This window comes from Malus domestica, chromosome 02, assembly GCF_042453785.1.
Source record: "Malus domestica chromosome 02, GDT2T_hap1".
Lineage (NCBI taxonomy): Eukaryota > Viridiplantae > Streptophyta > Magnoliopsida > Rosales > Rosaceae > Malus > Malus domestica.
In genome coordinates this window covers 4,753,692-4,820,974 of record NC_091662.1, presented here as the reverse complement: position 1 = coordinate 4,820,974, position 67,283 = coordinate 4,753,692, and the positions used below count along the sequence as shown (strand labels likewise).

Below are 67,283 nucleotides of genomic sequence, written 5' to 3'. Positions count from 1 at the left end.
TAGTGGGGATGGCGGTACAACGGCGTGGGTGGTCTTGGCTTGGCAACCCCTCTACCATCCATGTTGTTGCCTATATTTCTTATTATAACTGCAACCAACACCAATCGGAGGAAACTTCAAGCGGTTCTTGGTGCTAACATGTTTTATGTAGGTTTTTGGATTGTTGTGGCTTTCCGACGACTTTGGTGGCTCTGGCTGGATCCCCTTTCGCCTCACCCCTTTGAGTTTGTCCCAGCAGCTGGCGTCTCACACCTCCTAACATTTCTGCACGTGCCTCTGCTTCTGCTACCCACATCTTCTACCAATTTTTTAAACTGCATCTCCATTTTGGACACATCAGTTTTTTGGTTTTTTAATTTAGTTTTATGATTGGTCTGTGCAGCTTTGGCAAGTGGTTTGTGTCGCTTCGGCGATTTTGTAGCCTCGTTGTCTTGCTATAGTTTTGGTGCTTGGTATGTCACGTCTTGTCTATGGCGTATATCTGTCTCATAATTCCTCGTTCTAGTGGTGTGATTTGTGTGATGGTTGTATAGAGGTTTAAAATTATTTGCATTTGGGCTTATTACCTCCATATCAAAAAATAGATCACTGGAGTATATGTACCCATCTGGCATCCTTGTAAGTGGTTGTTTATGGTAATGAAATTCTATCATTTTTGTCAAAATATAAAAAAATTAAAATATAAGCAAGTTGTGTTTCTCCCACAATTCGATAGCGGAAAATTTTATTTGAAACATGTTTTCTTTTCTCTACACTTAAACTAAAAAAAATTATCCACCAAACATCCAAATTTGTCCTTGAATAAATAAAAATGATTTTTTTAGTACAACGATATATTTTATATTAAAGGAAGTGAGAGTTCGGTTAAGCCATACAATGCGCAACCTAATTTGGTATCAAATTCACCATCTATGAGATTGAAACCTACTTACAAGTGAAGACGAATATCACCTTGTAATTGCAAAACACAAACAACAACAATATACTCTCTCTACACCTTTTTATTTAATTCGGTGAACGCAACCTAGTGTCGACCAGCAACCCTTCTCCAATGTTGTCGGCGACCACAATCCCTCTCTACTATTTTTCGTATGTCTTCTCTTCTCTCTTGGATTCCTTGCTAACAACTTCGCCGTATCTCTTAATTTGGGACCCAATAGGCAATTGTAAAATGGTAAATTATACGCATTGAGTTTTAGTGAATAAAAAAAGCAAACCAAACGTCATAACCGTCAGAGAAAAAAAAAACAGAGATTTAACAAGAAAAAAAAAGTTGAAATGTGTAGTTGTGCAAATTTCGTCCAAAACAGAATAAAACAACACCAGTCAACAGGTGCATGTGAAAATAACCTTTCAATATTTTATTTCAAATAAAATTTCCCTTCAATATTCCATGGGAAAGGCAAACATCAAATATAGTAATTTACATTTACCAAACATAGTACAAATAACCTCTTACCAGAATTAATAAACATATACAGCAAAGAAATATCCTTTCCGAATTCAATATTTTTTTCCTCCTTAAGTAATTTTACATGCCTTGGGTTCATCACTCCTGTAATATATATGCTCGATCAGTAGTAATGATTAAAGTTTCATCATTGCACGAAGATTGCTGTTTATCAGCACGCAGCGTATGCATGGCTAGTTCTAGTTGGGTTGGTTGTACTTCTTTGTCGATATGATTATCGGACTCCTATCCCTGCATATTAACATGTCCCACGTGCCATTAATTTTTGAAGGAGATTCTATCCACAAACTATTTTTCATCTTTCACACAATTATCTTAATTTTCAGTTGTAAGATCGGATTAATTAAAACAAGATCAACTAACAAAAATTAACATAAAGTGTGTGGATAGTAAAAAATGATACGTGAATAACACCAACTTTTTTTATGGTCAAGACGAGCCATGCATTCATGTCAATACATACCGCCATCATTTGCTTGCGGAAAACACCAAATATTTTTTAAAATGTTAATGAGACTCTCTCAAAAGCGGGACTCTTCATGGATTATTTGTCACCTCACAATTTAACATCAATTCTGGTATCAATATTATAAAACATTGTGTTAAAAACATGAGATGACAGAGAGTTCATGAAGTCTCATTTTTTAAAGAGTCTCCTTAACATTTCTTTTGCATATATAGTGGCCGCTTGTAAATTTAGTAAAAAGCAGTAGAAACAATGCTTGGTTCTTGACAAAGTTACAATATTAAATTCACTTTTAGTAATATGGAATTAGTTGATTTTATTCATAGGGTTAATTTCTTTGTACATTACAAGCATTGGGTTTTAAGGATTAAAATTCATCAAAATTTAAGAAAAACTAAGGATTAAGATTATTTGAAAAATAAGAAAAACTAAATTACTACAGCACTTGTGCAACAAGGAATCTAACTATAAAATATAATCCACTTAACATACATATACCCTTCAAATTCAAATTAATTGATCCAAACTATGAATAATTTGTTTATATATGATGCTTTTTTTTTTCTTTCTCAAAGCCTGAGATATCCTGCGCCCGAAAGAGAATGCTTGGTTATCTTATAGATATGACAGAAAAGGTGATCGAAAAAAATGATGGCACTATCGCAGTAAAGGATTGGATGAAGGCAGATGTCAATCCTTCATGATCATTAGCTCATACGTAAAGAAGAGCACTCTATCCAACATAGTGATCTTTTTTAAGAAAGTTGAGGTTACACTGTAAAATTAATTAGTAATATGATGAGTAGTTCAATTATTCATAAGTATATGTAAGGTTTCTTTTTTTTTTCAATGTTGGATTAACGCTCTCAACAAGTTCCCTCGCGTGTGGTGAATTTTCAAGCCTAGTCCGTGAACAACACAAATTGGATGACGTGGAGCATATATAGCCATTGGGTTTCACACGTAGGATAACTTGTTCTAATACCATCAAGAAAGTTGAAATTTTACTATAAAACTTAATTGACACTATAAAAAGTAGGTCAATTACTTATAAGCACATATAAAATCCCTTATTTTTTCCATGTGAGATTAACACCCTCAACATCTTCCACTTAATTAACTACCAAATTATGTTTGCATGTTTTAAGAGATCGGTCAGCCCATAACACAATGATGTGTGGGAATTGAAGACAGCTGTTGGTATTTGTCTTATAGTTACTCCAGTAAACTCCAAAGTAATTTTAACTTGAGCTGTTACTTTAATTCTCTGGGTAATTTTACAGCAAATTCACATTTGCATGAGATGGCATTCCGGGAACCAAGTCTCATTCATCATGCTTATGGGGTTCGTGATAATATTTTGGAGCTATACCTGGTCAGGGAAAAAGTAAGAAGAGATGTTACTGACCTTTTTAGTCTGACTTTTTCGTTTTACCTTTGAAGAATATCTCAACAAAAAATTAACCAAATTAAAAATATTTTAACCTTTGATTAACGCCATTAAAATTTCAATACTTAATTAAATATTATGATTCGTCTATTTTTTCGATAGCCGTTAAATGACTGAATTATTTCAAATTTTGTTATTTGTGGTATCTTTAAAGTATGATCGAGAAAACAGAAAATTCAAATCACCGTGAAATATTGAGGGTGATAAAGATATCTCAAAAAATTTAAATGAGAAAGTTGTTAACATTCACTAGTTAGTATATTTGTAATTGGAGTTTAAATCAACATTGTCGTTAAGCTAATGATTAAACATATTTGATGTTTAAGTCTACGTATATTGATATGGGGCCAATTAAAGGTTAAATATTGCTCTGTTTTATTAAAGGACAACATGGAGTTTAACAATTTATTGCACACGTGTTGCCTTTCCTGCATCGTTTGTGGGTTTAAACAGGAGATTGAGCTTAGGCAGGCAAGTCAAAAGAAAGAAGGATGTATCAAAATTTGACAACAAATCAGTGGTAATTATATCTGATTTCGGATTGGTGACCAAAAGTTGCCTAAAAATTAAGATACTCTAATTTTGCTGCTTTTGTTTTTGTCTTGTTGTTATGATCCCAACAGGATATTCTGGATTATTTTGGTGAAGATTTTGAAAATTTATAAATCGTGTTCGTTTATCGTACATTATGTGGTCAGTTTTTGTCATATATTATTTGTATTTAATTTTAAATAAAAATATTTAAAATAATTTTTGACTGTACGATATACGATAAACGAATATAATTTACAGATTTCCGAGATTCTGAGAAAGAGAATCCAGATTCGTTGCGATCATACCATACAAAATAATCGATCGAAACTTTCCATTTGCCAAAAGCTAGTGGTCTTTGAATTGGTGAACTAGTCATACCAATTGATCAGACAACTATATGGAATGATTTAACGAGTTTTAATTAATTTTTATTTTAAAAGTATAATCTGAAATGGTTACTCTAATGATTGCATGCAGTTCAGTGGTCATTTATCAATCGATGAAAACAGGTTCATATAATGCTAATCATACTTTGAATAGGATTAGTTTAATGCATATACAAACAACAACAATTAAATCTTTTCCTACTGAGTGAAGTCTACTACATGAATCTTAGAATGTCACTGCAAATTATTTTGAGCTAAGACTTTCGTTAGCTCTAAGTGCTTTGTATTTTTTTTTAAAGTCTCTTTTCAAGTCTTCATCTACCTATTTTGCCCTGACCATCCATCTCAAAGTGGCATTTTCTAAGTATCTATAGATATTCAATTCACGTGTCCAAACCACCTTAACATATTTTCACTCATCTTATCTTCCTACTATACCTCGATTACTTTAATGTATGCTGGATAAATTTTTATAACTACTGGAAGCACAAGGCACAAGAGGATTGAGATGCATACACACACAATCAGACTTAACTGAGGGTAAACACGGATCAGGTAATTAAACTTCTTGAACATCCCCAAAGTAGAGTAAGAAGATAATCAAGACTACGTACATACTTCAAAATGGAACCTAATCACACTTATCATGTAATTCTCCTCATTTCCAAATCTCTCATATTTAAACTGTTACGGTTAAGCCCTGTCAACATCTGATGTTAACTTTTTTATAGAGAGAAAAAGAGAAAAATAAGAGAAGAGGTGACTTGAGGAGAGGAATTTAGATGGAAGAGAATCATACTTTCCATAATCACAAACTCGATTGCGGCCGAGAAGAAGATAATGTGCCATAAAGCTTGATGCCCCCCAAAAGATAGGACCAAGCTAAGCTAGAACCCTAGAGCGAGCTAGCAAGTTGGTATATGTCATTGGTGCTAATTAAGGTACTCAAACTCGATAATTTGTGCTTAAAGATCGAGCATGACCTACGAACTACTTGGAAGAAGTTAGAGAAGACTGTAACCCGTAAATTAATTAATTTAAGATCAATTAGAACCTAGAGCCCCCAATAATTTGTACGTACTTAATTATCACATTAATATCTTGCATTCTAATTAACTAATTGATTCAACGATATTGTTCTGCATGTATACTGCACGTAACCATCCAAATAGTTTTGTAACTACTAAAACATTAATGGAAAATGATACGTTCAGTCCGTGAGTTGATCTTAATTATTGATGCATTGTATTACTTCATATCGCACAACTCAAAAGTTATTATATTAGAACGAGGCATACGAACTACCAATACATTTGATACGGATGAAAAAGTCTGTTAGGTGTAGCTGTTTGAAATCTAGTAGCTAGCTAGATATGATGAAAATGAGCATTGTATCGAATTAATATTGACATTTTAAAATGGTTTTTGAGATTGTCATAACTCTTCACTTTAATTTCGTAGATTTAAAAGCAATAGAAATAGTCCATGAGATTGTTCATCGTAATTTTTTTTTATCATTATGTTAAAAATCTTTGTTAAATTGAAGAAACCATCAGTTTAAGGATGGTTAAGGTGACAAAATACCATCAATTTAACGGAGATCTCTCGCATAATAACCAAAATGATGACGATAGACAATCTTAGGAACCATTTCTATTGATTTTAAATCTCATAGACCAAAGTGAGGAGTTAGGCCAATCTCACAATTTTGGATAAAAATCCATTAATATAAGTAATAAAAATAAGAAGCTAGCTAGCTACTTGGATGAGAATTTCCGAAAGCAAATGAAAACCAATCAATTGTGTATGGATATAGATCGCTGTTCAAGTAAACCTAGCCAGGGGTTGTATACGTCGCTCGATCTGGAACATTGTTGTCCTACAGATCCTTTGATATATAGACCCCATAAATTGCATTACAAAGACTAGACCTAAGGGCATGGGAAATACCCTCCGGAAGGATGTGGTGCACATACCCTTTACATTATGGTCTCTCTTCCAAGAGAACATGTACCATCAAATCATCCCAACCACCTTCATTAGGGTACATATGCATTAGATTTCATCAAAACAGCTAGCTATATAAATGTAAATAAATAATTCCATATATACGTAAATATTGTATTTGAATGATTGAATGTCCATGGGTGCTTTTATCATGTATATGTGTGACTTGTCATATCTAGAAAAACTTCATAAGAGACTTTACGAAAAGACGTGTAGTACTTAGAGCTAATGGGATATTGGATGCAAAACCGAGCATAGTGACATTCTATAATGCATACAGTCAACTTGACTTAATTAAATAAAGCTTTTGTATGCGTGACTTGTCATGTATTCATGAATGTATATGGGCCACAAATAGGTCTACCTCCCTACCTTCGATGCTTGTATGTATATTATACTTTTCAATATAATAGTTGACGAATTTTGGACTCGGGGAGAGAATTTCAACTAATTTTATCAGTTTGGGCATATCATAACTAACGATCCAATAGACATTTGTAATTCAGTAATTTTAAAAATAAAAGCAAGAGAGAAACACTAATGCTATTTTACATTCACTAATGATCACCTTGTTGATGAGCAATTTAATCAAGATGGACTTCACCTATACATATGGAACTTATTAAAGAGGGTGGTCAATAAAACGTAGTCCAAATAGCAACATTTGATAAGTAAATAATGAAAACAACGACTAAAAGAAGATAGAATCTTATAGTTATTTCTGTTTATATATCATGATGAGAGACATATACACAATAAAATATATAGCTGGTTACAGATTTTTACTTTTTAAGAGAGTATTATATGAGACTTCGTGGACACATCATTGACCAAAACTTCTAACTACAATAATGTATGTTTTCGCAGTCAATAAGTAGATGCATTTTAGTTTTACATTCATAAAAATATGATTTATGTATAACAAGTTTACTAATGAAGTCAGTGTATGCTCAATATAATATAATTAAAACACATGCATCTCCTGCATCAGGGTCTCTTCGATCACCATTTTATGATAATATCTTTCATCATCATCACACTAAAGGAAGCAACTGCACTCTGGTCAATTTCGAGCGCATACAAAGGTTCCATAGAAGCATGTGCCCCGGAAACTTCTTAATTTTCTCCAAACCCTAACGAAACCCTAGTGTGAATCACGATAAACAATTAAAAAAGTTACCTGTGGCGCCAAATCAGGAGTTCAAATATTTTCCTCTTATTTTGTGTGTGGTTCCTCTGTAATTTTTATCATTGATACGTGTTAAGTTTATGAACAATAGGGTTAGGAAGGTTAAGTTTATGGAGACATGCCAATTATTGCTAGAAGTCATAAAAACTTAGAAAGACCACACACATAAAAATTTAGAAGACATGTCTTTTACTTATTCGTAAAACCCTAATTATTAATTTAAAGTTTAGCACTCCAAAGTCTGCAACATTCTTTGGGATATTAAAATCTTAATTAAAAATTTTGAGGTAACATGGAAATTACAGGTATGAAACAACACACCAAATGCTTAATTTGGGTTTTGGGATGCCCGATCAATTGCTTAGATAATCAAAGGTCAACTTCCAAATTTAAGTGCACGTGTGACAGATTTACTACAACTCACTACACAATCACCTTTTTAATCTTGATTGTAGCAGATGGATGCCTCATTTTCTTGAAGCAAACTGGTAAATAATCTAGTAATCATACAGTAAAGTAGGAGAAAGTCTTTGTAAGATAGTGAAATACGATTATGTGGTATAATATATATATATATATATATATATATATATATATATATATATATATATATATCACGTAAGTTTAGCAGTATATTGCACAACCCGTTAATTCGACATGAAAATAACAGGTTTTGAGTCAATCTGTTAATGAGTCAGGTTGTTATCGAGTCATCCATTAAGAACCCAATAATATATCGTTTTCCTGATTTAAACATTAAACATGATAATTTCTTACATAATCTGTTAACCTGACACGATGCGTTAACAAATCGGGTCGTTATCGAGTCATCTATTAAGAACCCATTAAGATAACGAGTTTGACACAATACGACCCTGTTAAGATAACAAATATGACACGAAAATGATACAAACACAACCCTTTTGTCAAGTAAGTGGTCATATTTTGGTACATGCAATAAATTCTCCAAAAGTACATATACCATTTTATGTCCTTAGCTCGTAGCTTTCATATCTAAAGAAGTACCAATAATATTGGTGAAGAGCTTTATACAGGTGAGACGTAATATTCGTGGGTAATAGACACGAATATCATATGATCTGTCTCATCACCATGGATTAAACAGTGAAGATTGTCGAGGAAAGGTTGAATTCAACTATAAAATTAATTAGCAATATGAAGATTAGTTTAATCTCTTATAAACACATATAAAGTTCCTCATTTCTTCGATTTGGGTTTCACTCCCCACGCGCCTGCTCACATGTGGTGAATGTTCAAGTCAATCACGTGGACAACAAAAGCAGGATGACGTGGAGCACGTGAGACCGTTAGGGTTCACATATGAGACAATCTACTCTGATACCATGAAGAAAGTTGAAGTTCCACCATAAATTCAATTAACAATTGAGGAGTAGTTCAATTTCATGTAAGCACATGCGATATTCTTTCTTTTTTCAATGTAGAATTTACTCTCAACAATTGTCTTGGCTATTTTTATAAATTTATAAATCATTGGTCCTTTGATGTTGATTTGCAATGACTCAATCATATTACGAGCTAGACTTAAATAAAAAGGACTCCCAATTTCCAGCCACAAAAATTAATATTCCAGAACCTTGCAAAACAATAATCATAATTCTAGTTAGAAGACAAAAATGTTAATCAAAGGACCGGGGTCCTTAATTTGCTTTCATCACACATTTTCCAGCGATGCAATAAATTTGCAATGGAGTCAAAGATATTTGACTTCAATTTTCAATCATTATTTTTTGTAATCAATGGAGGAGCCACGATTAGGGATGAGCAATGGTTATGCGGGCGGGTAACCGCGGTTAATTTATCCATAACCGTTTATGTTCATACCCGCATAACCGTTTACCCGTTGGGTAATTACCTAAACGGTTATACCCATACCAATAACCATTTATAAACGGTTAATCATACTCATAACCGCATACACATTTAACCGTAACCGTTTAATACGCGTTTACCCATTTATCCTTTTTAACCCGTTTATCTTTTTTTTTTTTACCATTACCCTTTTTTCACCCGTCTACATGTTTTTTAACAACTTAAAAATTAAAAAAAAATTGTCATAATTTTTTTTTGACAATTAAACACCGTTATAGGTACATTCATCATACATGTCCATATTTTAATTTTTTAAGTCCTTATACCATTCCAATAATTGAAATAATAGTTTACGGACGATATTTTTAACTGTTACCAATGACGGTAAATATAATATTTGCTAAGTATTATTGGGTTACAAAAATTGTTTAGAAGACATTTATGTCAAAACATTTCTGTCAATTTCACGGTTACCCGCAAAGAATTTAAATTAATTTGGTCAATTCCTTGATGATGAGAATCATCATTCCTGTAGTAATGTTATTGAGAGAAGGACCGATGAATTCCTTGCTAATTTATTGGGTGCTAAGTATTATTGGATTGAGAACATGGTTTGTGTTAGTTTTACATATATAAAATAAATGGGTAAACGGTTACCCGTTTATAACCGTGGTTAATACTCATAACCGCCCATTTAAATTTCACGGGTAAACGGTTATACCCATAACCGTTTATTTATCTAAACGGTTACCCATAACAGTAACCGTTTAATTTAAATGGACGGGTAACCGCGGTTACCCATAACCAATGGGTATTTGCCCATCCCTAGCCACGACCCATCTCAGGGCTTCAGTGAAAACATAGGGCAAGTGGGTTGTGGGATTTTTCTTTTTAAAGAGATCAGCTGGTGGTTACAGGGAATATAAGTCTTAGTTCATTAACGACAACATTCTTCTTCGGTTCATGACAATTTATTTTTTCAGAAATTATAACGATTCACAGAGGCATTTCAGCCTCCTCTTGACCATCATCAAATAATTCACTAATTTTAAGAATCGAACTTATGACATATCCTGAAAAAATACATACTTGAAATTCGTTTTCGATTACTAGGCCAGTCCGAGGTGGTTGGGTTTAGGATTTTCTTGTCGACAGATGATTGAATGAAAAGTTTCCATTTGTAATCAACTCCAACCAAAAACTATGGGGAGAATGTGAAGATTAAGTTAACAAAAAACCTTTTTAAATTTTGTGTAAAAGGTTAGCTAGATTCTAGATAGCAGAAACTTAAATAGTACTATTTTGTTTTGGTCGGTAAATGGAAGCACAAACTTAAATAGTACGTGATCTTGGCTTTGAGCTAGCAGCTGAGATCCTTATGCAGTGCGTAGCACTTAGGAAGCTCATGAGGTTGATTAACAAACTCGATTGACAGCTTCCAAGCCCTAGAAATTATTTTTTAAGCAAAGTTTGTACTATATATACTATATAAAATGGAATCGTACAACTTCATTAGCATTGTTCTAGTTATGCCTTTCAAATTTGATTGTTTATGATGGGATTGCCTTCATGGTTTTATTTGTAATTTTGTTTTCACAACAAAAAGATCAAATATAATGTTTAAAATGAAGATGTGAAGTTGAACATGTCAAGTTGGCTAGAGTAGTATACTCATTTATCTACATCAATAGCACAGGCGAACTAGCATGGGGTCATAGGTTGTTCATGATCTCAACAACTTCAAAAACTCTATGAATATTTGTATCTATATTGTATTTCACTCTATAAATAGTTAGGACAAACCATACAACCTTCTCCTCTTACTTCGTCTTCTATATTTGTTCCTATCATTCTTGTCTTTCCTTTTCCTCTTCTTGTGTGCAACTTTATTGTACGCACCAAGCACTCGATGATATGCCTCAATTGATAAACCTTGACCGTCTTCAACATTACTCCACCATTTACTATAGCCACCCTCGACAAGCTTCTACAAATCATAATAGTTGTTGGCATAAGATTTCGCCAGATGTTGGCAAGAATCGATAAATTCCTACTAGGTGCTCTATGAAATGGTCAAATGAAGGTTTTTTTTTAATTTTTTTATCAAAATCATGATCCCATTATTTAAAAATTCTGACTTCGCCGCTGCTCTACTCTCAAATTCGAATGCTTTACCAACCAAATCAACATGCTGTCTTCTCCTAACTCCTTGTTTCCTATGTTTGAGAAATTGTGTTTGATCCATCAACTATTGTTCCCTTAATAAAAAATAAAAACCAGATATGAACCCAAAAATACTAGGGTTTATTAAAAACAACCCACATACTTTAATTTCTTAATGTAAACCCTTGATCAGTAATTTAACAATTCCACAAAAATTTGTAAATATTAGCACCAACAACCATTTTCAGCAACAAATAAGGAAGTACAAAGAGGAGAAAGAAAATCTTAACAACCCTATCCCTGTGAACTTTTGTTTTGGAACTTTGGTTTATAAATATCATATTTTCTGACCATATTTATATGCATGTCCTTGATTTGATGTCATTGATTCAGTATGATATTTGAAACAAGTTACAGCAAGAGAAAACCAAAAAAATGCAGGCATAGAGCATTGACTGTGCAAATTATAAAGATATGAGTAAATATATGAACATGTCAGAAGACTCTCAGAACAGAACACAACAAGACCGGCCCCTGCGTAGTAGCAGAAACGCAATTGTCACTGCAACAAGTCCCCTCACAAGGGGAGAGAGATTCTTTAGGTACTTATCTGATGATGTGTCTTTGTGTTTCGGCAATACTCGCTCGTTACTTAATTAGAGATGTAGAAATAACGAGATATATATTACAGTCTGCAATAAGATCTCTCACCATGAGAGATTCTTTAGGTACTATAGACGATGTCATTGTATTCTATTGTTTTCACAAATGGGAAGAGATTATCTCCGGATCTCTTCCACCAAATCCACCTATCTGGACCTTTGAAATTTGATTTAACGACTACAAACAGGGAGCCATTTTAAAAAGTTATAATAATTGTAGCCGTTAGATCAAATTTCAAGGACCCTAATGAATGGACTTGGTGGCTTTGGTAGGAGAGATCCAGAGATGATCTCTAGCGGAGAAATGTGAAAGTAAGGGGTTAGACATCGTGTTATATTGTACAATCTATTCGTAAATAGACCAATAACGACATACCTCTATGTAATTCCAAATAACGCACTTACCTAGTTAAGTAACCACAATCTTAAATGAGATGAAATTAATTTACATATGTCAAACTCTAACCTTGGCACAATGAAAATGTTGCTCCTTTGTAATAAAAAGATTACGAATTCGAGATGTGTAAACAGTCTATTTGTAAAATAAAAGTAAAACTGCGTACGATGGACGAAAAAAATATAATTAATTCATATCATCCCTTTTTTTACATGTATGCGTCACATGCACACGTGGCCAAAATCATGTAGTGCATGGGCGGGGGCAAGAATGCATGTAACAAAATTATTAATATATTTATTCGATCTTTCAACAAAAAGAAGACATATTTTAGAGTGTATGCCTTTTGGTTGTGAAATTTGCCTCATGCCTGAAAATTTAGAAAAAAACAGAGTTTCTAATTTGAGTAAATTAATAATTCCAGTTTCGATAAATTACTAATTTGATGTTTTGAGAAAGCTGTAGAATGTCCTTTGATTAAAAAAAAAAAACTAAATTATTATGTTTTATTATACCTTTGGATAAAAAAATTAATTTACTCATAGGATATAAATGATCGAGTAGTGAAAAATAAGGGTAACAATAGTCTAACGATATTAGGTTCAATTCTCTTTAATGATAAGTTCTTTATCAAATACTGACTGACTCATTACGTGACTTAATCCTCCGCTCGAATCTCATTGTATCTAGAAAAGCCCCTTTTGATTTCAATGAAGGGGGAAGTCAAAATCTCAACTCCAAATTGTATTTTATTATTCAAGAAAGTATAAATAGTTAAGAAGAAAAATTAAGAAAGTAACTGAAAACTTGTGGGTGGACTGTGGACTGTGGATAGTAGACCATTGACCATTTTAACAAGGGTGCCGTTATCTACATGTCCTGTTTTATCTCTTACGACATTCTTTTAATTTTTAACTGTCGAATCAAAGAATTTAAAGAATATCAAATAACATAAATTAATTAAAAATAGATTTCTAGATAACAACTCCTATTGGCAAAAGGGGTAAAGTACTCAAAATATCCTAATAAAATGAAAATTAAAAAGGGCACTAAATTAACTCAACCAACAAGAAAGTAAGATCCAGCGGTTCATATTTAATGATGCCACAATAAGGCCTCAACTTCAACACACTCGGCAGCTGGTGGTTCAGGCATTAACATTTGATCATCCCTAATAAAACTGTTGATAAGACTATTATACCCATAATCTTCCTCGAAATAACTGTTGTGCCACCACGGCGGAGGATACAGCCACCCCTCCACCGAATCAGCAAACACGAGCTCGCTCCCCGACTCGGCCGACTCGTAGCTCGTTCCCAGGCTTGGCAGCTCCACTATCTCCTCCAGCTCCTCCGGCGTTCCTGCGTCCTCGCTCGTACTTGTCGCACCCACCGTTGAGGATGATGGTGAGGACTGTGACAATGCTGACGACGACGACGAAGACGACTGCGACGGTGGAGGAGGCGGCGTGTTTAGAGTTTCCATGGAAGCGGCTTTGGCAGCCGCGGCTTGTATGTCCCGGGGAGAGTTCGAGTCGGGTCGAGGCAGCAACCCGACGAGTCCGGGGAAGTTGAGGATCGCGGAGTTGCCTTTGATGGTCAGCGCTGCCACGTCGTGGGCACGCGCGGCCATTTCGGGTGTCGAGAATGTACCGAGCCAGATCCGACTCTTCTTCCTGGGCTCGCGGATTTCTGACACCCACTTGCCCCATGTCCGCATTCGGACCCCTCTGTAAACCGGGTGCTTGCTGCTGGTTTCTCTGGCCCGCTTCTGATCCGGGTCTGGCGAGTTGGACATTTCGCGAAGTGGATTTTGACCGGGGTTCGGAATGGAGTGGGAAAACCCAGATGAGGACGGGGAAGGAGGGGAGTGTGAGGAGGAGTTGAAGCTCGACTCGGTCTCCGAGTGAGTTGGGTCAGCCATTGTTGATGGGTAGTGGACTCAGTGAAATGCTTAAAAAAGAAACCAAGGCAAAAGTATCGAGCTTTCGTTTCTTTCTCTGGTTTACTATAAATAGAATGCGTTCTGGAAGTGGAAAGGAGTTGGCTTTTGTGAGCTTCAGGCAGTGTGACCGAGTTATATTATTTATAGGGTAATGCTGGAGAGAGAGAGAGAGTTGGAGAGTGTACGTAGTTGTTGCGTGTGTGAGTGAGTGAGGAAAACGGGAAAGGAAGAAGGGGAATTGAGAAAGAAGAGCAAGTGAAGGGAGGGGTTTTATTAGAGGAAGGGAGAGAGAGAGAGAGAGAGAGAGAGAGAGAGAGAATCTGAAGTGGAAAACGTGGGCTTCTTCGTTAAGTGACCACGCCAACAACACTGAGTCGGTCTGACTCCCTCCTTTTAACCCCATCGTTTTCATCATTCTGTTGACCATATATAAAAATCTCAAGCACTAATCCGTTAATAAGCTAATATGACACATATTTTTTCATTGAAGTCTAATTGCAATATAATGTTGTAATCTAAATTAGTCTTTTGTTTCTTTTTCAATTTAAATGACTTTTTGTAAAAATGATTTTACGCTCAAAGTCTATAAAACGGACGGTTCAAATCATCTAATACATTGTGTAGTGAGTCGAATTAACGGTTGGTAGTCTAGTGAGTTTCCCATGAATGACCTTGTGGTAGAAGGAAGAATGACGACTTCTCATTTCTGCAATCTAATTTGACACGTATGCAAAAATAACCCATTGTAAAAACACAAAGAAGAAAAATTTATGCTCAAGTGTCAAACTATAATCGATAGCACCATAGAAAATACCTAGCAGAAATACCTACTTTGAACCAAGTCTTTTCCTAAAATATAACTCCATTTTTTGTTCTATTTCCAAACTACCAATCTCATTGTAAATAAGTAAAGTTAGTACATAAGATACGCAGTGTGCAGAGATAAAGGAAACAAGAAACGGTCAGAAAGCAATGGGAGTGTAAAAAGAGAAAATGGTACGGGTAAATTAGGATACCAGAGACAGCTTCCAAGGGCCAGAAAAGCAGAGCTGCTGGCACAGAAACACAGTCGTGTGGGGACAATTAAGAGATATTTTTTTACTGTAGTCAGAACATGTATACATACTCATATGTCATTATATAAATACAGGAATATTTGAAAAAAAAATCTCTCATACTTGTATAATAACATATAACGTATTGTCCTATATTCCGGTAACATTAAAAAAATCTCTCCATAATTAGGTCATCTTCAACGAAGAGGCTAAAGGTCCAAAGCCAAAAATGGCCTAATTTTTCAAAAAATACATTACCAATGGATGGTTGGGTATGAAGACCACTAGACTATTATAATTCTATGAAGACCACTAGCCCCCATTTTAGCCTTTTTTTTGGGGCATAGCTCATCTGCAACAATAATTTATTCAACGCCTAAGGTTGAAAACATCTAACAGTAATTTAATTAATTTAACTAATAAATTATTGAATAGACTATATTTAGCCCATTCGATTAGAAATGATATATGAATATGGCCTAACATTGTTTATTTAAAAATAATTTATTGTAGAACTATAATTTTGAACGAGACTATATTTAGTCATTTTGGTTGAAAATGGCCTTAATATTACCATACAAGGATGGGCTAGGCCTTTGTTGTGCACCACCCAATCCTGCCAATATATCTTTCCTTCTTTCCCCTTCTCCCCGTAAGCATTAAGCACCAACGATATTTAAAACTCTTCTACTTTCTTCAGCCAACCTAGACTTCAAAATTTTTTGATTCATTAATCTCCCCATACCCCACAGCCATTGCCGGACCAATCTTAACAGCTAGACTACTGCCCTGCAAAACCCTTCGGTGTACTTTTGGCTCATGCCTTGTTTTTTCTAGAGAATTTACTGTGTTCTTGATTGTCATGTGATGAGAAAGATAAATTATTTTTAGTCTATATGTAAACTCGATTTTTTTTAAAGAGTTTGTCTTAGTCTCAGTCCGTCGTGTGATGAAAGATATTAGGTATAGACTCAAATGTGTATCCAACAATTATTTTTTAGAGAAGCTGTCCTATTCACAGTTTGTCACGTGCCAAGTGAAATAGATGAATAGATGTATAGAGAAATTGCTCTATTTACAGTTCGTCATGTGATGTGAAAAAAAGATACATAGTTGTGAAACACATTTCTTTTTTAGAGAATTATCTATCGTATTCCCAATATGTTATGTAATTAAGAAATAGACATATAAATGTTTACAACCGAGTGTAAAATAAAGAATCTTTCACATCCTCAATTATTACGATGAAAGAAATATATGTATGAATATATACAATTAGTGACATCTAAAAATCTCCCATTGATTCAAAGTCCATTTATCCATTCCAAGTTATTACCATCTGATCAATAATACTGTAAATAAATTACCTATATTATAGTACATGTACTGTTTCATTGTTCTTTTCTAATAATATGAGTCATGAGTGTCCTTGTAATTGTTTCCACTTACCAAAGGGGTTTATATTTTTGAGAGAGAGAGAGAGAGAGAGAGAGAGAGAGAGAGAGAGAGAGAGAGTTTATAATATTTGAAACTTCTTCCAACAAAATATGGGCTTCATAAATTGAGGTCATGGGCTTTTAATTTTTCCAGGTCCCAGCAGAGAAATGGCAAATCCATCAAGTCTCCAATAATTCAACCGATAACTAGTTTCTGAAATTTTTTCGACATACTTATTAAATATTGACAAATTATCGCATGATATTCTTCAATTTATCTGATCTAACGATCGAAAATTAAAAGGGTGTGTGGATATCACACTCCTAAAAAAACTTATCACCTTTAACACTAAATAATAAAATAAAATAAATTATTTCCACCATTATTTCGTAATTTAACGCGATATCTTTGATTTTTAGAAGATATCCATTAATCTTGCAAAGCAAACGAGAATCGTAAAGTATGAGTTTTCCACTCGTTTGGTCTGAAACGAAAACAAAAGCAAGCTGGAAACCGCATATTTAATGCTAATTTGCCAAAAATAAAAAAATAATGCAGGCATCTAGGGAGTACTAGAACAAAAAAGGCCTATATATAAGATGGCCCAGCTGGGTTCATCAGTTTCATAGACAAGGATTATCTGCCCTCCTATATGTGTGGTCACGGTTAAGCCACGTCAATATTTTATATTATTATTCATTTTTGTCTTATTATCTCTATAAAAAAAACAATATAAAATGTTGACGTGGCTTAAACGTAACCACACAAAACAAGAGGGCATCGGAGGGCACGGGAGCAAGCAGGGCAGACAATCATTGTCCCAGTTTCATATATTGTGCTATCAGCATCTGAACTCAACAGTGATTGACCATTAAGGCAACTCTAACGCAACAAACTTTTGAATTAATTTTCAAGCTCCATTTTTTTTTAATATAGATTTTTGTTTTATTTGCGTCATATTAGAAACCAAACTCATGCTTTCCTTCGAGCTAGCCCTACTTGTAGATATTTGAATTATTGGAAAATCGGACGAATAAGAAATTAAAGTAAGTTATAATGAGAACTTTACTATGTCCCAAATGGTCTTATAGGCATAGGTTTTTGAGGGTTCGATTTGAATGAGGTCAGATCATCAAGAGTTTGATTCTCTTCCAATCTTATATATCGGCATAATGTTGATAAGGGTTCAATTAGGATCAAGTTAGGTCAAAGGGTTCGATTTTCTTCCTAATGTAACCCAAAGAAACAGAAAATACATGATCTAAACCGAACGAAAAGTAATCGTTTTTCTAGAGGATGTTCGTGTAATTAAATTGATCTATTAATAGGAAAATGAATCAACCACTCTATGCATGCTGAATAAATTTGCTTTTTCATGCGTCCCCCACCTTGAACAAAGTACAGACTGAGACTCAGCTTATATATCAACGAGCTATAAGGCTCATTTTCCACATTGTTCATCTTTTCTGCATAACTCCAGAAGATTGTAACAATAATAATATAGTGTGATGAAGAATATGAGGTCAAAAACTAACTTCCCATGCATGCACCAATTGATTTTTGTAGCATGTTTTACTCCGTGTATAAGATATAGGTCGTTGAATAATTATATATAGAGCTGGCCAGACTCGAAAACAAGATCTGCAAAAAATGTTTCAATTTGTTTCCATTCCAGTTTTGGAATCGCAACGTAGTTATCAATTGGGTCCGCTTTGCTAGCTAGGGTTTGCATGCATGCATCTTGCCTTCATGGCCACACGTACAATTTAATCAACTGATGGGTGGCCTGAAAAGCTTGAAATAATGTAACATATACTGGGGGTCCTATATTCACTGGAAAGTGTCCACCAATATTCAACATATGGTTTTGATTGCAATATCAATGGTACGTATACCTTTGGACGGTTAAATTATATTCATTGCTGTGTAGAATGTATCGAACTAAAGCCAATATTGAACGTTTTGTGAAATTGGAATGAGAAAATCATGCTCTAATTCTAAACTTTTCTTGTAAGGAAATAATACGGCCAACAAACCAATTCCACAAGTCGTGTCAAACCCGTTATCTTAACAGGTTCTTATTAGGTGACTCGATAACAACTCAATTAGTTATTAGGTTGTGTCGTTTGAATCGTTTCATGTCAAATAATTAACGGGTTATACAAGAAATTGTCATGCATTAATCATTCGTACAATGGTGAGAATAGTTTGCTTTAAACTTCGACCAAAAAAATTTTGCTTTTAAACCAGCATTTAAAAATTCTCTCTGCAAAAACAACATAATCGAAAACACAAGGAGTATTTATTTATTGGGGTTTGAAATGTAATTTGGATGTCAATTTACTAGTGCAGAAAGTAAGATTTCTCTTGGTTTTTAGGCCTTAAGAAGAAAAATAATGTTCTCGTGAATTGATCTAGGGTTTCAGTTTGATGGAAAGTTTGGTGGTTTGAACTTTTAATAGCAGCCACATCCATGGAAGCAATCGACATGCAAGCCAGAAAGTTATCCATCTCTTAACACAAAAACAGAAGAAGCTTTTATTCACCGCTTCAGTTGCACCAGAAAATGTGATGTTATTTCATGAAAATGAAACTTACAGCTACCTGAAACATAATTGTTTCAAAGGAAAACCCTAAAGTTTCAAAACTGAATTCTAATTAGTACTTTTCATGTTCACTAATACCAGACAATTGGTTACTTATGTTTTTTGAATCTCTCTATCATCCTCAAATATGTCTAACATATATAATACACACCTTTTTAACAAACATTTTGACACATTTTTTTGTTGGGCCGATTCTGAATATATTTCAATGATCCAACCGTCTATCTTTTATGTTTTACTTCAAAGATCATCTCTACCAAAAATCCCTATATCCGAAATCATATGACCGTTAAATCAAATTTAGTGTTTCTTTGCAAAATCGTATTTGCCTATTTTCTTCACTAGAAATGAATATCTTGATGGTTTTGGATTTATCTAATTTTTTGTAAGAATGATCTATGAATAATGTATTAAAATAAGAACAATTTGGATCATTAAACTTGAAATACATTACGAAATAAGCCTTATAAATTGGTTGTCATATATATATATATATATATATTAGTTTTCTTATATATGATAGCGTTCACGTTTGAGGAGTAGTTGTGCAGAGCAAGACCCATTGAGCCATTAAATATGTGGAGCCGACTGATTTTTTTTTGTGGTCATTTGAGCCAACTGATAACTTCATGAATTTCGACCTTTAAAAATATAAATGCTAAGCCCTACTGTTGTTCAATCTCATACACATGCAATCCATGTGTCACCCATACGTTTTATAAAGAAAGAAACTTGTTGGATTCTGCTGGGTTTAGAATTGGTTTTTCCTACCTTATGATATGGCAATGGATCATACTCTTTTATTCCTTTTATTTTTAAATCTTAAGAGAATCTCCACGATGAGTTGAAAATTTTTATTAGTTAGTTTAGAAACATTACAATGAAGGGGACGTAAAATCTGACCTCAACTATAAACATTCTCAAAGAAAATAAATATATCTCAAAAGAAGCTACCTTTGGTGCAAGTGGCTTACGACTCGGTATGCTTGTGGTTCTACGTCCAAATTCTCCTGTCAGTAGTTTAGATAAATTTAATGTAGATTGTCCTATCATTTGTTATAAATACAAAAAATAAAATAAAAAAAAACTATTTTTGGTATGCCTCTTTTCTTATGATATGAGGATATTAGGGTTCAATTGTTCATTAACAATTTATGGGTTGTTGGCTAAGCTTTGTTGCTAACTTGCTAGTTCAATTAAGAAAATTTTGGGTCCTAGCTAATGGGTTGGTGGCCGTTTGGGCCTACAAGAATTTATTGGCTTGGACTTAGCAAATTTACTTGTTGATGGACTCAAGCAGAATTTATTGTTAATTGGGCCTAGCAGATAGTTTTGGGCCTTCTTATACGGAAAGAAACTTCGGCAAAGCTATCTGATTAGGGTAATTCTCATATAGAAAAGAATTAACATAGAGTTAAGTGAAACCAAAATATAGGAAATTCCATTAGTTTTGTTAGAGACCAAGTAGGCAGTAGTTTTTCTCTTTTACCATTGATTGCTGTGAATGTATGTTTAAATAACAGCATTTATAGCAAATCAAATCAAAGCAAAAACAACATAAATAAAATGCTGAAGTAAAGAAATTGTATGAAGGATTAGATCAGTTCATAGCTTTTGCCTCTTCCTTTAACTTTCCAAGCTCTACAAGCAGAGTCAGAATAGCCTCACACATTTCTGAGGCATCAGCCTCACCTGGGTTCCTTTTCTTTGTAGAATAAACCATCCAGGCATGATCAAGCTTCCTGTCCGGTCGGACCACAACCGAACCTGGAACTTCAGCGTCACGGCAGGTTACTAACCCGTCACTCTTCTCCCCATACCGGAGTTGGAGATGAAGTGCAGTCAAGGCCATGGCAGCAGATAAAGGAATCACTACTGGCAGCTGACGCCCTGCTTGAATGATTTCATCTGACTCTTTATTGCCAAAGTTTGGTAGGGGGAGCCAGGGAAGTTCTGCATGCGCTATGTGTGTCATTGTTGCAAGGACGCCGGGAGCAATGCTGGCCTCAGAGTGGAAGGAAATCAAAGGAATTTGCTCTGCGGGAAGTTTGTGATTCAAGATAAACTCCTTTCGCTTCTCGTATGTAAGATCCTCCAGTGCCCGAATGTCACCCTTCCAGTGCAACAGAGGGCAATGAACAAAACCCCAACAAGATGATTGAAGGAAAAACTTTCCATGATTATGCATTTGGAAATTAATGTAACAAAAATACGCGTAACAAAACATTGATCAGCGAATAATTGAAAACAGAAACCTATTAGGAAAGGCCTTGAAAACATATAGTACTAGATTGAGTTTATAAAATTCGAAAAAGGGAATGCCATGATGTTTGTGTTTTGTAAAAAGTAGCTATTACCTTAATTAGCTTGCATATCAAGAGCTCCATGATCCGGCGGGTTTCTTTATCAGCAACCTGGCCTTCACGAAGACAATCAGAAGCCAATGGAGTGCCGCCGTATGGGCTCTGTACCAGTGCTAAACCAGCCACTTTGTCTTTCAAATCACCCCAGTAGACTGATAATGCAGCTGCAGCATCCACACCACCTTTGCTGTGCCCTAGCAGCATAACACGCTTACCGGATCCCCAATATAGTTCCTCGATATATTGCTTGAGTTCCCATGCATTGTGCGCAACCGATGCCTTTGTACAAAAATAACATGAAAAAAAGAAGACTAATATCATTTTACAAGTTCAGTAGATCCTTAAAAGGTCAGTAATAAGTAATTACCTCGCTGTGAATTTTTGCAATATGGCACGCTAGACCCATCTTCGAAAAGAATTTCTTAGTTCCAACAAAGTATAAGGGGCCGTGATTGCTAAAGAGGCCTGAAAGTTCAAAGTTCCTGTTAACTATTTGAGCAAAACGCTAAATGTGGATTGAACAGGTGAGAAGAACAAAATCAAAACTCAGGGAAAAGTAAATCTTCTGTACCGGGAATTAGTAGATAGACATATGAGCTGGGAAGTCTGTGCTTTCCATTCCTGAAGTATACAGCATGGCATACAAGCAATAAGAATGTATAAACATATGAACACACTAGTAAACACAATTGATCAAATATCTGAACAGCACATAAAAACAAATTGAACCCAGTTCTTAACAGATCCAACCGTCTAGTGCAGTCGAGCTTATTATATTAGTTGGTACCTAATTCCTGCAAGCAATTCCAAAAATCTTGCTGTACCATCCTCCACACCAGGCATGCCGTCAGTGCGCTGCAACCATCCAATATCATCTGCTGAGCCTCGCAATGATTTCTGTATTCGAGATGCAATGCTGACAAATGCAAAATGAATGTTAACCTACTAGAACCTAAAACAATGAACGATGACATGGAAAAGCAACAAATTACTTACTCGAAGTAAAATAAAATCCAATCTGAATTAAAACTAAAAGAAGCTATTCATTAAATATGGAATATGGATTCATCAGTTTGCAGTTTTGTATAACTAAAATCTGCTTGTTTACCTACAAATTCGAAGATGAGCACATCTAACGTATGCCACAGAGCTTCTGCAACAAGACATTGCCAACCGCCATGCAAATTGTAAACCATGTAATGGCAGTACTAACCTGCATCAGGATGAAGCAACAGATTAAACATTAAAATTAATCATTCAGTTTGAAACTTAAAACCAGATGGGATCATGACGTTATATCGTAATTGGACCAAATGGTATTACCCTTTAAAAATGAATGGGACAACTGCATAACTGGACTTGGCAGCTACAATTTCAGTTCTAGCGTCTTCCCTGGGCTCTGAGACTCTTTCACAGATTCCAGGGTTTTGACCGGATAAACAAGATTTTGAAGACGATGAATAACCTTCAAAAAATGAATTACAAACACCGTGTCTCAATGATCTTAAATACTGTCCAGCAGAATTGACCAGCAAATCATCTGAACATCTATCAGCATCTGTACGTGCGAGATCCTCTGCAATAACATCATTTCCAAATCCATCCATTACGTTCTGAGAATATAACATCAGCATCAGCATACATTATGCAGCTACGCATACATGTGACCATAGAAAAAACTACTCACCGATAAATTGAACAAACCGATGACTAATATAACTAGCCAATGTCAATAGACGGGTGAAAATGTCATCCATCGACGAATACAATCCCAAGCTATCGAAAAGAAAACTTTTCTTCCTCACAGTATCATTACAGACCTGATGCAATTACCTATATTAGCACTTTAAACACAATGTTAAAAAGCAAACTTTAAAGAAATTAAAACTCAATAAGTTAATTATAACTTTGTTGCTAATCTCAATATGGACCGGAAGTTGCTTCCGAATTTTAACATGTTGATGTAGATCAGATGGCGGAATGGATCGAAGATTAAGACGAAAGGCGAAAAAATAATAGTTACAAACTTACAATAGAGAAGAGATTACAAAATATACACTCACTCACAGAAAAAAGTAGAGATCGTCTACAATAATGCAGAATTGTGAAGTTGAAAGTACTTACTGTGACAGGCATTTCAGATATATCATTCTCAAAAACCACATCGCCCATTAACTCTTTGAATCCTGAACTTACAACAAGAAAACTTAAAAGGTTGGAACTTTGACACTATTAAGGTACAACAACAAAAACCCAGATGAGCAAATCAATCATATGGAACAAAAAACACAACAAAACAACTCCATTATATCAAACAAAATGCAAGTAAAATAGCAGAAAGATAGCAACTTACAGTCAAAGAAGGACGATTTGAAAACCCCAGAAGCAGGTTCCTGTTCAGAAGCAAAGGCAGTTGAATTTATAGAGGGAAGAGTGAGGGACAAGTATCTACAGACCCCATTTCCAATGAAGTCCAAACTAAATTTCGAAGTTGAAAGCTTGAAATAAGTGAAGTTAATGAATGAGAAGGACAAGAGAGAGAAGTGGATTAGTGGAATATTGGGAATGGTACCAACCGAATGAGAAAAGAGCTGTCGTGGGGGATGCAATGGAGCAATAGATTATCGTTATCCAGTCACCTTTATTTCGTGGATGCTCTGGCCCACCATAGGACTTTAGCAGCAGCCAAAGTGGCAAAGGGAGATAACTTATCTTCGAGATGTTAGAGCAATATCTTAAACTAATCGTAAACTGTTAATATCTTTAAATGAGAGTGTTAGATTTACAACATTGTTATAATGACTTATGTTGCATTAGTCTTTTTTAAGCGGAGATAAATGATGAGTGAATTAAACTTAACATTTTTGTATAACATGGTTCAATGTTTGTTGAACGAAGAAATGCTGGAAACTTCCAATGTCAATTGTATTAGGAAAATATATTTTCATTTCACAAATGAATAAAATTACATTGAAGGTATATATATATAATGGACGCTGAATTCGAGGAATTAGGGTTTGAAGATGCAGGCGGTGGAAGAATGTGAGAATCCGATGCCGAGGAAGGAGAAGCAGAGGTTGCCATGGCCAGAAGAATAGAGAGAAGAAGAGTGCAGTAGTGATCAAGATCGATGACGAGCAAGATCGAAGAAGAAGATAATTGATCAGCAGAAAAATCACATAGAAGAGTGCACAAAAGGAAGCAGAAATTTGGGGATCGAAGAGAAAAGTCGGGAGACAGTGGCGGGTGATACCATATTAGGAAAATATATTTTCATTTCACAAATGAATAAGATTACATTGGAGGTATATATACAACATGTGTGAGCTATCTCTGGTATACCAACTCTCTAACTAAGAGGAATCTTATCATAACAAACTAACAGTTTTCCTTGGTCTCTAAGTATTGTCCCTAGAAGATGAATTTACATTATTATCCTTAATAAATTGAAGGTAGAAGATGTATTAGTCTATAAAAACCACCTACCATTTTTATGAGATTTAGAAGAGAGTCGTCTTCAAATTGGCAAAAATGTACGAGTTGACATTCATTTCGTCATTCAACAAATGAGTATTTTGAAAAACTAATAAAAAAATAAAAACATTGGCAAACGGAGAAATCATTTTTAAACTTCCGCCATAACAGTAAAACCCAGAATTTGAGGATCGAAACTCGGAAGCAGTGACAATTGTAGGGTAACAAGGGGGACAAGGCTTGAACTTTGAAGATGGAGAAGTATACGTGGTGCCTTTCTGGTGTGTGCAGAAAACAGTCAGCGAGTGGAACAGCTGGGACCCACCAAGAAGACGTCTATGTCTCTCTGTGACAACTCAAAATTCCAAGCGGATGGCTCGCTCGTGTGTGAGAGAATAAGAAACACACGGCGCATTGGGAACGAACTCTTTTGGGTTGGTGTGTAGACATCTCTTTGCTCAATGAACCATGCTGGGAATCCTACGTCAAACTCAGTCGCTGGGCAATTTACATGGCACGAAACACTGTTATGTTGATTTTGCCGGTTCCGGATAAATGAGGAGGGAGAGGACGTCAAATAGTCGACATCAGACATTCTTATCTTACGTTGAATCCTTATGATAATGAATTTTAAATGAAATGAGACTAACCGAACGACGTTCTAGGATTCATATAACCAATCTCACTTAGTGGAAAAAGACTTTATGCCACGGAACACCATCACATTGGTGTCCGCACCATGAAAGTCCTCTGGTCCGTCACGCTCTAAAACTTATCTTTACCACCTTCATTTGTCTTGGTGATCACTTTGCATACTTTAACCATTAAAAGATAGCTTTCAGGTGTCTGAATTTCTTACAGGTAGCAACTAGCAATAACAGTTTCAGCTACCGGGATTAGAAGAAAGAAATTATTTACAAAACAGGAAAATGTGAAATATGTTACTTACAAAACAGTTGAAAAGCTTTACTCACAGTTAACTTCATGGTGTAGCATTTAAACAGACTCTTTCTACAGCTTCACAGGTAGAACAAGAAGCGATCGGAAACTGCCTCATTTCTATTTCATGTGCTAACATCTCCGCCTCTGTTCGTCGGGGAATTTCAGCAGAACTTAACGGAGTTTTAACTGAAAAACTCGGTTGTACCAAATCGAATGAAGTGTCATGTGGAAGAGATCATACTTGAGGGGTTTAGCATGCCACAGAAAATGTTTCTGAACCTTCCTGACGCCTAGTTGCAGCTGCAGATACTTCTCTTCTGGTATCGAAACTAGTAGCTCTTTCAACTTTGGAATGTCTTGCTCTGCAAGAATCACAGAGAATGCCCCCCAATCCAAAACCTCAAAAAATGGCGGCACAAAGTTGTCAGATATGATCACAGGTACGCACTCATAAAATATTGCTTCAACCACTCGCGGACTGTTGACCTCATAACCCTTGGGGCAGATACAGTATTTGCTGCTCTGCATGTGGTGGATGTAATTCAATTTTCTTGCAACACCGGGAGGCATTGGGCCAAAAATCTTCATATCGGGGTCTTTGTCCTTCCAGTACTCTAGCAGAATTGGACGTAAGTAGCCGTGCATATTTCCAGCATAAAAGGCAAGAATCTTCCTCTCAGAAGGAGGTTTGCCTCCAAGATCTACAAGGGGATTTCTCTCTGAACGAACATATGTCTCTGGAAGAGACACATCCCTTGCTATTTTGAAGCCGGATGTTGGATCAGCATTGCAAAGCGCTTTGATGCAGCGCTCCATGTGGTGCCTTGTTTCATATGGAGCCTAGAAAAGTCAACCTCACATGTTAGAAAGGCATGCACTCTGAGACACACGCATGTAAGAAATACATTTGTGTCGATGTCCACTATGATAGGATTCGTTTTCATGAGAATCTTGGCAGTACGTATGAATCTCAAAACCATTTGTGGAATCCCATTTTACTATCGTAGTATCTTATCACTAATAACAAAGCAGATATTAGTCATGAAGGAAAAAGCAAGAAAAAATAAAGGTGCATGGAGAGCGTACCCAGTCATGGCAAGCAACAAGAAAATGATCTGCGCCATCAGTTCTGTTGAAATAAGGATACTTTGCTGCAATTGTTTCGGAATATTCCTTCAGAAATTGGCGTAGGTTTGTACGGTTGTGAGAGTTACGTACATATAGAGCGTACTCTAGCATCCGCGAACTAAATGGCATATAAAACAGATGAGCCTTGCTAGGATCCTTGACAAGAAAGCGCTTATATCCCTGCATCAGTTTCATGAACCATCCTTCTGAAGCATATAAACCCTTGAGTATTGGTTGATGAAAGATCGGCTTGTTTCCCTCCTTGTAGATATAGATTTTCAGCGTGCGTTCCATAAGTTCATAACTCCTAAGAACGGAACAAAATGTTACTGTAAAAGGAATCACATTCTTTTAGCATTAAAATTAAATTTACCTCTTAAATTTAATCCTAACTACCTTTTAAACATGGAAACATTTCTAAAGAGAGGAGCATAAAGTTCTGGATCATTTATTGCAACAGGAGGATGCTTGATCTGTGACTTTGCAGCTAGAATCTCCTGGTCACGTACAGAGGACCATCGTGGTTTCTACAATCAATGGAAGAAGTTAGGAACCCTAACAAATTGATTGGGGGATGATTAGATTAGCAGCAGCAGTATCTTACCGGTGAAAGGGAAGAAACGCGCTTCCGCACTAGTATACGATTCATCTCAGATATTGATGTGATCGACTTTGGTGGCAATTCACACCTCATCTTCTTCTTCCCAGGTCTTGTCATCACTACAGAACCATTTTTTGAAGCCACAACACCACTTTTCAAGGAAGTAGAACCAACGGAAGTGCTTCTATTTTCTAACAAATTCGCTGCAGGTAAAATGAGTGGAGACGAATGAAAAGCAGTTTCAACACCATCAGATCTTTTCGCTGTCACGGTTGAATTTTCTTTTGAAGCATTCTCCCTAGTAATTTCAGAGTTCGGCAACACAATCTTCTTCAAATGGAAGCCATGCCTAGTTTCGTCAGCCTTATGCAAAATAGTAACATTTTCTCGATTCATAATGCTGACTAATGCTAGACTTTCATTTACGACTACAACATTCTCAGACGGGAAATCATCATCCACATTTCGATTAATGTCACTTTCAAAATCATTGTCTATTTCTCTTTCTTCTAGCATTAAATCGATTTCCTTAGATACATCATTTCCCTTTGGTTCAGTACCCTGCCTAATATCTCCTCCAAACATAGAAACATCTATCGAATCCAAAGAATTTACCTTGAGAGGATTGCGAACCATCATGGACTTGGCAGAGGAATGAACAGGGAGGACACTACCTTCGACTTGTGCTGGAACCTCACTGTGAGGCGATAGAGACCGAAGAGCAATGCCATAGGGAATCAAAAGCGACTGAATCGATAAATAAGTAACAGACACTACCCCGAGAAGAAAAAGCCATCTCCGACTCCGGGGTTCTATATTGCATAGCTTAGGAAATTGAAATGTGTACTCCATACTAGGCACTAATACTTGCAATGCCGATAATTCAGAAGCTACCGGAACATCTTAACAGGAAATCGACTCACTTGCAAAACCAAATCCTGCATAGACTCCCACAACAGCACAAATTATGCACAATCAAAATCCAACAGTGCAGCTCATTAACAGTTAGATCATAGATCTGTCCTGAATCGGGGTCATAGCGAAAACCGAAACAAAGAGGTTGAAATTCACTAGTTATTAGCAATTCTGCAGAACAAAGAATTAGCACATCAGCATTTCCAGAACGCTCACAATTAATCACAGAAAATAAAGGTGAGATCTTGCTTAATAGAGCTTGTTAATTCAGGCTAATTAAACACTAGACTCGTAACATGCATATCAGAACTGATTAATTAAGACTAATCTCAGCAACGCTAATCAGAATCCAAGCAATCGCAGTGTAAATTTCAGCTGCAATTAGCAGGCATTCTAATTTATGAAAGAATCTATGCTTTATGAGAGTGAGTAACAGTTGCATTCCCACTAAGCATTAGTAAAAAGGAAATGCTCTTTCCTGTTTGGTTGCCGAGAAAATGAAAGTTTTGAACTGACCTGAGTACAGTGAAGCGCAAAACTTGAGACTGGGATTTCTCTGAAGCCAAACAGAAAAACCCCAGAAACCGATCAGTTGAAGCTTTTTGCAAAGAACACAAGGACCCAGATGAAAACTTTGCAAAGAACAGGGCTTTTCCAAGTTGGGATTTTGGCCGTTCGGAACTCCGTTTGAAGAAGAAAGAGAGAATCTCTCTCATCAGTCACAGTCGCATCCACTTATTATATTAAAATATTTTCTCTCAAATAAAATACTGGCTTTACTGTGACACTGTTCTCTCCTAACGTTTCGATTAGAAGATGCGGTAATGGAACAGATATTCAAGGTCGAAGGGGTAAAAGAAGATCTAAAAAGATTTTGGAAAAGATTCTAAGAAAATAGTTAGAGTACTTGAATCTATCCTAACGCAATATAGCATTATAAAATTCATATAACCGACAATGAAAAAATGTTTTGTTGTTCTTTACTGTGACACTGTTCAAAGACTACCATTAAGTATACGTGCCAGAATTAAGTATTATTATTTCTTTTGTCTATTAAACTGCTTTCCTTCTGGATGGTTAAACTTTTATCGGAAATTTTATTTAAACCCACATAACATCTCTCTATATCAAATTTAAACTTTAAATGTGAATTGTCTTTTTTACTCTATTGTATAATTATCATAAAGTACAAGATGAAGTTAACAATAAAACTAAAATTTATGAATAAACTCATATCCTTTAATTAAACTCTGTCATCACTCCTTATTTATCCTACATTCATTCCGACAAAACCCCTAATAGCTCTTATAATGAAAACAAAGCTTTAAGAAAAAGATCAAATCATGAAATCTTTCTACATCACTGATCTCTACTGGGTTGGGTTTTCAAAAAGAACCGGACTTGGCTGCTGCAAATTCAGCAGTCGGTCCTGCTTACACCCAATCACGGGTGGACACGTGTCCAAGTTCTGATTATACCCAATTACAGGTGGACACGTGTCGACCCGTAATTGGGTGTAAGCATGACTGGCTGCTAAATTCTTTAGCAGCCAAGTATTTTCCTTTCAAAAATCCATTCGGAAATTTGAAACTTTAGGAAAAAGACCAAATAAAAATTCATTAAAGCAATTGACAGAAAAATTAAAAAAAGCAGAAATCTCTATTTTTAAAGAGCTAAAATTTCAAGGAAAATACTTGCCTACTGACTAATCAGTACTTATTTTACGCACTGAGTTATGTGGACCAACAAAAATAAGACATGTGTTAAATGCTTAACCAAGTATCCAAACACCCCTTTTTCTTATTAATCGCGTGACCAAACTACCCTCTTCTTCCTCCAGCAACTCTGCAATTCTTTCATGTCATGGATACCATGGCTCCTCTTCTCCGGCGACCCAACGGCCCAATCCCACCAACAATCATTATCTTCTCCGGCGACCCACTTCCAATCTTTTCTCTTCTACAACAACGAGACTGATTTTTCAAATTCGAAATCCCTTTCAATCCGGAAGGGAAGGGTCGTTGGTCTCGACAAGGGAAGTGGTAGTGGGGTGGGATGACAGTTTCAGGAGGGAGTAGGAGTGGGATGACGGTTGGATAAAGTGGGGGTGGTTGACGGAGGAGAGAGGCTAGGTGGTCGGCGTCGACGGATCATCCATGGCAGACATAAGAAAAAGGAAGAGGAAAGTCGGCGTCGGATCATCCATGGCAGACATAGGAAGGGGAAATGTTGTGTTTGGTTATGGATTTAAAATGATAGCTAGTGTTTGGTTAGAAAATAGCAAATATAGGGAAATTGCTTTTACGGGACACGTGTTAAAAACTTATTGCGTCATTGTAGAAGGTCAGAAAATTGGGTACTGACTGTTCAGTACCCAAGTATTGTCCAAAATTAAAAGAAATTTTAAACCCATCTAGCTCTCAAAATGGCATTAAGTTGTAAGAATTCAAAATTTTCAAGGAGGACCTTTTGAAGTTTTGTTGTGGGTTTGATTTCTGAAATAATTTGGGGTTGCCTTGCCTGTAGATGCAGATATTGGGCATGAGGCAATGCTACATTGATTAGGTTTTGCAAAATTGAAGGCAGAGATTTTGGCGACTGCATTGTAGATAAATGGGTGTATAGCTAAATTTATAAATTGAATTGGGTTTGTGAGGATAGTTAGGTAATAAATTTGGGTTTAAAGAGATATTGGTTTCTTAATTAAAAGTAATATGGGTGTAAAATGTAAATTGGATGTAGATATAGGTTGTATGAGTTCACATAAAATTTCCCAACTTTTACTAAGTTTCACGAAAATTTACTCTTCTCCTGGGCATAGTCTGTATCGACTGAACTGAGATTGATGTGTATCAATGATTCAATAACAAAATGTATGTCAAGGATTCAATGCGTAAAGATTTAATGATTAAGGATCTAGTACTAAAATGATCCCTTTTTACTCTATTAATTGGCATAAAAGGTCACAAAGACGATATCAGTTGAAAGGACAGTATGCTTGTATCTTTGATTTTGTTAAAAAAAAAAATTGTGTAAATTAAAGTAGTTTAGAATCATTTTCTAAAGAATTCTTCAAAACATACTTAACAGAAGAAATGATGGTGACATCCCGATCGTGTTAATTAATTATTTGGCATATTACACAAAAATTTAGGACTCACTTGCATTTTAATCTCTTTTGATTCATATTGATCACATTCAACCTAAGAACAGATTCATCTAGACAATTCTTCCGAAATTTTTCTCAACGTAAACAAATTGGAAGCAAGCTATATTGGCTTTAAAGGACCCCTATCAAGGTTGAGGTTACACTTTGGCTTTATTCAATTACATGATTGCCACTGTCGACCGTTCCCACCGGATAACTTTGCCAGGTACTACATTATTCACTAACATGGACGCCCCGGTCGAAGTGCTGTCATTACGTGGTGCGAACCCATACACGCAGGTCTGTTGATAAGTATCAGTCCCATGCCCAGATTCTTCCTCCGAATCTGAAACATCAGTGTCATGAACCACTAGGCCCTCTACACCACCAACATTAAACTTGCTAGACATCGACTCGTTTGAGCAACCAAGTACGAACATTGACAAACGTTTTGCTATTTATATTATGTTTTTATATCACATTTTTAAATCATCTTAGATGGCATCTGATGTAGATAATTACATCACTTGAAAAATTTGTAAAACCCAAGGAAATGAAGGAGAATGACATATCGTATACCACAATCATCATTTAATTAACTATTTTTTCTTAATTATTAGTTTATTAAATAATGAACTAAATTTAAAATTTTGATTAATTCAAATAATGTGACTATTCACATCAAATGTCACCTAAAGTGATATGAAAATATGATACAAAAACATGGTATGAATATCATTACTCTAGGGCTAATGTGAGGAGGGAGAGGGCTGTTTGGTTCTTAAAATAGCAAAAGTTTTTTTTTTTTTTTTGAAACTTAACATAGCAAAAGTTAATAAAGCATTAAAGGGACAACTGTGCTGATTTTATTGTCCCATGTCATTTGATCAGTAAATTGGGTACTCCCTAGTGAACACGGTATTATCTTTAATAAAAATAAATAAACAAACAATGTTTCTCTTTTTGTACAATGATATATTTTACACTATGAGAGTGAGAGTTCGGCTAAGCCACACATTGATAACTTAATTTGATATTGAATTCGTCATCCACAAGATTTAGATCTAAGATATTTCACTTACAAGTGAAAAGTAATACTACTGTACTGTAGTACTAAATGACAATAAACAATCAATGAGTCTAACAATTAGCTTGACTAACGAGAGACCGAAACCAAATGAAGTTTTTTTTTTTTCTTCATAGATAGATTTTTAAATGGGTGTAGGGAATAGATTTAGGCTTTATGGTTGGGTAAAGTATTGTACTTTGGCGGGGCTGTGAGCAAGCATTGTGTCTTGCTTGATGGAAGCAGCTTCATGCTTTTATGCTTTATGCTTATGTAAAGTGATAAGGCGAAGCAAAGCATCTCCTTTGCAGAAAGAACAAGTAATGGTAATGGATCTTTCTCCTCTCTTATTGTTCACTGTTTCATGAACTATATATTGTCAATTTGTCAAGACCTTTCATTCATCAGCTTCCAACACTCTACGCCTCCACCCTTCCTGTGTCCTTTATCTATTTCTCTATTCTCTGCTCTTCTCTTATCTCCATTGTCTCTCGCGCGAGTATGGACGCTGCAAAGGTGTTAGAAGTTCCCTACACTTTTCCGGTGGAGGGAATACTAAAGTCGGTTGCTTCACTTGCTGCTCAAGAAATCAGTCTTTTCCGAGGATTCAAAAAAGAACTAGATGAGCTTTCTGAATCGTTAATGGAAATTCAAGAGTACTTAGGAGATGTTGCACACCAACCACAGGATCGGGTCGTGGCAGTCAGAAACTGGGTCAAGAAACTGAAAGACGTAGCTCATGATGCCAATGAAGTCTTGGAGGACATCAACTACGAAGTTCTCCGGCGTAAAGCAGAAATTCAAAACCACATGAAGAAGAAGGTACTTAACTTCTTTTCGCTCTCCAATCCCATTTTATTTCGTCAAAAGATGGCACACAAGATTAAGAACATCAGTGCGTCACTGGTGGTTCTCAAGAGTGATGCATCTCGGATTCCCTTGGTTGCAAGGAGAGTAGATCAAACCCCTCCAGGTATGGGGAACAGAGAAACCGTCTCAAGCTTCCGTCACGATGAAAAGATCATTGGAAGGGAGAAGACTGTGTCGGATATCATTGCAACCTTGATCGAGTCCAAGAATCAGGAAGAGTACCTTTCGGTTATGGCCGTTGTGGGATTGGGAGGACTCGGAAAGACGACTTTGGCAAAATCAATATTCAATGATGATGCTATTGGTAGACATTTTCAGGAAAAAATGTGGGTGTGTGTGTCCAACACCTTTGAGGTTAATTCGATTCTAAATCGGATGTTAGAATCCCTTAACTCAAACAGGACAGGAGTTACAAGTCGGGCAGCATTGTTGAATAGCCTCAAAGAAAGGTTGACAGGGAAGAGATATATGCTGATACTCGATGATGTTTGGAATGAAGAAGAGGATTTATGGAGCAGTTTTAAGGATTGTTTGTCTGCACTCAATTCTGCTACCGGAAGCATTGCCCTTGTTACTACCTGCAGTGCTAAGGTTGCATCAATCACGGAGACAATGCCGAGGTGTGATTTGGGGTTCCTACCAGTGGAGGATTGTTGGTCCATATTAAAAGGTGAAGCGTTATCAAATGGTAATGCTCTTCCTCTAAATTCAGATCAAGAGCGCATTGGAAAGGACATAGCTAAAAAGTGTGCTGGTTTACCATTGGTGGCAAAGGTATGCATTGATATATTATTATATTCCCCTTTGTTGTTCTGTATTTGAAATTCTATTTTAATAACATAATATAGAAATAGAAAGATGGGTGGGGGTTTTTTGGGTTTAATGGGAAAAGATAGGTGACCTCCAAGCGTTTTTATTTTTATTTTTTATTTTTTTAATAACAAGTGATATTATCTATTAAGAGGATGGGAGAGTGAGCTAAACCTCACAATAGGTGAGCCATAATAATATGGTTCAGATTTACCTTTGTCGAGAATCCAACCGAATACCTCTCACTTACAAGTTAAGAGGAATACCACTAGACCGTAGTACTAAGTGGCTCATGATGAATAAGAAAATAAACAATACTTAGATTTCCTAGTGCTCATCTCTACATTTGCAAATAAATTTATGAAAAACACTATAATATTACAATTATTTGAATGTTACAAAAATAATTTACCTATTGTTTAATTTTACGAAGATGATGTTTCTACTACTTTTTGTGTCTTGAATTTTAATTTATTTTTTGTTTATTTACCTATTGTTAATTTTTGCAAAAATAATGTATGTATATATATATATATATATATATATATATATATATATACACACAACTATAATTTACCTACTATTTAATTTAGGGTCAAGTACATAAATCTACCTAACTTTTATGGTCGATTTAAAATTGGTCCCAACTTTTTAAAATATTCTAAACAAATACATAATGTTTTGAAATTTGGACATTTGTTAGGTCACCGACGTTAAATGATAACGTTACTTTACTAGTGTAAAATGATGACACAATAGATAAATTGAAGAGCACGTTCGAATTTTTACTATCACGTCATTTATGGAGCTCTGAATTGTCAAAACTACACCTTTTAGCCAAGCGAAGTTAGGGTTTAACTTGGCTAAAATTGGTTTGTTACATAATTCAAAACTCCATAGCTAACGTGCTAGTGAAAATCTAAGCATGCCTTTCAGTTTATTTGTGCATGTCGTTACTTACACTTAGTGACCTAACATATGCCCAACTTTCAAAATGTTAGGTAATTATTTGGAATGTTTAAAAAGGTTGAAATCAATATGAAATTACCTTTAAAAGGTTGGATGGTTCCACATACTTAACCCTTTAATTTAACGAAGATGATGTATCTACTATTTTTTGTTTATGAATTTTAGTTTATCTATTGTTTATATTTTATAAAGATAATTTACCTATTGTTTTTTTTTATATGAAAACATACCTATTGTTTAATTTTTTACGAAAAAATTTTATTTACGTTTTATTTTTACGAATATAATCTACCTATCTTTAATTTTTACGAAAAATATGTACATACTGTTTTTAAAAACATAATTTATCTATTGTTTTATGTTTACGAAATTAGACAGATAGATTTGGAAGACTAATTTGATAGATTTTAATGTCATATCAAGGCAAATAATATGTGAGAGAGAGATAAACGTTAATAAAATGTAGTGGCATGAGTTTGAATTTTCTCACCAACCCTGTTAAGCGGTGAGCGTTACCACCTTTCTTAGTACATGTCATGTTTCGTGGCTTAACCATAATTAACTAATTTATTTTTTATACATATAAAATAATAACTTAATAAGTAAATTATAAAATAATTACCACCTTTCTAGGTATGGCTTGCATTTTACAAAACGCTCTTTCAAACTACCGCCTTTACGAACTCTTCAATTACTAAGTTATATACATGATGATTTTATTCTAACACTTGTATTTAACTGATCTAATCAAGTATTAAACTATTAATTTATTTGTTAACAGGTTTTGGGAAGCGTGATGCGTTCTAAATATAGTACACGTGAATGGTTGTCAATTCTACAAAGTAAGATACGGGAATTACCAAATGAAGAGGAGAAAATCATGTCGGTTTTGAAGTTAAGTTTTGATAATTTGAAGTCGCCATTCTTGAAACAATGTTTTGCACATTGTTCAATGTTTAGAAAAGATTTTAAAATTGAACGAGATAACTTGGTCCAACTCTGGATGGCTCAAGGATATCTCCATTCCTCTCCCAACATGAGCATGGAGGATATAGGCAATGAATATTTTAATATTCTATTGCAAAACTCCTTGTTTCAAGATGCTATGGAAGATGAGTACGGTGTTATTACGGAATGCAAGATGCACGATCTTGTGCATGATCTTGCAGAGGAAGTATTTAAATCTGAAAGCTTGATGGGGGACTCTGACCAGATGGATGATGCACTTGAGATTCAGCATGTTGCGCGAATTTCTTCCACAACACTTGAAAGAATTCCACAAGGGAGTGTTGGGAGATTGCGGTCGTTGTTTGTTGATTGGGAGGTCCCTAGTAACATCTTCCAAAGGTTTAGAGCTTTACGGACGTTGAATTTATTTGGGGCTGCAATAGAGGATTTGCCCAGCTCAATTGGAAAGTTGAAACACTTGAGGTATCTCAACATTTCTAATACAGGAATAAAAAAACTCCCAAAATCTATTGGCAAGCTCTATAATCTTCAGACGTTAAGAATGTCAAGAACATTCTTTCATGTAACGTTTCCTAGGGAGATGGAGGAAATGGAAAATTTGATCAACTTGAGACATGTTTATTTTGATGAGGATCAGGAAGTTCCATTTGGGATGACAAGATTGACTCATCTGCAAACGCTACCTTGTTTTATTTTGGATAGAGCAAGGCGTCATAGACTTGATGAGCTAGGTGGGTTAAATGAATTGAAAGGGCAACTAGTTATTGGAGCATTGGAAAATGTGAGAGACAAGGAAGAAGCAATGAAATCAAATTTAGCGGGAAAAGCAAACCTACGAAAATTGGAATTAATATGGGGACGTCGCAATTTTGTTGACGGGAATATTGTTGGTGGACTCCAAATTCTTGAAGGACTGCAACCGCACCCCAACTTAAAAAGCTTGACGATTCGGCACTTCATGGGTACTAAATTTGCATCATGGATGATGAGTGAGTTGCTCATCAATTTAACAGAGATTGAGTTAATCCGTTGGATGGACTATGAAGCACTCCCACCACTGGGACACTTGCCGAGTCTTGGAAGTGTTTTTATTGAGGATTGCCCAAAGCTGAGATGCACTTCAATTCACAGTCTGCCCTCACTCCGTAAATTGGTTATTGTAAGATGTACGTCTCTTGAGGGGTCGGAAAATCCACAGTCGACGACTAGCACTACTCTCCAGCAGCAGCAGCAGCAGGAGGACTTGTCTTTAAACGGTTGCAAATCCCTCCGTGAATTGAGAATTGAAGAATGCAATGGATTCACAAGTATACTGAGTGGGCTCCATTCTTGTACTAGTCTTCGCACACTGTGGATCTCGCGTTGTCCAAATTTGAGGACGTTGTCGGGTCCTGGGCTACAAACCCCCACCTCTCTTGAGATTATGTCTATACGGAAATGTCCTAATCTAAAGGCTATTCCCAGTTTAGACAACCTCACGTCCCTCACTGAGCTGACTATTAGCACATGTGATGGATTAACAAGTATACCGAGTGGGCTTGCATCCTGCACATCTCTTACCCATTTGTCTGTCGATGGTTGCCACAATTTGATATCTTTGGCGGATCACAATTTGTCCGGCTTGCAATCTCTTTCCTCTCTGTATGTATATAATTGTGGGAAATTACAATATTTTCCCAAGGGGCTTCAGTCTCTATCTCGTTTGAAAAGGTTGTGGATCGGTAACTTCTGCAAGGAGCTCGATTCTTTCCCGGATTTTCAGGTCCCATCGGAAAAGTTAAATTTATACGGGTGGCCTAAGGTCAAGTCTCTGCCTCAGCCAATTCAACACTCTACTTGTCTAACATCTTTGTCCATTTCTGGCTTCGATGGTGTGGAGGCTCTTCCAGAGTGGTTGGGCGACCTTACATCTCTTACAGAGTTGAAAATTTCCTACTGTGAGAATCTGATGGATCTGCCTACGGTCGAAGCTATGCAACGCCTAACCAAATTACATAAGCTAGTGATCTTCTGTTGTCCCCGTCTCAAAGAAAGATGCGCCAAGGACGGCCCAGAATGGCCAAAGATTTCTCACATTCCAGATATCAGTGGTAATTTTTATTTTTTGGAGCCCTTATTTTTATTTCCAATCAATTACCCATGTATATTTTGTCCAATATTCTTCACTCGCTCTCGTTTTCTGCAATAAACGGGATATTAGTCTGGTGAAAAATCGGAATCATTATCTAGAATACGTTAATCACCGATAAATTGGATTTGTATTTCAGAGCACTTCAGAAGGGAATTCAGTACGAGAATTGATTAAGAGAGGAGAGCAAGCGCAGCTTTTGGTCTGTCCATGGTTTTTTCCAGTGATAATGGGACTCGTGTGCTGACATCGATCATGGGCACAGCTGGTTATCTTGATCCAAAGTATGTTCAAATTTCCTTGTTCTATTAGACCTTTTTATCATGTTATAATGGTTGAATAAAGAAATTTGATGTTTATAGTTTTACTGGACAACCTGCAATCATAGAAAGTGATGATCTTGTCCACATAGTGGAGTGGGTTAATCCTGAATTCCTGCAAAGGGATGTTACAACTATTTTATTTCGAAGGATTTTAGGAGATTTCAGTGTGGATTCGGTCTGGAAAGCCTTAAAACAGCAATGGCATGGACAACTTCCACGTTCCACCGCCCAACATAGAGCCACCATTGATTTTCTGCTGTGTCAACTAACACAATGTTTGGAAACGGAGGTGTCTAAGCATCGAGAAAGAACTCCAGGCTCAAATGAAGAAACTGGTGTTTCTATTTCACCATTCCAGAGTTCACATAGAGTGATTTCCATATGTCCAGATTCCACAAATGCAGGTTCCATGACAGCACCATGCTAGGTAGCTAGTTACGCTTTACCTTTGCTGGTTCCTACAAACTATCTCATTCATCCCATGTTCAAAACTTGGTGGTATAAAAATGGGTGTGGGATCTGTTGTGCAATGAATCAGTGAAGGCTAAATACTAGTATATATCCATATTGTCCTCGACTTAATCACTTTGGTGCAATACTTTGGGTTGTGTCCCTGACTTGTATGACACCACATAACCCTAACAGGAACAATGTTTGAAATGCTTTGACTAGAAAATATGTTGGCTTGACCAATTTGCTCTCTTAGTATGAACATTGCATGATCCATTGATTGTCACAGACTAAACATCTCCATGTAATAAAGATCATGTATGTACTGTGCAAGTTGTGCAACATGAAATTACAAATCCACACTGTCATATACGTTTTTCTGTTTTTTTTATAGGGACATTGTCACACGTTTTAAATGCTAGGTAGTTCATAGGCTGCAATGAGACAAAGAGAGATGAAGATCTCAACTGGTTTCCTCGTCTTACTGCTCTGTGCAAGTTTCGTTCATGGAGAGCGCCAAATAGGTTAGTATTTTCTTTAACAAAAGCGAATGGTATTGCATCCTTCAGATTTATATTTTCTATCCGCTTATAAGTTCTTTTTTATAATGTTATGAATACAAATGTATGAACAATGAGTGGTTTATGATTAGTATTTTTTGGTCTGCAGGTACTATAACTATCAACGGTTGAATAAATAAATTTGACTTTATAGTTTTACTGGACAACCTGCAATCGTTGAAAGTGATAATCTTGTCCACATAGTGGAGCGGGTAAATCCTGAGTTCCAGCAAAGGGATTTTACAACTATTTTGTATCGAAGGATTTTAGGAGATTTCAGTGTGAATTCGGTTTGGAAAGCCTTATAAACAGCAATGGCATGCACAACTTCCACCTCCCAACATAGAGCCACCATGGGTTTTGTGCTGTGTCAACTAACACAATGTTTGGAAACAGAGGTGTCTAGGCATCGAGAGAGAACTCCAGGCTCAAATGAAGAAACTATTTCACCATTCCAGAGTTCACATAGAGTGATTTCCATATGTCCGGATTCCACAAATGCGGGTTCCATGACAGCACCATGCTAGGTAGCTAGTTACGCTTTACCTTTGCTGGTTCCTACAAACTATCTCATTCATCCCATGTTCAAAACTTGGTGGTTTAAAAATGAGTGTGTGATCTGTTGTGCAGTGAGTCAGTGTAGGCTAAATGCTAGTATATATCCATATTCTCTTCGATTTAATCACTTTGGTGCAATACTTTGGGTTGTGTGCCTGACTTGTATGACACCACATAACCCTAACAGGAACAATGTTTGAAATGCTTTGACTAGAAAATACGTTGGCCTGACCAAATTGCTCTCTTAGTATGAACATTTCTTAATCCATTGATTGTCATAGACTAGGCATCTCCATGTAATAAGGATCATGTATGTATTGTGCAGCATGAAATTACAAATTCACACTGTCATATACGTTTTTCTGTTTTTCTGATCGGGACATTGTCGCACGTTTTAAATACCAGGTAGTTCATAGGCTGCAATGAGACAAAGAGAGATGAAGATCTCAACTGGTTTCCTCATCCTACTGCTCTGTGCAAGTTTCGTTCATGGAGAGCGCCAAATAGGTTAGCATTTTCCTTAACAAAAGCGAATGGTATTGCATCCTTCAGATTTATATTTTCTATCTGCTTATAAGTTCTTTTTTTAGCTCAGATTCAAGCAAGTGCAAGTTGATCCAAGACTTGGATCATAACTATCAGCAGTGGCCCTCCTTCTAGTTATAGTGCTCATACTCATATGGAAGCTTAGAAGAAAAAGAAAACCAGGTACCATTTTATACGCTTGATACTCATTCAGTTAGAACCAACGCTGCTACTATGGTTTAGTGGTATTCCTATGATCCTATCCACTATGTCAGAACTCATATCTTTTTGTCTGCTTAAGCTGCAGATGGAGAAAAACATAACTAAACACCTGTAGCATCAAAGAAGTCCCAGTTCACTTACGACGAGGTTTTAGAAAACACCGAAAAATTTCAAACTAAAATCGGGAAAGGAGGATTTGGGATTGTATACCATGGCTACTTGAAAGATGGCACTCAAGTTGCGGTTAAAATACTTTCTCCATCGTCATTGCAAGGAGTTAGGGAGTTCCAAACAGAGGTTTGATGGTTATAATTTAATTCCTTGGAATGCAAGTTAAATGCCTTGTCTCGTTGGTTAGAGATTGATGAGTTCCTTATCGCTGCAGGTTGAGCTCCTGACCAGAATCCATCTAGAAACTTGGCCTCATTTATTGGATACTGTGATGATACCGACAACTTGGCATTTATATACGAGTACTTGCCTAACGGAAACCTAAGAGAATATCTCTCAGGTATGTAGTTCTATGTTTTATAAGCATTGTCCTCCATCACATGGTTGCAGATGCAGATAGAAGCTCACATGTAACTTGGGATATGAGACATTGGATAGCATTAGATATTGCGTTAGGTTGGTGTTGCGTGTTACTTTGTACGCTAATATATTTGTGTAAGTTCATGTGCCTTGTAAAATTTGGCTCATAGGGCTACATTACTTGCATAAAGGATGCAATCCACGTATTCTGCATAGAGATGTAAAGATTGCCAACATTCTCTTAAGTGAAAACTTGGATGCAAAAATAGCAGATTTCAGTATGTCCATGGTTTTCCCTAGTGACAATGAGACTCATGTTGTGGCATCGGTCATGGGCATAGTGGGGTATCTTGATCCCGGGTATATTTAGATTTCGTGTTCTTAGAATTTTGATCATTACACTCCCTGACTGGTTTGAAAAGATGTCAATCGGTGCGTTTTGGGAGGAGCTCGATTCTTTCCCTGCTTTTCAACCTTCAAGTTCCATCACAACTCGAAAGATTAGACTTGTGGGGGTCGCCTAGGCTCGAGCCTCTGCCTATACAAATTCAGCACTTGGGTACTTCTCTAACAACTTTGAAGGTACACGATGTTATAATGGTTGAATAAAGAAATTTGATGTTCATAGTTTTACTGGACAACCTGCAATCATAGAAAGTGATGATCTTGTCCACAAAGTGGAGTGGGTTAATCCTGAATTCCTGCAGAGGGATTTTACAACTATTTTATTTCGAAGGATTTTAGGAGATTGCAGTGTGGATTTGGTCTGAACATTGCATGATCCATTGATTGTCGCAGACTAAGCATCTCCATGTAATAAGGATCATGTATGTACTGTGCAAGTTGTGCAGCATGAAATTACAAATCCACACTGTCATATACGTTTTTCTGTTTTTTTTTATTGGGACATTATCACACGTTTTAAATGCCAGGTAGTTCATAGGCTGCAATGAGACAGAGAGATGAAGATCTCAACTGGTTTCCTCGTCTCACTACTCTGTGCAAGTTTCTTTCATGGAGAGCGCCAAATAGGTTAGTATTTTCTTTAACAAAAGCGAATTGTATTGCATCCTTCAGATTTATATTTTCTATCTGCTTATAAGTTCTTTTTTAGCTAAGATTCAAGCAAGTGCAATTTGGTCCAATACTTGGTCCATTATTATCAGCAGTGGCCCTCCTAGTTATAGTGCTCATACTGGTATGGAAGTTTAGAAGAAAAAGAAAACCAGGTACCATTTTATACCCTTGATACTTATTTAGTTAGAACCAACGCCGCTACTATGGTGTAGTGGTATTCCTATTCACTTAGTCATAACTCATGTATTTTGTCAGTTCACTTATGATGAGGTTCTAAAATACACCAAAAAATTTCAAACTGAAATCGGGAAAGGTGGATTTGGGATTGTTTACCATGGCTACCTGAGGGATGGTACTCAAGTTGCGGTTAAAATACTTTCTCCATCGTCATCACAACGAGTTAGGGAGTTCCAAACAGAGGTTTGACAGTTATAATTTAATTTAATTCCTTGGAATGCAAGTTAAATGCCTTTTCTTGTTGGTTAGCAATTGATGAGTTCCTTATCGCTGCAGGTTGAGCTCCTCATCAGAATCCATCTAGAAACTTGGCCTCATTTATTGAATACTGTGATGATACCGACAACTTGGCACTTGTATACAAATACATGCCTAACGGAAATATAAGAGAACATCTCTCAGGTACGTAGTTCTATATTTTATAAACATTGTCCTCCAGCAGAGGGTTTCAAAATATTGAAGTGTCACGTTAATGGTTGCAGATGCAGATAGAAGTTCACATGTAACTTGGGAAATGAGACATCGGATAGCATTAGATATTGCGTTAGGTTGGTGCTGCGTGTTACTTCGTACGCTAATATATTTGCGTAAGTTCGTGTGCCTAATTCAACTTATACATTGTGAAATTTGGCTCACAGGGCTACATTAGTTGCATAAAGGATGCAATCCACGTATTCTGCATAGAGATGTAAAGATTGCCAACATTCTCTTGAGCAAAAACTTGGGTGCAAAAATAGCAGATTTCGGTCTGTCCATGGTTTTCCCTAGTGACAATGAGACTCATGTTGTGGCATCGGTCATGGGCACAGTGGGGTATCTTGATCCCGAGGACGTTCAGATTTCGTGTTCTTAGAATTTTGATCATTACACTCCCTGACTGGTTTGAAAAAGATATCAATCGGTGCGTTTTGGGAGGAGCTCGATTCTTTTCCTGATTTTCAACCTTCAAGTTCCATCATAACTCGAAAGATTAGACTTGTGGGGGTCACCTAAGCTCGAGTCTCTGCCTATACAAATTCAGCACTTGGGTTCTTCTCTAACAACTTTGAAGATACACGATTTTAGTGGACTGGAGGCTTTACCAGATTGGTTGGGGAACCGTACATCTCTTGCCTGCCTTCATATTAGTTTCTCTTTAACTGTAAATTCTGTCAAACTTTAGTCGCATTACACTCTAAGTTAAGATTGATAAGAGTGAACATTTTGATCTATTTAACTTCAATTGGATGTCCATACTTTTGGTCCAGTTCTATATTATTGTTGTTGTACACTTTTCTTCTACATACAGTCCTACCAGAAATAAAAACTTTCGATCAAGAGATTATTGTTTTCCTTAGGTGAATATTATGACGTCGCTGGCTGGGCCGGCCTTAGAGTTTTATGAACCCTGTGCGGTCGAAACCTGCAGCTGATTAGGCCGGCCCTAACCATTGGTCATTTACACGCGTCCTCGCTATCGGAGTTGAAATTGTACTTGAATGAATCCGACGACCATAAATGACAATCCGACGACCATTTCCTTGTACTTGAATGAATCCCTCTGGTAGCTTCAAATTCAATTTCAGTGGCAAAAGATTCAGTAGTCAGTGTGGTTTCTGTGTATCTCTTTCTTTGCTGCTTGTTTACAGAAACCTTTTAATCTGCACTCACCGGTCTTCTTTTTTAGCATCAAAGAACCTGAAAAACTCGCATCTTCATCTGGTTTTTAACTGAAGAATTCTGTTGTACCAGACTGAATGAAGTACCATATGAAATAAGTCGTACTTCTTGGGTTTCTTGTGCCAGAAGAAATGTTGTTGCACCATTTTTATTCTCGACATCATTGTAAGGTACTTGTCTTCCGGGATTGAGAGCAGAATGTTTCTCAAATTGGGGATGTCCCTCTCTTGTATGAAAACTGCAAATGCCTCCCAATTAAATACTTCAAAGAAAGGAGGCATGTAACTGTCTGATATGATGACTGGCACACACTCGTAGAATATGGCCTCAACTATTCGAGGCGTGTGGACCTCGTAACCCCTGGCACATATGCAAAACTTGCTGCTCTTCATGTATTCCCTATACATTCTTTTGCCTTCAATATCATGCGGCATTGGGCCAAAGATTTTCATGTCGGGTTCTTTGTTTGCCCAGTAGTGTAGCAGGATTGGTCGGAGATAGCCATGCAAGCCCCCGGCAAAGAAGGCCAGGATAGATCTTTCTGAAGCAGGTTTTCCTCCAAGATCCTGAAGAGGATTCTCCACGGAACGTATATATGTCACAGGTAGACTGGTGTCCTTGCCAATTTCGAATTCTCTATCGACATGTGCGTTGCAAAGAGACCTGATGCAATTCTTCATGCACTGTTTTGTGAGCTTGGGGGCCTGAAATTCCAATAACAAGGATGTATTAGATTAAGGCATCGATTGAAGATAGTCTATAATCCATAGGACCTCATCAGTATGAAATAGAAACTAGATTGATGCATGAGAATCATACCCAGTCATGACAAGCAACAAGAAAATGATCTGCCCCTTTCGTTCTATTCCAGAAAGGATACTTTCTAGAAATTAAACCAACGTAGCTCTGCAAAACTTCTTCTAGGACTGTCTTACTCTTACCATGGATAGAGTGTCTAGGAATAGTCAACCTTAGCATATGCGAATCGAAAGGTAAATAGAATAAATGAGCTTTCTTGGGGTCCCTCACAACAAATTTTTTATTTCCTTCAATTAGTTTCATAAACCAGCCTTCTGAGGCATAGATGCCTCTCATCAAAGGCTGATGGAATACCGGCTTTTCACCTTCACTGTAGATGTAAACTTTGAGCATGTGCCCCATCAAGTCATAACTCCTGCAGTAGAGTACAAATAAAATCTCAAGATTGTCACGGGTTTCCAAAAAGAAGCTTACATTTCAAAAATTTTACACTCGAAGGATTCCATATCTGTATAGACTATAGAGATGATAAGCTTCAACGTTAAGCAGATATTTGAAAAGCCCCATATTTATATACAGACACAATTGAAGCGGTTTACAAGCAATCATAAAGAGAAAACAATATAAAGCATTTACTAGATGCACATACGGAGTGGACAGACAAATTGGCTCACCTTATAAATTTGGAGAGATTTCGGAAAACAGAAGCACTAAGTCCTGCATTGTCCCTTATGATGGGAGCATTCTCAATCTCCAGTTTTGCAGATTGTAGTTCACGATCACGTGCTGAGTACCTCCGCAGTTTCTAGTGCCAATAAAAGTACAAGTGAGGATCTGGAAATCTAACTCATTTCTCGTTTCCCAAATTGGAACCTCAAAATTAAATTCATACCATTGAACGAGAAGAAACAGCACTTTGAAGCAATAATGAGTTTATCTGTGATATTGATGTTGGTCGTCGATTCCACTTCCTTAGTACAGAATCTACAGTCATTGTAGAATTATCGTCCAAGGTGACTGAAACAGGTTGCTGTAGCTCAATCTTCTGGTGATCAATTTGGGTTTCTGTATTTTGTTCGACATTGCCCTTTGAATCTACATTCAAGTTTTCCGGTCTCTTTGTAGAGCTTTCTTGTGATACAACTGGTACAAGACCAACTTCATTTCTAACTTCATTAACCTTCAAACCAGAGCTGATTCCAGGGTCGTTGTCTTCCCTGTAACCGTCAACTGATTCATTAGCTGTCTGTAAGTAACCATTTTCAAAATCTGTCTTTCCCCGGATAAAGATACCATCTTCATTTCCACCCGTTCCCACCGGATAACTCTTTCCAAGTGTTACATTATTCTCTAACATGGACTCCCCGGTCGAACTGCTGTCATTACCTAGTGCTAATCCATACACCCAGGTCTGTTGTCTCGTATCATTCCCATGCCTAGTTTCTTCCTCCGAATCGGAAACTTCAGTGTCATTACCCACCAGGCCCTCTACACCACCAACACTAAACTTGCCAGACTTTGACATGTTTGAGCTACCAACATTGGCAAACATTGTGGCTGTTGAAATTGAACCAATGTCAGCAGGGAAAAAGAAAAAGGTTGTGTCATAGGGAAGCTCAAAACACTGGGATACAACTACAATGGCAACCGCCCAGCCGATTACTAACAGCAGCCTCCGGATTCCAATGTTCCAAAATCTCTGGGTTCGAGCAGCAGCAGCATCCATATCATACAAAATGCACAACAGCTGAAACAAAAGATTATACATTTACCACAAAAACTACGATATCCATACACATAATACATGCCATCAAGAAATTACACAAATATTGCCAAATCCAAAACAGGAAAGGATTTAGAATTTTCGTAACGAGCCTTGACGCAGCGGAAAGGTGACTCAAAGGTCGCGGGTTCAAGTCGAGAAAACAGCACTTTTACAAAGCAAAGATAAGGGCGCAGTAGACGTTCCCCACTCTCGCAAAGAGGGAGCTTTGTTAGCTTGGGTTCGTCCTTTTAGTAGCAGCCTACCCACTATATTAAATTTTTGAAAAAAAAAACCCCATAAATTTAAAGACTTTACAAAACCCAACGAGGATTTGACTCACTGTTTTGAACACACTTCAAAAGCTGGAAGAAAGATTATACATTTACCACAAAAACCCAGAAATCTTTATGCATCCCATCAAGAAATTACATAACTTTTCCAAATTCAGATTTCAGAACAGGAAAGATTTATGATTTAAAAAGCAGCCTACCTAATATGCTTAAATTTGAGAAAAAACCCCCATAAATTTAAAGACTTCACAAGATCAATTGAGGAATTAGAATCACTGGTTGCATTGAGAACCTTGAATGAATGGGGGAGCTCCGACTTCAGAAGAGATCTCTGTAGCCTTCGGTCAACTAAAACTGCTACTGCTTCTGCAACTGCTTGGCCAAATTATTATAATCTCAGAATACTCCACGCTGGAAGTGGAAGCGGCAGGGTACAGCTAAAACGCCCTTTCTGTTTCCTAGTATTTACGGTGAAGCCACTCTTTCGTCATCCATGAGCTTTACGCACTGCAAAACCGTATACATTGGCGACAGGAAACAGACAGTAGGCCCCTCCTATTTAGTTCCCTCCCCTGTTTTTTTTCTTTTCATTTTCCTCACTTTTCTTTTGATTTTTTTTAAGATAAAAATCAAGTCAAAATATTGACGTGACCGCTACGGTTCAAATAAGAAAACAGGGAATGAGAGAGATGAGAGAATTTAGTGTTTTCAAACTCTCTGGTTCATATCTCTCATCAAAAGGTGTTAGTTGATAATGTTTATCTAGCAGATCCCTCGCTAACTCGAGCAAGCATTCAAATATCTCTCCTACATTCATTCGTGAAGACACTCTTAACGGGTTGAAGGCCATATAAACAGGCATTCTGCAAATAAGGCATATCTTATCGAGATAAATTTTTTAAAACAATACTTTTATTTTCATGTCTTTCAACAACTTTATCACCTATTTTAATTTTACGTTTTTGTGAAATATATACACGAATCGTTTCTGGATTATAACCAGAACCCTCAGAGCAGAGAGGAGTGCTGCAGGTATTGATCTAAACACTTTACAAGATCAAATAAAAGGAATCAATCATTGTTTTTGAGTACTTTAGTTAATGGGATGTTGGTATTTTTTTAAATATACAATTTATAGTTTTTCAAAATTATAAATATAGTTAAGTTAGTTGGTAATAGTAATCATTAGTTTTAAAAACAGAAAATGGAATCTACGAAGGTACCAAACAAGCCCTTAAATTAGGGGTTTAACGGGACTGCCAAAGAAACCTTGCTGTATCTACGAAGGCCTACGTGTCGTGAACTTCTTTTTTCGAAGAGGAAGTAATGATTGTATCTGGGAAATAAATATCGGCTAACTTTGTGATAGCAGTTGTGGTAATACAGAGAATGCAAGCATTATCCAAAATAATTAGACATAAAGTATCTGTAGGTAACTTTTTAAGTCCACCGTCAAATCCCACGCTCAACCTTGGTGTAACATCCCACATCGTCTAGGGGAGTGGATCTTGTAAGCTTTATATGTAAATTCTCATCTTTACCTAGCCCGATGCCTTTTGGGAGCTCACTGGCTTCGGGTTCCATTGGAACTCCGAAGTATTGGCTGGAAGTGTGCCGACGAGGACGTTAGGCCCCTAAGGGAGGTTGATTGTAACATCCCACATATTCCAGGGGAGTGGATCTTGTAAGTCTTATATGTAAATTCCCATTTGGGAGCTTACTGGCTTCGGGTTCCATTGAAACTCCGAAGTTAAGCGTGAAAGTGGATTTTGTAAGCCTTATATAAATTCCCATTTGGGTGTTCACTGGCTTCAATCACATGATAGGTAACCCACTGGAAAGTTCTCGTGTGAGCTCCTAGAAATAAAAATGTGAGGGCGTGATCGAGGTCCAAAACGAATAATATCGTGATACGGTAAAGTCGAGCCCTAAATGTGGTGGGAGCCCGGACAGGATGTGACACCTGACCGGCTGCGGAAACTACCAAGCTGGAGTACTACGGTGAAAGCCACTTTTTCGTCAAACGGCACGTCGTTCAATTAGTTATCGCGCTCGAAGGAACATGGCCGTTGGCAGTTAGCGCCGCGGGTTAAACCTTAAACCCCCCTCTCTCTCCTCTCTCTCTCTCAATTCTTCCCTGCAAAACTCTCACTTTGAAAGCCCCCTACTGTCAGCTGCTGCGACGTCGTTTAACTGATATGCATCCAGAACCCAGCAAAAAGGACTCCTATCTGCTAAAAGTTTGAAGCTTTCGGCTTCAATTTGAGGAACCCAGCAAGAAATGGCGCTGAATTTGCCCACTTCCTGTCCGATTTTCGCGCCACTATTGAACCCGAGCCCCACCCACAACGCGGCTCAGAACCGCCTGCCAACGGAGGTCCGATTAGCGCGGTGGAACAACGCCAACGCTGAGAAATTCAACCAGCGCCGGAGGGCCCAGCAAGAAATCGAGGACGATATTCGCCGGGAGCGTCGATTCGAGTCCGCCACCAGAATTGCCACTCTTTCCGACTCTGCCACTGACACCACCACCGCCGCTGCCAACGCCACGACGAGTAGCGAAACATTTAAATCCATCGGCACGCCGTCGTATCCCTCGAGCCCTTCAATCCCAGGCAAGAAATCCAAGTACTCCAAAAACCCTAACCCTAACGATTCGCACCCGGCATTTCGCCGAATCATAAGACCCACGAAGGTCTCGAAAATTTTGAGGGAGAAAAAGCCGGCAGTCGACAGAAAAGCCGACATTTCCATCCGCGACGATGGGCTTTCTTACGTCATCGACGGAGCCCCTTTTGAATTCAAGTACAGCTACACCGAGACTCCTAAAATCAAGCCCATTAAGCTCCGGGAACCGCCGTTCTTACCATTTGGGCCCACCACGATGGACCGGCCATGGACGGGTCGGGCCCCGTTGCCAGCAAGCAAGAAGAAACTGAAGGAATTCGACTCTTTCCAGCTGCCTCCGCCGCACAAGAAGGGGGTTAAGCCGGTGCAATCTCCGGGTCCGTATTTGGCAGGGTCGGGTCCTAAGTATGTGAAGTCCAGGGAGGAGATTTTGGGGGAGCCGCTGACAGTAGAGGAAGTTAAGGAATTAGTTAAAGGGTGCATCAAAACCAAGAGGCAGTTGAATATGGGTATATCTATAGATAATCTTCTTCCTTTGTTTTTTATAGCCTTCATTTCGGATTTTGATTCATTCGATTGCTACTTAACGAGAATTGTGAAATTGGAGAGCGTTTCGATTTGGGTTTTCGTTGATGAAAGTTTTCGACTTTAAAGCTTCAAAATGCAGGAAAATATTAAGAAAGGTTATGAGTTTCTGGTTACTGAATCAGTTCATTTGGAATTTGTAGGTAGAGATGGTTTGACCCACAACATGTTGGATAACATACATGCTCACTGGAAGCGCCGGAGAGTGTGCAAGATTAAATGCAAAGGTGTTTGTACAGTCGATATGGAGAATGTGTGCGAGCAATTAGAGGTTGGTTTCTCCTTGCTGATTGCGGAATGGATAGGTTTGCTGATGTGTTTTTCTCCCAGTTTAGTTGAATATGCTCGTCCTTGTGTTTTACTTCCAGTTTTTCTTTTAAGTTAATTATTCTTGGATCATATATTATTTGACAGGAAAGAACTGGAGGGAAGATCATTTACAGGAAAGGTGGAGTGATATACCTTTTCCGAGGCAGAAACTATAACTATAAAACTCGGCCTAAGTTTCCTCTCATGCTTTGGAGACCTATTACTCCTGTGTATCCTAGACTGGTTCAGCGGGCTCCCGAGGGTCTAACAGTAGAAGAAGCATCTGAGATGCGTAAGAAGGGGCGGAATCTGATACCAATATGCAAGCTAGGTACTATGCTCATGCCTTGGATTTAATCTGTAGAATGGCAATACAAATGTTTCAGGTTTGGCCCCAAATAAACTGATAATGTGTTGTTTGATTTTAACAGGGAAAAATGGTGTATACTCTGAATTGGTAAAAAATGTCAGAGAGGCCTTTGAAGAGTGTGAGCTAGTGCGAATAAATTGTCAGGGGATGAACGGAAGTGACTACCGAAAAATAGGTGCTAAACTAAAGGTATGCAAAATTTATAGTTTCTTTGTTTAACAAAACATTTCTCAAGTCAATGATTATTTTCATAAGAAAGCATGTTAAGCAATATTTTTTACCATGTGAATGCAGGATCTTGTCCCTTGTGTGTTAATGTCATTTGAACTTGAGCACATTCTTTTGTGGAGGGGACGGGAATGGAAGTCTTCTCTTCTAAATCCAGAGAATGATCTCAAGGAAGTCAACGGATCTGATGTTGATGATTCAACTTCAATTGCATCAACATCATGTACTTCTGAAGTTGTGGGTGCAGAAGGAAGTGAGGATCTCTCGCCCTCACTATATGTTGAGCCACGTGTCACAGTTGATAGGGTTGATAGGGCTTCTACTGTTGGAGGAACCTCTGAAACCAAACCCATTTCAGATGTTGAAGGCTATATAAACAATAAATCAGAAGCTAAAATGAATTCCGATAACAGCTCAACCATACCAGACAATATCCACTATGCTGATGATAAGTCAAAAACTACGCCCCATACATCTGAAATTGAGCCCATGTTGGCTAACGCAGGCTGTGCTGATGAAGCATCACCAACTGCAGTCATGGGGTCTGGGACTATGGCAGTGCCTGTTGAAAGTGCTGAAACAAAGTTGGATTCCATCACGGCAGGTCCTGGAAGTGACGAGAATCCTCAAGATGCTTCGGCAGGCTCACAAATTCTTAGTGTGCCAGCAAAAGTGAGTGCACCTTGTACAGAAAATGTGCTGTTACTCTTGAATGAAGCTATTGGTAGAGGGAGTGCACTTATTTTAGACGAGTCATCCCTGGATGCCGATATTATTTATCAACGGTCAGTTGCCTTAGCGCAGTCTGCTCCCCCTGGCCCGGTGTTTAAGCATCAACGACCCAAGAAAGTAGCAGTTTTAAAGAGAGTAAAGGTTGTGAAACAAGATGGCGGGGATTCAGAAGTGAAAGAGATAACAGTTTCTGTGAAGAGAGGAAGTGAGAAGATTCAGAAGAAGGGTAGTAAAGTTCAAAGGACAAGAGATTTTGGTGAAAATCTACTAGATAATGTTGTACCACAGGGAAGTTTGAGAGTTGATGAACTTGCTAAGCTATTAGCATGAGTTCCTGAGATGTATTTATGAATGTTAACACAGCTTTTGGTGATAAAATATGACACATTATCCCACATGACTTCCTCTCCATCTTAGTTCACTTCCCATTTCAGATCTCAATTTCTGTTATTTTATTCTTGAAAACACAAAACCCCACATGTATTGGACTGCAGAGGTGAGAACCGGGAAGTTGGGGACAATATTGATGTTGATTAGTAACAGGCCATTTGACTAACTCATAAACTTTATCATGGTATCAGAGCGGGCTGATCCTATGGTACCACGAATCGCCCGAATTAAAGGTTATGCATACTTCACCCATCCCATATGACATGTCCATAGTTTGACACTTTGATTTGATATCAAGAGTGGAGATTTATGAATGTGCTTTTAATGTTTCAATCAAACTCTTAATATCAAATCAACACATGGTGTCCAGAAGAACAAGACTCTTCCACATTTTAGTTGTGACTTAGGGACTTATCCAACACCTAAATAACATCACAACAACAACAAAGCCTTTTCCCACTAAGTGGGGTCGGCTATATGAATCCTAGAATGCCATTGCGCTCGGTTTTGTGTCATGTCCTCCGTTAGATTTGGAAAATTGTTGAAACCAATCCCTAATTATTGAAATTTGGAAAATTGTTGAAACCAATCCCTAATTATCTATAGAACTGGGTTTCAGAAAACAGACTATGGAAAAGAAATCTGAACAATGTTTTTTGTACTAGGCTGCTAGCTAGAGAGAGATTGATTCTAAACTTGTGCTCCAGACTTCCCATCTGGTTGGCTTGGCTTCCCATTGGGTCCAATTTGCTCCCCATCTCCTACTATTCTTTTCCAAAACCAATGTTTCTGAAACAGAAGATATATTTCTTCTATGGGGACTTGCTTTGTCTCTGGCAAGAGGAAGAAGATGAAGGTATTCATGATGATTATCAAACCCGCAAACAGCAGAAAAATACCATATTGAAGATGGCAAAGCCCCGCGAGGAAGCCCTGCGCTATCAAAGCCGTGAAGAGGAGATTGACACAGAAAACGACACTCAGTCCAGCTGATCTCATCTCTAAAGGAAACAGCTCACTTGGAACTAACCACGCCAAAGGACGCCATGACCTTCCATAAGCCAAAACAAATATGCATATGACGATAACAAGGAAGATTCCTATCCCTTTTGGGAGGACTTCTCCTTGTCCAAACTTCAGGGCTAGGGTTATGGTCACAGCAACCTGCATAAATTCAGACATTCTAGTGAGTAATTTATTTGAAGTCCAGAGAAGAACTTCCGCACCATTGGGATGTCAATGTGGCGGCATCCCAAGCTAATCAAACACTGGCGTGTATTATAACTTTCCCATGCAACAGTACTTGATTGACTTGGAATACTGCCACAGTGGCATCCCAGTTATAGGCATTCAGGTAATTAAAGTAAGAGGATTTACCAAGCAGCATATCATTTCAGTTCCAGCTGCTAAGAAGGAAGCTCTTCTACCAAACATATCAACATATCCAATTGAAATGAATGTAGCAACAAGAAATGCTCCACTTGTGAAGATAGATGAGTACAGAGCTGCCCCCGATCCAAATCCCAAGCTCTGAAATATGACAGGTGCATAGACGAGGATTGAGCTCATGCCAGTGAGCTGTTGGAATGCAGGGATTCCCAAGGCCCCTATCACCAATTGGGGGCGATTTTTTCGCGCGAGTAGATTCCTAAACGGGTTCTTTATGGATCGAGCTACATTGCTAGCATCAACCAGGTTGGCAAACTCCGCATCAACTTTTTTGGTACCTCTCACTTTCTCAAGTATAGTTCTTGCCTCTTCTAACCTGCCTTGCTCTACAAGGCTATTTGGGGTCTCAGGAAGAAAAAGACCCCCAACAAACATAAGAACTGCTGGGACTGTAGCTAATCCAAGAGACAATCGCCAACCCCACGGATGGATTTTATCGGTTCCATAATTTATCCAGTTAGCGATCAGGATGCCTAAGAAAGCTGTCAGCTGGAAAAGTTGGTTAACTGCTGCTCGAATTTTCGCAGGAGCCATTTCCCGGAGATACAAGGGAACTGCCTGGATTACAGAACAAGAAAGTTGTTAGTAAATCAGAAATTAGAACGTTGTTATTTTTCTTTGGTTGACGGATAGCATAACATTAGGCTTACCTGATTTCCAAATCCAAAGCCAACACCAAGAAATATTCGTCCGATGATCAACATTGCAATGTTTTTTGCAGCAGCATTCAGGACTGCTCCTAAAAACAAGCTGACTGCTCCAACAAGAATGCTTGCCTTTCTTCCTTTGTTTCGGGTAACATAAGAAGCTCCGAATGTAGAAATGAGGCCCGCAAAGTACAAACAGGATGTGAAGAGTGTCAAAATTTGGTTATTATATTTACAGTAGTCTGTCTCATTGAGGTGCAGTTGCTTCCTTCTGTATATGTTGGGGAAGAATTCCTTCAAGAAATCATCCATGGAAGTCACTCCACCTGAAATTTACCAGAGAGTAACTTGTTATGGTAACTCTTAATTTGTAAAGACTTCTGTCTATTTTTATCAAAAGGGAATCATGGAAAGGATAAGCTCCAATGTTAGGTGAGGAGCACATCACTGATGGTTTGTTGCAACTAAGGTATATCATTGAAAGATTTTTGCAGCAATTTGGAAATTTAGTAAACGAAAATGATTGCATTGTTTTGTTGCAACAATCTATTTTTTCCAGCCTTTGAATTGAATAACTAAGATGAAGCATAGAAAAGCAATAGGCCCAGACGATATACCAATCGAAGTGTGGAAAGTTTTGGGAGAGACAGGTATAACATGGCTCACTGACCTTTTCAATCGGATTTTGAAAACGAAGAAGATGCCAAATGAGTGGCGAACGAGCACTTTGGTGCCTATCTACAAGAATAAGGGCGACGTACAAAATTGCATGAACTATAGGGGTATTAAGCTAATGAGTCATACAATGAAGCTCTGGGAGAGAGTCATTGAGCATAGATTGAGGCAAGAGACACGGGTTTCGGACAACCAATTCGGGTTCATGCCAGGGCGCTCAACCATGGAGGCAATCTATCTCTTACGAAGATTGATGGAAAGATATAGAGATGGGAAAAAGGATTTACACATGGTCTTTATAGATTTGGAAAAAGCGTATGATAGGGTCCCAAGAGACATTCTTTGGAGGATTTTAGAGAAGAAAGGAGTACGAGTAGCATATATCCAAGCTATAAAGGATATGTATGAAGGAGCAAAGACTGCCGTAAGAACTCATGAAGGACAAACCGAAAGCTTTCCCATAACTGTAGGATTACATCAAGGCTCATCCTTAAGTCCTTACCTTTTTGCGTTGGTAATGGATGAGTTAACAGGACATATTCAAGATGATATTCCTTGGTGTATGCTTTTCGCAGACGATATAGTGTTGACAGATGAAACTCAGGAAGGGGTAAATGCAAAGCTTAACCTTTGGAGAGAAGTGTTGGAATCTAAAGGTCTTCGCCTAAGCCGATCAAAGACAGAATATATGGAGTGCAAGTTCAGTGCAAATGGAGGCCAAAACGAGTTAGGGGTGAGGATCGGAGATCAAGAAATACCAAAGAGCGACCGTTTTCGTTACCTAGGATCTATCTTGCAAAAGAACGGAGAATTAGATGGAGATCTCAACCATAGAATACAAGCTGGATGGATGAAGTGGAAGAGTGCATCCGGCGTGTTGTGTGACCGCCGTATGCCACTGAAGCTCAAGGGAAAATTTTATAGGACGGCAATAAGGCCGGCGATGCTGTATGGCACAGAATGTTGGGCGGTGAAACATCAACACGTACACAAAATGGGTGTAGCGGAGATGAGGATGCTTCGTTGGATGTGTGGGCACACGAGAAAGGATAAGATTAGGAATGAGGATATCCGGGGTAAAGTAGGAGTAGCCGAAATTGAAGGAAAGATGAGAGAAAATCGGTTACGGTGGTTTGGACATGTGCAAAGAAGGCCTACTGACGCTCCGATTAAAAGATGCGACTATGGGACAGAGGTTCAGGGCCGAAGGGGTAGAGGAAGACCTAGGAAAACTTTGGAAGAGACTCTAAGAAAAGACTTAGAGTACTTGGATCTAACGAAGGACATGACACAGGATCGAGCACAATGGCGTTCTAAGATTCATATAGCCGATCCCACTCAGTGACTTGGATTTTCCAAGTCTCCAACCAAGAAGTTTTCCTCACTCGGGAAATTAAGGGAACACTACCCCAACCTACATGCTCCACTCAGAAAGCTTCAACATACAAGCTTCAACAAAAGAAAATTCAAAGAACTTAGCGAAGAAGGCTTTGGTGTATTTAACACAATACGTTGAAATGAAGGAAAGCTTATTTATTGATATCCCCGATAAGCTACAAATATGTACATATACATGAGTCAAAATAAACACACAAGAGGGAGCCTTCACAAAGGTTGCTTAGGAGAAGTCTCAGCAGTCGGTAGAGCCCCAGAAAGAGAAGGCACCGGAGGGGGATCATTTGGAGCCTCAGTACTGGACAGAACCCTAGAAGGAGGAGGCATCAGAGGTTGATCATTTGGAGCTTCATTACGCGGTACAGCCCCAGAAGACGAAGGCAATAAATGCCTTTGGAACAAACCCACAAATCTCTGATGATCAAGTAAAACCTGACCATCAGTTTCCTTCATCTGGTCAAGCTTCCTCTTCATGTTTGTAGCATAGTCATGTGCGAGCCGGTGCAACTGTTTATTCTCATGCTTGAGCCCTCTAATCTCCTGTTTGAGACTCATCACTTCAGCCGCCAATGATTCAACTTGGCGGGTTCGAGCAAATAGGCGTTGGGCCATATTAGACACAGAACCTGCACACTGAACACTGAGAGCCAGCGAATCCTTAACAGCTAACTCATCAGACCGTTTGGAAAGTAGTCTGTTATCTTTGGGAGTGAGAAGGTTCCTGGCCACCACCGTAGCGGTCATATCATTCTTCATCACGGAATCCCCAACGGTAAGAGGACCAGTTGGGGAGACGAAGGATGGGCGCCATATGTTGTCTGGAGAAGGCGGGGCTGCCTCTTCAACAAGGTTCAAGTCAAAACGACGGTCGGAGGGGCCAGACATTTTCAAAGGTGTTGAAGAGAGAAGAGGTCGGACAAATCAAGATCTTAGAAGTGCAAGAATGAAGCTTCTACTGGTGGAGATTCAAGTGTGCTTTGGAACTTAATGCCAGCCCCTATAAAAATCTGCACTCGACGGAGCTTCAGAAATCAAAGAGGCGCCTGCTCAGAAATCGAAGAGGCGTTTGCTTTCTCAAAAGTTGGGCTGCTTAGAGATCACGAGGGTTGATCTCAGAAATCGAAGAGGCGTTTGCTTTCTCAAAAGTTGGGCTGCTCAAAGACCACGAAGGCCGATCTCAGAAATCGAAGAGGCGCTCGCTTTCTCAAAAGCTGGGCTCCCTTGAGACCACGAGGGCCGATCTCAGAAATCGAAGAGGCACCTACTTTTCCAGCCTTGTCAGCACCTGTCACACGCACACTCAGCTTTGCGGAAATTATGGGCATTCTGTCAAAGACTTCTGGGGAAGTAGAAAACACATGAATCTTACTGTTCAATCACCCACTTCCCACACGCAACAATAGCTCATGGGTACCACAGATAACTTTGCCAAAGTTCTCTGCCAAAGTTGAGCACGTGAAGCTTGCAGCTCCCACTACATCGCTCTGACCAAGAAGGGTAAAAGAATAGCAAAGAAACAGCACTAACAAAGTTTAGACCCATAAATTTTGAAGGTCTAGCTACCATATTATTACCCACAAGGGTAAAGGAACAGTACCACTGCTGGATAATTAGAAAGTCCATGTATGTCAACCTCTGTGCTTCGTGGCAAGGTAGACTAGCAAACATGCCCAACCTTTACTCACATTCGAGAAAACACTCCCAATAAGATTGCTTGCTCCAAAATCGAAGAGGCACCGTCCTCCGAATCTAAAGAGCCAGACTCCCAACATGACTACTTTCTTAAAAATCGAAGAGAGGGTAAAGGAACAGTACCATTGCTGGATAATTGGAAAGTCCCTGTGTGTCAACCTCTGTGCTTCGTGGCAAGGTAGACTAGCAAACATGCCCAACCTTTACTCACATTCGAGAAAACACTCCCAACAAGATTGCTTGCTCCAAAATCGAAGAGGCACCGCCCTCCGAATCTCGAGAGCCACTCTCCCAACATGATTACTTTCTCAAAAATCGAAGAGACACTGCTCCCCGAATCTCGAGAGCCAGACCCCCAGCATGATTGCTTTCTCAAAAATCGGTGAGGCACCGTTCTCCGAATCAATCGAAGAGGCGCTCACTTTCTCAAAAGCTGGGCTGCTCAGAGACCACGAGGGCCGATCTCAGAAATCGAAGAGGCACCTACTTTTCTAGCCTTGTCAGCACCTGTCACACGCACACTCAGCTTTGCAGAAATTATGGGCATTCTGTCGAAGACTTCTGGTGAAGTAGAAAGCACATGAATCTTACTGTTCAATCACCCACTTCCCACACGCAACAATAACTCATGGGTACCACAGATCACTTTGCCAAAGTTCTCTGCCAAAGTTGAGCACGTGAAGCTTGCAGCTCCCACTACATCGCTCTGACCAAGAAAGGTAAAAGAATAGCAAAGAAACAGCACTAACAAAGTTTAGACACATAAATTTTGAAGGTCTAGCTACCATATTATTACCCACAAGGGTAAAGGAACAGTACCACTGCTGGATAATTGGAAAGTCCCTGTGTGTCAACCTCTGTGCTTCGTGGCAAGGTAGACTAGCAAACATGCCCAACCTTTACTCGCATTCGAGAAAACAGTCCCAACAAGATTGCTTGCTCCAAAATCGAAGAGGCACCGTCCTTCGAATCTCGAGAGCCAGACTCCCAACATGACTACTTTCTCAAAATCGAAGAGAGGGTAAAGGAACAGTACCATTGCTGGATAATTGGAAAGTCCCTGTGTGTCAACCTTTGTGCTTCGTGGCAAGGTAGAATCGTTCTCCGAATCTCGAGAGCCAGATACCACAGACCACTTTTTCAAAGTGCTCTGACAGAGTTAAAACATGTGAAACTGGCAGCTCCCACTACCGTGCTATGACCAAGCAGGGTAAAGGAATAGCATTACTACTTGTTGTTAGGGAGACTCCTATATATGTCGACCTCCATCCCCAACGGACAGGCAGACCTGCAAAAATGCTCAACCCTTCATCATATCTGAGAGGGCACTCCCAACAAAGCCTTTCGAAATATTCAGCTTTCTTTCCCCCCGATAATACCTCTGCAAACAAGCTATACTAGAGCAAGAATATCTCATATCATCAGGGTTAAAAGCAAGAGTATCCCATATCATGTTTTTTCCCTGTTTTTTCTTTTGGCCTTGTTTTTACCTGCAAGACAAGGAGAAAGAGAGCAATCAGTCAGCACTTGGAATCAAGCTTCCAGCCAGGAACTGACTGCCTGGAACCCCTTACCTGATTACTTACCTGGCATTGCTCTCGAGTACTCATCTGCAACATCTTATGTTTCCAGGGAAGATTCCGCATCTGCTTGAGGAACAGATAGGGCAAGTGCGAAGGATACAAGGAAGCATGTGGAGACAAGCGTAACAGCACACGTGCCGATACATCCATTACTCTGTCAAAAGCAAAAGTATCCCATATCAGCAGGGTGGAACGTACTCTAGATTTGATGGACTTGTTTTGACCCTCAAATTCTTCAGTCGGCCTTATACTCTGGAGGAAACCAGAAAACCCTCCAGCTCAGTTCAAGAATAAGCCTGTGGAAAGTTACTTCTTCAAAAGCAAAAGTATCTCATATCATCTCTTCTCATTTTTCTTCTCTTTATCCTTCATGCTGCTGCAAGATGGGGAGAAGGTGAACAATCAGTCGGAGCTCTGATTGCTTACCTTGTCTGTCACCTCTTTCAGCAGACCCCCTAGCTCGGCGACCTGGGGGACTCCTACTACATGGTTTGTATCGCGCTTGACCAAGCCTGAAACTACAAGTAAGCTTCAAGTGAAATTGATACATTACCTTGTGCATCTCCACCAGTTAAAGATACCACCCCTGGATGGAGGAAGAGTACTTCCAGAGAAGATGCCACATCTACCTATGAGACAGATAAGGCAAGTCAAGACGACACCACACTCCGATACTTAGAAGTTTCGTGATTACGAGATCATTCTCCCACAATATTTCCTAATGTCATTTGTACTAAATCATTCACTCGTACTCACTAAAGGAGAGCTTGAACCTATGTACTTGTGTAAACCCTTCACAATTAATGAGAACTCTTCTATTCCGTGGACGTAGCCAATCTGGGTGAACCACGTACATCTTGTGTTTGCTTTCCTATCTCTATCCATTTATATACTTATCCACACTAATGACCGGAGCAATCTAGCGAAGATCACAAAAAGCGACCGTTTTCGTTACCTAGGATCTATCTTGCAAGAGAACGGAGAATTAGATGGAGATCTCAACCATAGAATACGAGCTGGATGGAAAGAGTGCATCCGGCGTGTTGTGTGACCGTCGTAGGCCACTGAAGCTCAAGGGAAAATTTTATAGGACGGCAATAAGGCCAGCGATGTTGTATGGCAGAGAATGTTGGGTGGTGAAGCATCAACACGTACACAAAATGGGTGTAGCGGAGATGAGGATGCTTCGTGGGATGTGTGGGCACACGAGAAAGGATAAGATTGGGAATGAGGATATCCGAGGTAAAGTAGGAGTAGCCGAAATTGTAGGAAAGATGAGAGAAAATCGGCTCTGGTGATTTGGACATGTGCAAAGAAGGCCGACTGACGCTCCGGTTCGAAGATGTGACTACGGGACAGAGGTTCAGGGCCGAAGGGGTAGAGGAAGACCTAGGAAAACTTTGGAAGAGACTCTAAGAAAAGACTTAGAGTACTTGGATCTAACGGAGGACATGACACAAAACCGAGCGCAATGGCGTTCTAGGATTCATATAGCCGACCCCACTTAGTGAGAAAAGGCTTTGTTGTTGTTGTGTTGTTGTTTGAATTGAATAACTAAACCAAGAATCAAGGGAGGGAAACATGAGAAGCGCAAAGAGAAAACGAAAGCGTGAAAATCACTATCATGTGACACATAATACAAGAGTGAAAAAATGTCTATTTATTACTTTGAAATATACCATAAAAACCTTATATCATCATTTGCTTTTTTTTTTTTTTCTTGAACAAACAAAAAAAAGTCATCATCTTTCTCTTCATATGTCCATAAACACTCAAAATTTCATATTTCAGACACCTCCTCTAATCTCTCAAATTAGTTCTATAAAAACATTAGTACTGAAGCTAAGCATCAGTCAAACAAATCTGGTTCACAGGATATGATGATACTATGAAATACAGATATATGGCAGATCAGAAGATAATGATTTTTACAGTCCCGTCGCTCAATTCTCCTCTAATTTATTCAATCCAATGCTAGAAAAACAACGAGGAGTGCATATGAAAGAAAATGAGAGTGAAAATTACTACCTAATAAAAAAAAAATATAATCTATTTAAAATTTTGAACAGACCACGAAGAAAACTGACCTGAAACACCAAGATCATAGCCAAGGAGGGAGCCTCCAAGAGCTGCAACAATGCAGGCAAAGACGAAATACCCAGTAATTCTGTACTCAAACTGATGAGCCCTTTCAGATACTACTGCACCTCCAAATCCTCCTGCCATTCTCTCCCTCTCTCTCGCTCTCTCTCTCTCTCTCTCTCTCTCTCTAATATGTCAGTTATGGCAGTAGAACTATTGACTTGCTTGGAATGATGGGGAACAAGGACAATATATACATAGAGAGGAGCACAAGTGTCTGTGAGTGTATACGTGTGTGTGTGTGTATATATATATATATTACCGTTTGGTAAGTGTAGGGGTGGTTCGGTATGGGATCCCATACCGAAACCCTAATCCCGATTCTCAAACCAAAATTTTCGGGAATCCCAATTTCAATACCGATCCCAAACCAAATTTTCGGGAATCCCAATTTTCGGGAATCCCGAAATAGTTTCGGGATTTCGGGATAAATCGGGAATCCCGAAATGGTTTTGGCCTTTTGGACTAAATTTGACATATTATGCTTTTGGGCTAAAATTCAACATTTTATATTGAAATTTTGGGCTTTTGGGCATAATGCCAATATGCGGCCCAATCTATTGTTAGACAAAAATATGCAATCTGTGCAATTTGTGCAATTTGTGCAATTTGAAATCTGAATCTGTGCACAATAGTCAATAGTTGTGCACAGATAATGTTATGCAAATGCTTAAGGATCTAATCAGTTAGTCATTAGAAGTTTCAGAGAGAAAGAAAAGAGCAAAAACAAGTTCTCAATGCTTGCTAAATCGAAAAATAAGTTTAAGAGAATCTCCAATATGAAAACATTTTTCAAATATGTAATAGTTAACAATCTGTATATGGACAACAAAAGAAAATTGATATATCATGGTAACATTTTAGACTAACTTTTTAATCCACTTCCCTGCAATCAATATGTTTTTAATCCATATTCCGAGTCCAATACTAATCAACACCATTTACAACCCAGGGCCCTCATTCATCCCCTCACCCAAAACGAATATAAAACAAACAAAGAAAGAAGCGAAATGCCTCGGTCTATTCGAATGCATATGAACCAGATTTCATATATTTAATTTAACACAAACAAGGGAATAACAACAGCAGCTTGTAAGTTGTACCACACTCCATTGACTTCTCATATTCCCTCTGCAACCTCTTCGTCGATTCAAAATCCCTAATTCCAAAAGCCCTATTTCAGAAACCCTAATTTCAAAAATTCCTAATTCAGAAACCCAAATTCAAATTTTCTAATCGAATTTGGAATCAAACAATTTGTATGAACTTTGGTTGAGTTTATTGCAGGAATTTCTTACCTTTTGCAGTGAGGAGGAGGAGTGCGGAATGAGACCGAAAGCTCGATTTAGGAGCCGAATTCGAATGGTAAGGACAGTGGGTAAAGGTGCGATTAAGGTGAGGAGTGATGACTGAGAGGAATGACGACTGGTGTGGGTAGATTCGGGATTCAGGCGACGGATGTGGGAGGAGAGACAAATCGGCGAGGAGATACTGAGGTGAGGTGAGGTGAGGTTTTAGGTCTGAGGTTGAGAGACCGAGAGAGAGAGAGCGAGAAAGAGTCAGACACGGGTTGGGGGGTTGATAACTTTGATTTACATGCAACGGCTGAGATTAAATCTCAACATAATCCAACGGCTATTAAAATTCTAATTATATATTTAAAAATTAAATAATATATATGTATATTTTTCAGTTCGGTTTGGGAATACCGAAATCCCAAAAACGTGAGACTGATTCCCGTACCGATATTTCGGGAATTTTTCGGTTTAGGAATATTTCAGTTCGGTTTCGGGAAAATTTCGGTTCGGTTTGGTATTTTTGGGATTTTTTTCCAGCCCTAGGTAAGTGGGACAGGATGGGACGGAACAGGACGAGCCGTTCTGTCCCACGTTTAGTGCGCCTAAAAATTGTGGAACGGGTTGTTCCATGGGACGAAATTTGGCTGATTTTTCGTTCCACCTCTTCCTCCTGGAACGATCCGTTCCACATCCATAGAACACAAATTTATAACATTTTATGACAAAATTTCTCCTTATCTTTTTCAATATTTACATCATTTGTTCCGTCATGTTCCGTCCCGTCCCGTCCAGTCCTGTTCCGTCCCGTCTGCGTACCAAACGGTACCTATATATAAGAAACATTAGTATCCGGTCCCTAATTTTTGTTCATTGATTAAGACCTTATTAGTTTTTAGATTTTCATCAAAGTTCTTATCATTAATATATTAATGAATTACATGTAAGTTACATAATTTTTATAATATAAATTAATTTTCAATTCAAACATTTTTGTTGTCATAGAAGACAAATATGTCTTTAGGGTTTAGGGTTCAGTTGACAAAAATGGTTTCATTAATATAGTATTTTTTTAATTAGAGAAGATAAACTTACATGTAAGTGAGGTTTAAAAAAACAACAAAATTTTGTTTTATAAAATTACGTTATTGTCTTTAACTTTTTTTTTTTTTTTTTTTTTTTTTGTGATTGAAGATAAAGATGTATTTTTACCCTCTTTTAGTTAACAAAGAAAGTTTAGTTTTAGATTATCACCATATTTTTTTATATATAGAATCTTGAATTTAAGCATTCAAGAATTCAACTCTCGTGGCTGGCTCTTTCCTCCACACCAAAAACCCAACTAGGTCATGGACTAATCATGCCTTTTTTGTCAAGTTGAGCCACACTTAGGCTTAAATTTGGGTCACACTTCCCCGATGACTAAATTAACTGATCATAATATTAATTCAACCGTATTTTATAAATAAAATTGTAAAATCTGATGGGAAAGTTGATAAAAATAGTAAACTGGAAGATAATATCGTATATGGAAGGAAGATTACCAAAACTGAATGTTTCTGTGCGGAGCCGCATGACAGGGGATGGGGAGGAGTGCATTTCGGATATTATCCAGTATTTGGATGAAACTTGAAAGCAGAATAACAGCTACGTTATTCATCTTAACTGTCAACCTACAACTACAAGTCCACAACCATTCGGATAAGGGATAAGGATTAAGGAAGAAGATGAAACAATATGGCACAAGCCATTTATCCAATCTGGTAAACAATGCAATTCTACAAAGAAATATTACTAGTAGGACTATTATTTTCTCCATAAGAAATCACACTAAATTTTGGTTGATATAATCTTCCACGAGTCATCTGTCTCTTCTCTTTGCACCTGCTTGATGAGGATGAACAAATAACATTATCATTTAAAAAAAAAATACACTATCAAAATTAAAATTGAAAAGTAAAATCGATATATTCTTAATATAGAGATGTTATCAATTTATAGATTGTAATATGAATAAATAATGAATTTATGTTTTGGGTAACTAATAAGCAAATTGTATGTAATTATAACACTAGTAGATTGGTTATATCGCATCCTATGACTTCCTAATTAGGCACACTCCATATGAAGATTAAGAAAGGGATTCGAATCCCTATACAAATCTAAAACAGTAGCATAACTTTTGTTAGACGACACCTCCTCATTAGTCATTGGTCGCCAAACATATTCTGATTCCAACCCAACAATTACTTCTTTGTCAAGAAACAGCGTAAATGCCCTAATTCCTCTTTAACTCACTCTCTTTTTTTTTTTTTTCCTTCCCTAGTCCAAGCATTAACAACTTGTGAAGAGTCTTCACAAAACCAGCCAAGAAAATTTTCCTTTCGCCCTCATGAATCCCAAGAGAAATACAAGATTGGGAGAGAGCTCTAGGCAAGACATGGATGATCGAGACCATGAAGAAGACCCTGATTGTAAAGACAAATCGATGACGATGAAGGAAGGTGCTTTAATTCTTATACATATGAAGCATAAGGTTTTGGATTCCGATAGTGCGAGGGAATTGGAAAATATGAAATGCAAATTTCTTGGTTCAAATTATTGGAAGAAGAAATACTCACATGAAGGAACGACGAGGAAACGTATAATTCAAGAAACTGAAGCCCCAAAAACCCTAGAAGCCGTTTATAATGTTGCTGCTGCACAAGGACAACAACCCTTGACTGGAGAGTTACAAAAACTAAAAGACGAGGAAGTTGAAGCAGAAGGTTTGTTCTATGGGAACTATGCCCCTCCTGATGTGCCACATGTTCCTAGAATACAGCACTTAATTCAAGTGTGCAGCAAGCCCTTTGAGAAACAACTCACAAGTAGTGATGTGAGGGATGGCCAGTGCAGGTTCGCCATCAACAAAGAAGACGTCGAAAACCATATCTTCCTGTTGTTGAAGAAAGGTGAAGACATTAGGAAGGGCATCCATGTCACAACTTATGATGTGGACGGTAACGATTACCCGATGGTATACAAACTTTGGGCGGGTAAAATTCATGTCCTCACTGGAGGCTGGAAAAACTTCGTTCATGATCATGGACTCGTTGAGAAGCAAGATTTTGTGACGTTGTGGGTTTTCCGGAATGCTGATAATGGAAGCCTTTGCTTTGTGATTAGTTCAAGAAGGCTGCCGGTGTATGAAACCATCAAGAAAA

The 67,283-nt window shown here is 37.9% G+C and overlaps 7 protein-coding genes across 22 annotated transcripts; 2 read left to right on the top strand and 5 right to left on the bottom strand.

Moving 5' to 3' along the window:
* Positions 1-13,507: 13,507 nt before the first annotated feature.
* LOC114827773 (ethylene-responsive transcription factor TINY-like) lies at positions 13,508-14,915 on the bottom strand. The gene has a single exon (XM_029110357.2). The coding sequence runs from the start codon at positions 14,497-14,499 to the stop codon at positions 13,672-13,674; it is 828 nt and encodes a 275-aa protein (XP_028966190.1). The 5' UTR covers positions 14,500-14,915; the 3' UTR covers positions 13,508-13,671.
* Positions 14,916-21,083: 6,168 nt separating this feature from the next.
* LOC103426647 (uncharacterized) lies at positions 21,084-24,600 on the bottom strand. Of its 8 annotated transcripts, none has more exons than XM_017329897.3 (10): positions 24,335-24,600; positions 24,106-24,167; positions 23,669-23,801; positions 23,305-23,557; positions 23,090-23,194; positions 22,769-22,897; positions 22,553-22,602; positions 22,349-22,446; positions 21,976-22,260; positions 21,084-21,731 (listed from the first exon to the last, which is right to left on the bottom strand). In XM_017329897.3, exons 2-10 carry the CDS (start codon positions 24,151-24,153, stop codon positions 21,219-21,221), a joined length of 1,614 nt encoding a protein of 537 aa, XP_017185386.2. In that variant the 5' UTR covers positions 24,154-24,167; positions 24,335-24,600; the 3' UTR covers positions 21,084-21,218. The 8 variants fall into 8 exon arrangements, with proteins under 8 accessions (XP_017185386.2, XP_070670269.1, XP_070670279.1 ...); XM_070814168.1 differs by having other exon boundaries at positions 24,106-24,172; positions 24,335-24,596; XM_070814178.1 differs by having other exon boundaries at positions 23,669-23,825; positions 24,335-24,570.
* Positions 24,601-26,324: 1,724 nt separating this feature from the next.
* On the bottom strand, positions 26,325-30,025 carry LOC139192287 (probable glycosyltransferase At3g07620). 2 transcript variants are annotated; one of them, XM_070814156.1, is made up of 5 exons: positions 29,558-30,025; positions 28,130-29,212; positions 27,922-28,052; positions 27,484-27,832; positions 26,325-27,237 (listed from the first exon to the last, which is right to left on the bottom strand). In XM_070814156.1, the coding sequence occupies exons 2-5, from the start codon at positions 28,976-28,978 to the stop codon at positions 26,569-26,571; spliced, it is 1,998 nt and encodes a 665-aa protein (XP_070670257.1). In that variant the 5' UTR covers positions 28,979-29,212; positions 29,558-30,025; the 3' UTR covers positions 26,325-26,568. The 2 variants fall into 2 exon arrangements, with proteins under 2 accessions (XP_070670257.1, XP_070670260.1); XM_070814159.1 differs by having other exon boundaries at positions 28,130-29,064; positions 29,558-30,013.
* A 3,619-nt stretch (positions 30,026-33,644) lies between these two features.
* On the top strand, positions 33,645-44,805 carry LOC103426724 (putative disease resistance protein RGA3). 7 transcript variants are annotated; one of them, XM_070814148.1, is made up of 15 exons: positions 33,652-34,899; positions 36,686-38,963; positions 39,141-39,285; positions 39,472-39,751; positions 40,169-40,298; positions 40,444-40,861; positions 41,298-41,399; positions 41,488-41,600; positions 41,725-41,936; positions 42,025-43,202; positions 43,285-43,399; positions 43,503-43,667; positions 43,761-43,886; positions 43,967-44,032; positions 44,123-44,805. In XM_070814148.1, exons 1-3 carry the CDS (start codon positions 33,757-33,759, stop codon positions 39,176-39,178), a joined length of 3,459 nt encoding a protein of 1,152 aa, XP_070670249.1. In that variant the 5' UTR covers positions 33,652-33,756; the 3' UTR covers positions 39,179-39,285; positions 39,472-39,751; positions 40,169-40,298; positions 40,444-40,861; positions 41,298-41,399; positions 41,488-41,600; positions 41,725-41,936; positions 42,025-43,202; positions 43,285-43,399; positions 43,503-43,667; positions 43,761-43,886; positions 43,967-44,032; positions 44,123-44,805. The 7 variants fall into 7 exon arrangements, with proteins under 7 accessions (XP_028966097.1, XP_070670249.1, XP_028966084.1 ...); XM_029110251.2 differs by having other exon boundaries at positions 41,719-41,936; positions 43,290-43,399; XM_029110264.2 differs by having other exon boundaries at positions 33,645-34,899; positions 39,141-39,751; positions 40,197-40,298; positions 41,719-41,936; positions 43,290-43,399.
* LOC103426645 (probable glycosyltransferase At3g07620) lies at positions 44,670-48,510 on the bottom strand. 2 transcript variants are annotated; one of them, XM_008364726.4, is made up of 5 exons: positions 48,250-48,510; positions 46,795-47,649; positions 46,577-46,707; positions 45,963-46,317; positions 44,670-45,847 (listed from the first exon to the last, which is right to left on the bottom strand). In XM_008364726.4, exons 2-5 carry the CDS (start codon positions 47,626-47,628, stop codon positions 45,179-45,181), a joined length of 1,989 nt encoding a protein of 662 aa, XP_008362948.2. In that variant the 5' UTR covers positions 47,629-47,649; positions 48,250-48,510; the 3' UTR covers positions 44,670-45,178. The 2 variants fall into 2 exon arrangements, with proteins under 2 accessions (XP_008362948.2, XP_017185382.2); XM_017329893.3 differs by having other exon boundaries at positions 48,158-48,313.
* A 1,532-nt stretch (positions 48,511-50,042) lies between these two features.
* Positions 50,043-53,206, top strand: LOC103449600 (CRS2-associated factor 1, chloroplastic-like). Its single transcript, XM_008388933.4, has 5 exons — positions 50,043-51,094; positions 51,314-51,441; positions 51,585-51,810; positions 51,911-52,038; positions 52,144-53,206. Exons 1-5 carry the CDS (start codon positions 50,239-50,241, stop codon positions 53,137-53,139), a joined length of 2,334 nt encoding a protein of 777 aa, XP_008387155.2. The 5' UTR covers positions 50,043-50,238; the 3' UTR covers positions 53,140-53,206.
* A 312-nt stretch (positions 53,207-53,518) lies between these two features.
* LOC103449591 (sugar transport protein 14-like) lies at positions 53,519-62,991 on the bottom strand. The gene is made up of 4 exons (XM_008388921.4): positions 62,728-62,991; positions 55,299-55,621; positions 54,577-55,206; positions 53,519-54,363 (listed from the first exon to the last, which is right to left on the bottom strand). The coding sequence occupies exons 1-4, from the start codon at positions 62,864-62,866 to the stop codon at positions 53,890-53,892; spliced, it is 1,566 nt and encodes a 521-aa protein (XP_008387143.2). The 5' UTR covers positions 62,867-62,991; the 3' UTR covers positions 53,519-53,889.
* Between the last annotated feature and the right edge of the window lie 4,292 nt (positions 62,992-67,283).

Bases quoted from the DNA above. Each gene is read 5' to 3' on its own strand.
- LOC114827773 (XM_029110357.2), bottom strand. From the start codon at position 14,499: ATGGCTGACCCAACTCACTCGGAGACCGAGTCGAGCTTCAACTCCTCC.
- LOC103426647 (XM_017329897.3), bottom strand. From the start codon at position 24,153: ATGGGCGATGTGGTTTTTGAGAATGATATATCTGAAATGCCTGTCACA. The intron at 23,558-23,668 runs GTGAGTAGTTTT...ATGTTATTGCAG, and splicing joins TCGGTTTGTTCAATTTATCG to AGGATCTCGCACGTACAGAT. The intron at 21,732-21,975 runs GTAATAGCTACT...TTGCACTGGAAG, and splicing joins TGATATGCAAGCTAATTAAG to GGTGACATTCGGGCACTGGA.
- LOC103449600 (XM_008388933.4), top strand. From the start codon at position 50,239: ATGGCGCTGAATTTGCCCACTTCCTGTCCGATTTTCGCGCCACTATTG. The intron at 51,095-51,313 runs GTATATCTATAG...TGGAATTTGTAG, and splicing joins CAAGAGGCAGTTGAATATGG to GTAGAGATGGTTTGACCCAC. The intron at 51,442-51,584 runs GTTGGTTTCTCC...ATTATTTGACAG, and splicing joins ATGTGTGCGAGCAATTAGAG to GAAAGAACTGGAGGGAAGAT.
- LOC103426645 (XM_008364726.4), bottom strand. From the start codon at position 47,628: ATGGATGCTGCTGCTGCTCGAACCCAGAGATTTTGGAACATTGGAATC. The intron at 46,708-46,794 runs GTATGAATTTAA...TATTGGCACTAG, and splicing joins CTGTTTCTTCTCGTTCAATG to AAACTGCGGAGGTACTCAGC. The intron at 46,318-46,576 runs GTGAGCCAATTT...ACTCTACTGCAG, and splicing joins AATCTCTCCAAATTTATAAG to GAGTTATGACTTGATGGGGC.
- LOC139192287 (XM_070814156.1), bottom strand. From the start codon at position 28,978: ATGGAGTACACATTTCAATTTCCTAAGCTATGCAATATAGAACCCCGG. The intron at 28,053-28,129 runs GTAAGATACTGC...CATTGATTGTAG, and splicing joins GCGTTTCTTCCCTTTCACCG to AAACCACGATGGTCCTCTGT. The intron at 27,238-27,483 runs GTACGCTCTCCA...TGACTTTTCTAG, and splicing joins TTGTTGCTTGCCATGACTGG to GCTCCATATGAAACAAGGCA.
- LOC103426724 (XM_029110264.2), top strand. From the start codon at position 33,757: ATGGACGCTGCAAAGGTGTTAGAAGTTCCCTACACTTTTCCGGTGGAG. The intron at 34,900-36,685 runs GTATGCATTGAT...ATTTGTTAACAG, and splicing joins GTTTACCATTGGTGGCAAAG to GTTTTGGGAAGCGTGATGCG. The intron at 38,964-39,140 runs GTAATTTTTATT...TTTGTATTTCAG, and splicing joins TCACATTCCAGATATCAGTG to AGCACTTCAGAAGGGAATTC.
- LOC103449591 (XM_008388921.4), bottom strand. From the start codon at position 62,866: ATGGCAGGAGGATTTGGAGGTGCAGTAGTATCTGAAAGGGCTCATCAG. The intron at 55,207-55,298 runs GTAAGCCTAATG...TCTGTAATCCAG, and splicing joins GCTTTGGATTTGGAAATCAG to GCAGTTCCCTTGTATCTCCG. The intron at 54,364-54,576 runs GTAAATCCTCTT...GAATTTATGCAG, and splicing joins CTGAAATGATATGCTGCTTG to GTTGCTGTGACCATAACCCT.